This window comes from Lolium rigidum, chromosome 7 (assembly GCF_022539505.1).
Source record: "Lolium rigidum isolate FL_2022 chromosome 7, APGP_CSIRO_Lrig_0.1, whole genome shotgun sequence".
In the NCBI taxonomy this organism is placed as follows: domain Eukaryota; kingdom Viridiplantae; phylum Streptophyta; class Magnoliopsida; order Poales; family Poaceae; genus Lolium; species Lolium rigidum.
Window position 1 is genome coordinate 227,306,966 of NC_061514.1, and position 66,926 is coordinate 227,373,891.

The window sequence follows — 66,926 nt, forward strand, 5'->3', positions numbered from 1 at the left end:
CATTAGTTCTACATACTTGCATGTTGCACTTGTTATATTACTCTACGTTGACAATATCCATGAGATATACATGTTATAAGTTAGAAAGCAATCATTTGAAACTTCATCTTCCTTTGTGTTGCTTCAATGCCTCTGCTTTGAATTATTGCTTTATGAGTTAACTCTTATGCAAGACTTATTGATGCTTGTCTTGAAGTACTATTCATGAAAAGTCTTTGCTATATGATTCATTGTTTACTCATGTCATTTACATTGTTTTGATCGCTTGCATTCATTACATATGCTTACAATAGTATGATCAAGGTTATGATGGCATGTCACTCCGGAAATGTATCTTTGTTATCGTTTACTGCTCAGGACGATGACGAAACTAAGCTTAGGGATGCGATACGTCTCACGACGTATCGATAATTTCTTATGTTCCATGCCACATTATTGATGATATCTACATGTTTTATACACACTTTATGTCATATTTATGCATTTTCTGGAACTAACCTATTAACAAGATGTCGAAGAGCCGATTGCTTGTTTTCTCTTGTTTTTGGTTTCAGAAATCCTAGTAAGGAAATATTCTCGGAATTGGACGAAATCAACACCCGAGGGTCCTATTTTGCACACGAAGCTTCAGGAAGACGAAGAGCAGCGAAGTGGGGCCACGGGTGGCCGCGCACGACAGGGCGGCGCGGCCCGAGCCTTGGCGCGCGGCACTGTGTGTGGGCCTCGCGTCGCCCCTTGACCTGCCCTTCCGCCTACAAATAGCCTTCGTCGCGAAACCCCGGTCACGCAGAGAGCCACGATACGGAAAACCTTCCCGGAGACGCCGCCGCCGCCAATCCCATCTCGGGGGATTCGGGAGATCGCCTCCGGCACCTGCCGGAGAGGGATTCATCTCCCGGAGGACTCTTCACCGCCATGGTCGCCTCACAGGAGTGATGAGTGAGTAGTTCACCCCTGGACTATGGGTCCATAGCAGTAGCTAGATGGTTGTCTTCTCCTCATTGTGCTTCATTGTCGGATCTTGTGAGCTGCCTAACATGATCAAGATCATCTATACGTAATGCTATATGTTGTGTTTGTTGGGATCCGATGGATAGAGAATACCATGTTATGTTGATTATCAATTTATTACCTATGTGTTGTTTATGATCTTGCATGCTCTCAGTTATTAGTAGAGGCTCCGGCCAAGTTTATGCTAGTAACTCCAAGAGGGAGTATTTATGCTCGATAGTGGGTTCATGTCTCAGTGAATGCAGGGAGTGACAGAAAGCCTCTAAGGTTATGGATGTCTTTGTTGCCACTAGGGATAAAACATTGATGCTATGTCAGAGGATGTAGTTATTGATTACATTACGCACCATACTTAATGCAATTATGCATTTGTTAGCAACTTAATCTTTGGAAGGGTTCGGATGATAACACGAAGGTGGACTTTTTAGGCATAGATGCATGTTGGATAGCGGTCTATGTACTTTGTCGTAATGCCCAATTAAATCTCACTATACTCATCATAATATGTATGTGCATGGTCATGCCCTCTCTATTTGTCAATTGCCCAGACTGTAATTTGTTCACCCAACATGCTATTTATCTTATGGGAGGAACACCTCTAGTGATCTGTGGACCCGGTCCAATTCTTTACATCTGAAATCACAATCTCTTGCAATACTTGTTCTATTGTTCTACTGCAAACAATCATCATCCACACTATACATCTAATCCTTTATTCTGACAGAAGCCGGTGAGATTGACAACCTCACTGTTTCGTTGGGGGCAAAGTACTTTGGTTCTGTGTTGTGCGGGTTCCACGTTAGCGCCGGAATCCCTGGTGTTGCGCCGCGCTACATCTCGCCGCCATCAACCTTCAACGTGCTTCTTGGCTCCCTGCGGGTTCGATTAAACCTTGGTTTCATGCGGGGAAAACTTGCCGGCTTGTACGCATCACACCTTCCTCTTGGGGTTCCCAACGGTCGTGTGCTGTACGCGTATCGAAAATAACATTTTTTGGAAGATCCCATGACATTTATGAGCTAATTGGAACAAAATATGATCTCCTATTGAAGCCAAATTGATACGAATGCCCCGAGTTTTAAAGCGGGCACCGGTACGAGCGGGGCCGGCGATGCATGTAAAATGCATACATGAACTTTCTCCTTTATCATATTGAATTCCCACATATTTTCAACATGATGATAATACCATGTTTTTCATTGATTTATGGGGATTTACCAATGATCCCCATTATTTGATTTATAACTACGCAAAACGGGAATTCTGTTTGTGTATTTTCACTTACGAGACCTAGCTATACGGAGTCAAATTGAGATGAGATTTTTGGAGCATCGTTATTTCATCAGGAGAAGCACCCTGGGACCTGGAAGCACACCTGAAAGGGCCTGAGGCCCAAAAGAGTCAGGTGGCGCGCCCAAACATGTAGGACGTGCCACCTTCCCTCTTTGGGCCGTCGATCTTCCAAACCGCGTGATATTTTCGCCTACCGACGTATTTTGACCTAAAAATCACTATATATATGACCCCGAAGAGGAGGAGAGCGCCGCAGAAGACAGAAACTCAAAAATAGAGGCTGCATCAGCAAAGAATGGAGGGATATCCACCTTATCCAACGTCGTCATCATCATCACCATGATCAAAGGGGAGTAGTCCACCTCTGGACTACGGATTTGTGGCAGTAGCTTGATCTATTTCTCTCATGTTCTTCATAGTTCTTAGTGCCATATGAGTTGCCTAACATGATTATGGCCATATTTGTAATACCTATATGGTGGATCCTTATTCTATGATATTGTGCTATGAGATATGATCATATTATGTACAAGATGTATTGATAGATGCATATTATGTACCCCATTCTTAAGTATTGGTTCTGATCCATCTTTTATGCAAGAGCGTGTGTGGGGTGATGTGTGTATTAGATGGAGTAGCATGGTTTTAATGATTGAATAGTGACAAAAAAATTCATGATCTATTATGATTTTTTTCCTTTTCTTTTGCTACCTCATTAGGGATAAAGTGAATGCATGTGCTATGTTCGTCACGTGACAAAAGTGATGATCTTGTTACCTTAAGGTAGCACATTTGATATTCAAACATCATGTCAAAGTACTTATGGCTATGCTCTGTTAATTCTTAATACAAGATTACATGTAGTTTTTCCTTCCTTGTGGAGTATAAGATAGTTGTGTTACATCATCTCTATGTTAGGACGTGTTGCCCATATACATGCGTATCTTTTACATGTTATTATTTTGCTACTTCATATCTAATTGATGAATTATTATTATCCACTACAACTTAAAAGAGAGAATAGTCAAGTGAACTCATGAACCACGGTCCACTTTTTATCATAAGAAACACCTTTATATTGTTTTTATCTTACTTTCTATTTGTTGCACTGTTTTAATCCGAAAATACAAAAATATTTACTTTTCCTATTTGCATCCAAAACCCTAAAAACAATCAACCCTTCTACTGTTTTTACTTAGTTACTTTATTTTATCTTATTTTACTTGTTTTATTACTACTTCTGCTTTATTTACTTACGCGAAACCTTGTGCTTGACAACCACATGGTGGAGTTGGGGAAACAAGGTTTTATTTTACTTTGCAGGATTGCTACAAGATGAGAAGGAGACATACCTCTTTGCGCAGTTCCTCGAGAGTTCGATATAACCCTCGAGTCACCCTTGTGGGAAAAATTGCTTCCTGGACTACACACTCTGCACTTGGAGTTCCAACATTTTAAGGGATCGACATTGGAAGTCAAAGTGTTCACCATAACAAAAGCTACAAGACCTTTCATAATGTGCAAAAAAATCAATAGCAGCTTTATTTTGAAGTCTTTAGAAACTTCTTAGTCGTGTCCCTTCACAAGATTCTCTATATTTCATAGCTATCAAATCCTTTTTATATTCCTATTCCAACGTTTCATTTTTTATCTAGACTACTAACCATACCATGAGTATTTTTGATATTTTCCATTTTCTGATTTTTTGAGGTTTTAGTTTTTAATAAAAGGTACTAAAAGTAAACTAGCAATGCAATCAAGAATAAAAGCCTAGCGCTACGCTTCTTGGCAACGGCACCAGGAAAGTATCTTGGTAACCCCCAAGTGCAGGGGAACACCGCAGTACAATTCGATAAGTATCTAAGTGTCGAACCCACGAGGAGCTGAAGGTAAACTACCTATTATATAAATCCCTATAACCCATGTATATGACCTTCGATGCAAAACTAGGATCTATAGTGTGTTTGTGAGTGCGAAGAGGTTTCTACTAGGAACTAGAAAACTGTAAATGCTAAAAATAAAATGCAAGAGGTAAAATTAATGCAATATAAATAAAGTTATGTGAAGTGGATTAAGATGAAGTGGAGTAAATCAAGGGCGTAAGTGTTATGGCAAATTGTTATTTCATTAGTGCGGTTGTTATAATTAGTGAAGCTCAGTATAATCTGTTTAGTTTTCTTCTAAAGAGGAGCCATATATAGGTGCAGCCATAAACATGAGCAATTACACCACTACTGATTGATCCCAAGGACAATTAAGAACAAACAATGGAATTATTAAGACATAAAGTCCAACCACCACTGTAAGTTTAAAGGTCACCATAGTTATACCCACCGTTAATTTACCATGAATTAATACAACATGAATCTAAGAATTGGAACATGGTTTCTGTCAAGCTCCAGCTGCCTCTCCTCCTATCATCATGCAATGGTGACAACCTCATGCATTACCCAACATATGTGTGCACTCATATATCAATACAAAAAATCATCATAGAATATAACAAATAGTTATACGCAACCATCACAAATTATCTCACAATTTTCATGAACAAGTCACTACTCAAACAAAGACATGGAGACACAAAATACCATGGGAAAGTGATAGATTGCAATAGACATCATGTTTGCCAAGAGATTACAAAGGGGTAGATGAAGATGGTGCTGATGATGTTGATGGAGATGCGATTCCGGCAGCGTTTTCTCCCCCTGTTCTCCACCGGCGACGGCCCGCTGACTATCTGTTTATGTGTTTTTAATTTTCATCATCGTAGACACGACGAAAACCTAGGGGGTCATATATATATATGGCTTTTTAGGTCAAACCAAGTTGGTTAACAAAAGAGCACAGGTGGCGCGCCCACCCTGCCTTGGCGCCCCACCAGTCCTATTTCTCATCCTGTTGGCCTCCTAGTGTCCCACTTTAGCTCATTTTGTTCGTCTCAAAATTTCTGAAGTGTGTCCCCTGACCTTGTCTTTTTTCGAATCTCGTAGCTCCTGGAAAGTCAAAAATACTAAAAAGGGACGTTTTCTGCCAGTCAGAGTTAGAATCGGAGGAGAGAAGATTGTTTAGAGAACCCTCCAAAACAATATAAAACATGCAAATACCATTATATAAGATGCAAATAATTGGTAATATGTAGCAATAAAGTGCAAAGTTCATACGTGCATCAGCAATCAACCATCTTGCTCGCCATCAACACGCATTGTCACCTCATTTTCTCCAAACAACTCTCAAGCAGTAGGTTCTGTTTTCCAATAAAACAGACAAAGTATCGAATACTTTGTAAATCTCAAAAAGTGTTGTAAGGAAAACATTTATAATGTTTATATATATCATATATATACCTTCTCCGTCGATGACTTCTCTGCTACTGGTTCTACTTTCAGAGTTCTTAACTCACCCAAAAATTCATGAAAGGTTCCTCTCTCATGAAATATTCGAGGACAAGATCTTTGTAGTGTGTGTGTGGGGGGGGGAAGCAAACAGAGCACCCCATCTATCCTGTCATCTAGTAATCCAAAACATGCACTAGGCGTCCATGAATTCCATGCATGTTCGCCAAATAACTCTCTAAAATGGTATTGATCTCTTCCAACTTAGTTGAAAGAAACTCGTCTAGCCACTCATACTTCATTCTTCTGACTAGCGATATAAATAACGCGTTAAGTTCTTCAACGACATCAAATGCTTTGGTGTTCCAAAAGCCCTCGCAACTCAGAATCCAAGGAGTAAATCATGGCCCATAGACAAGTCACAACAAGCACGATAATCACCATTATCATCTCACTCGCGGAGTTGTTGAGTTCATATCCTAGTGATTCTCGTATCTCATAGAGCATGTCATTACTAGTGAGGATATACCTCAGACGTTGGTACCAATTTATGAAGTTAGACCCATCAATTTTAAGTTTCTCATTACGCACAAAAGAGCCATAATTAATATAAACATTTGGGTATGACATGTTCTACATGAATATTTGCAAAGACATTAAAACTAAGTTCATAATAATGAGTTGAAGTTATAATCAAATTACAAAGATCTCCACTAAAACTATCATCCCTAAGAATGTCTTAGTGATTACACGACCCCCATTCACTATACCACCCCCGATCGTCAGGGCCGATGGCATAGTTGCAAAGGTGGACATTGAAATGTAGATGATGTAGCCCTACCCAAGGTCGACACTACATCAAGACCGACAAGCCCTCCTCGTGGCCCAATGACACGAGCTCGAGCCCAAGCCATACACCAAGAGGTGAATTCGCTCCTTTCCACGTATGCATTTGATACCTCTTTGGATGGCATGCTACTTCATGCAAATACCTTGTGTTCAATCAGGTACATCGGTCAAGACACAAGCCATGGAGACCAAGCCAATGGAGAGAGAGCTGGAAATGAAGAATATGGAGCTACAGCGCCCCAGCCGGAACTTCCGGCCCCCAGGACCGGAACTTCCGGCCCCCAGGACCGGAACTTCCGGTCAGATGCCGCCCAGATGCCTTCCAGCGCCCAGGAAAAAGGATCCAGCCGGAACTTCCGCCCCGAGAGACCGGAACTTCCACCCACCGGAACTTCCGCCCAAGTTCCGCCCTAGTTCCGAAAATGCGCCGAAACGCCCCGGGATGTTACTGCAAGGAAATTGTCCGTTTCCGGAACTAGGCCGGAAGTTGGCCGGAACTTCCGCCCCGACCGGAACTTCCGGCCTACAGGACCGGAACTTCCGCCCAGATGCTTTCAAGATGCTGTCCAAAGGGAATCCAGCCGGAACTTCCGCCCAGGACGACCGGAACTTCCGCCCCTGAGGCCGGAACTTCCGCCTGCACGCGTTTCAGCACCAAAACTGGAAGATTCAGCTTGTAACTTACCCCTTCGCCCCACCAACTATAAATAGCCTTGTTGGCTCAGATCTGAGATTAGACTTGATGTGAAATTAAACCTAAGCTTTGCTCTTGACCCTTGTGGGAACCCTACCTAGATCTTAGATCTTGTATCCACCCGGGCTCCGATCGAATCCTATTGTATCTCTTTGGTGACTTCTACCAATCTTGGTCTTTTGCTTGCACTTCTACCTTTGGGTCTTTTGCTTGCACTTCTATCGATTTTGGTCTTTTCACCCTTATAGATTCATAGGATTTCGATTCGTCGATCTTTTTGCGGGACTTCTACCGAAAGGTCTTTTCCTGCAACTTCTATCGAGTTGGTGGTTCGGGCCAACGAGGACAAACCAATTTGTGTGCGTGTGTGTGTGTGTTTGTATCCCACGATTCCCCTCCGCGTTCTTCGTGTTCATCGCGTTCTTCCACCTCCCCCACGAATTCCACCCAAATCCGTGAAGATCGGGCACACCCTTGGGCTTAGCCCTTATCAGTAGATCACATCATCCATGTGACGTATGCTTGATTTTTCGATCATTCATGTTTTCAGGCCATGTATGTACATGCCAGGCTCGCCAAATTAACCTTAGTGTGTTCGTTGTGCAACGTGACTTACACCTGCCATATGATAACGCCGATATGTATGACACCCGATCCTCACACCCTGTCTCATAACGGAGAACTTTCTTGGCGGTGCACACTAAAGGGAGAGAAAAATACTTCTCGCCATTGGGTATAATTAGGGCATCTTAAGCAGAGAACAAAATAGACCATGGCGGTCTATTTTGGTCAGCGGACAAGAGGACAAAAAATAACGCGATCTAGTGAGCTAGGAATACGTTTGCACGGACGTGTCGCGGACCGCTCGCGTATGTGTTAGGCCTGGTGGCAATGACACATGTACCGATTGTCTTCGACGCACTAGTACTGGTGCGTGCCATTCGTCTTCTGCGCTGCCATTAGTGTCGCAGCTGCTTGGACTCCTTTGCCGGTATGAATGCCACGAGCGGTTCGACTCCTGCATCGACATTGATGGCGCACACCTGCACGTCGTCTTTCAGTCGAGGTGCCGTTGATGCCAATCCCCCACAATCTCCCATGTAGACATCCATCGCCACTTCGAGCCTAGCTTATCCCTGACCATCGGCAACAACCTAGAGTGAGTCGTTGGCATGAACATGATTCTTCCCACCTACTGGATGAGTATTCATAGGGGCACTACCGGATCCCCTTCGAATGGAAAAATCCAATTCAATGAGAATTTCTTTCACCCTACCCCGAAGGGCTACATTCTAACCCCCTTGAGGGCTTACCGGCATAAAAATATTGTAGTCAGGTTGATAATAACCGAGACATTACTTCGTCGACCCAAACCGAGGAATCCATTATAAATGTTTTGAATGGTTCTTGAGCGACGAAGAGCAGGATTAGGGCGACGACGAGCAGGACCGGGATGATGGTGGTGTGAACGAGGATCCACAGGTGGGCGATGACGACGTCCCTGGGAAGGAGGCCCATGACCACACCCTAGACTACCCCGGCCTCCTAGCATACGAGCGGGAGCAGTCAGCGGTCATCTAACAAGAGGAGGAGGTCCCAATCTAGCCGCTCGATCTAGATGAGGAAGCCCTCGGGATGGCCATACAATAGTTCGAGCTGGAGGACCTGGGCAAGTATGATGGCCTTGTCATCTCTCTGTAGGATGCCGCGCTCGTGCATGTCAGGCATGCCACGCCGCAAGCGACTTCACCACGCCAACCTTCACCATGGGCGACACAACCTGCTCTTGTGCCTAGGCCTAGGTGGTAGGCCCTTACGCCAGCGCTAGTACCTCTTGAGCCGTCGTTGCAGAAGGGTGCGTACTGGCCTTCGGACTTCGGCGACCACGGCCATGGTCTCCACAGGAGGCCACCACCATCGACGAAGAGCAAGCGCATGAGACACCGACGCAAACCCTATCCTAGGATTAGTTTATTTTTCCATGTTTTTTTTCGTAAATTTCCACCCATATGTATAATTATTTTCTATATAAAATGTTAATATGAAAATGGTTCGTGGATTTATCGCTGATCCAAACAGTCCAGGAGAGGACAAGAGCCATTTTCTATCTGCGAGCCGACTCAATCAAATAAAAAATGAACACATTAAAATGGATCGGCCCGACCCGCTTGAGGCTTAGAGCATCTCCAGCCGTTTGAGGCCCCGGGCGAAAATCCGGACATAACAAACACTGGATTGGGTATAAAAAGGGCGTGGGGGCAACGTTTTCCCAGTTGCACCACGACATTCGCCCATCAGCGGTGATAGTTTCAAAAAAATCGTCTTCCCGCTACACAAAAGCATCGCCAAAGTTCGGATATCGGATCAGCCACATTCCGGCGATCAAAACAGAAACTAGAGGATAACAGACTCATCGGCGGTCCCTTCCTGAGCCTCGTCTGGCGCGGCATCGGCCGGCGAAGCATCGGCGGCTGCCGGTGTCACATCGGCGGGAGTACACGTCGAAGTGGAGGACGAAGCAGCCGACGGGGGCCGGAGGATGTCTTGGCGATGGGCGTCGTACCGAGCCCTCGTCTCCTCGTCCATCTTGCCGTCGTTGCCGCCGATTAGGAACGCCAGGTCGGTGTTCCTCTTCTTCGCCACGGAGGTTTCCATCAGCAAGGCTATCTGGCCTCCCTGGTTGGCGAGCATCTCCTTCCACCGCACGGTGTGCTTGTCGTCCCTGCCGGCGGCGTGCGCCCTCGCGTCGGCCCAGCACTTGTCGAAGGACGCCTGCAACCTTTCGGCTGGATGGCCCGCCTTCTTCAGCTCTTTCAGCTTCTTCTGGCCGAGCTCGGGGCGATCGGCCGACGCGGCAGGGGCTGGATCGTCGGGGTTGTACTGCTCGCCCTTGTTATTCGCGAGATTCTTGCGCACCTCCTTCCATTTCTCGCACTTCTCGATGCGGGCGAAGATGTTGAGGTACTTGAACGTCTGGCCGTCGGTGTCGTTCGCGTACATGTCGAACGCCCGCTACATCTGCAAAACCAGGCCGACGAATCAAGATTAAACCTCGGCGATCCAGGGTCAACGGAGGAGCCACGACGAGTGAGCATACCTTGTCTTCAAAGTTGGCGCCGCTCACCGGGGGTTCGTCGATCTCCTCATGTATGTTGTGCCACTTGCTACACACCGCCTGAATGATCCCCCAATGGGTGCCCATTGCCTTGTCACCGCGTATCCTCACCGTCTTGTTGAAGTATGGATCGACGATTTTGCGCTCGTTGAACGCCAACTTGACCTGCTGCCAATACGTCTCGAAGTTTTGATTGGCGCTGGTGATGCCATTCATGGAAACGGTCTTCCAAGCTTCAGCGAGGCACTCCTCTTCTTTGCCCGTCCATTTGATCCTCGGCTCGGCCGGCGTCGAGTTCTTCTTCCTTTTCTTCCTTCCCTTGGTCGATGATGCCGTGGGTTCAGGTGTGTCCACTTCGTCGGCGTCCTGGTCGAGGTCGGCCTGTTCATCTTCTTCGTCGACGTCTTGGGTACCGTCGTTCTGATCGTCGACGGCACCCCGCGACGCGATGACTTCCATCGCCCTTGCCTCCTCTTGTGTGAAGAAACCCGGGCTCGACGCGATCTTCTCGTGCATCACTCCGTCATTCGGCGGCGGCATCCCGGGGTTGGAGAAGGAGAGCGGCCCACGACGTAGGGCAGGCGAGATGCCATCGTACATCAGACCATCGTACTCCGGCGGCGACGGCGTAAACCCCGCCATGCCGGCGGCGTAGGTGTCCTAGAACATGGCCGTGGCCGGTGACACCGGCGAGAAGGTGGAAGGAGAGCCGATCGTACCTTGGGTCAGCCATGGCCCGGGGAATTGTCCGACGCGTGGCTGGGAGAAGTTCGTGGAGACCAGCCTCGCATGTTCATCCGCCACCGCCGCCACCTTCTTCGCGTTAAGCTTCTTCTCCCTCTCTGCCTTGCCGCGAGTTTCGTTCCACCACCGCTCCACATCCGCCGCCCACCTTGCGTTTGTCCAGCCCATCGGCCTGTCATTTGGCGCCCGCGGCTTCCTCGCCTTCGGCACGCCATCAACGGCGAGCTTCTTCGGCGGCATGGTGGTGGAAGGGAAGAGGAGGAGCTGCAATTGTGGGGGAGAATGGCGGTAGCTCCTCCGAAATCCGGCGGGTAAAATGGTTCTATGCGGCGCATTTTGGAAAGAAAACGAAATAAATGGAGGGAACTACCCTTTCCATCGCCGACAACGCGGGCTCGCTCGACGTTTCGCAGGTTTTTGTTTCGTCTGGAGTCCCCGAACGGACCTCGGAAAGCCGGGGATGGCCTGGGCTATCCGGATAGATTAAAGGCCAAATCCGGAGGAAAACGAGGAGCCGGAGGCATGGTTGGACCGAATAATGCCGTCCGTATGGAAAAAAGGCCTACCGGCAAGGGTGAAGCTCCCAATAGGGCAAGGTAGGACAGCCGCCCTACCTTGATTTTTGGAGAATACATTTAGATGCGCGTGTTTTTTCTGAAAATTTTGAGTGGTCATACCTCAAAAACAGACTCCGTATGAGAAAGTTATGCTTGTTTCAGTGAACACTGCGCAAAATCGACTGCAAATCAAAAACATAGACTATTATCTCCAAACATTGACTCATATTCTATGTTCAATATGAATAACATTGCTTGATAACATAGATTTATTATTGATTGGACCTTAGTATATACAAGATAAGTTCTAGTTATTTATTATTTATACTCGTGAAATTGGAGACTTTCGAGATTTCTAGATATTTAAAAGGCATGGCATATTTTTTTCGACCGCATTATCACTCCATTAAGATGACATTGGTTTTACACATGGCGGCATTAACAATTGAAAGGAATTTTTTGCAACAAAGATAATCAAGACCGAGTTATGCATTAAATGAGAGATAATCAAACGTCTTAAGTGTTTGAATTACATTAATTTTTTAAAAAAGAGGTAAAGCTTAGCCATTGAGTAGGTATTGTTGGTATGTTTTTTAGGTTCTATTTATAATAAAATATGTTTTTATTTTTATTGTATTTAGTGATTGTGTTTGAACCATATACATTATTATTATTTTAGGACTATTTTAACATTTACATTCTTAAAAGTTCGCTCTACCTTAGATTTTTTCTTTATCCTTCGCCACTGCCTACCGGAGGCCTCGTCGGGGGAGACAGGTGAAGATGCTCTTACACTCACTACCGAGTACAAGGGCGCATTCCGTGGCCGTAGTCTCGTCTCGGACGCAGTAGCGGTCCACAGTCCACGCGCGCGTGCGCTTCGGATATGCTGCTAACAGTAGCAGCGTCAGCTTCCTGCTCGTCGCATCATCTTCCTTCTCCCCTGATAACCAACGGCGGAGCCGGAGCTGCACCTCGTGCTGGCGCTGCGAAATTCAGAGCTCTCACCACGCCCCTACAGCGCTCGTCCTCCTTTAATTTCGGCTGCGCTTGCTCTTCCGCCCCGACTCCTGGTGACAAGGACCGCGACCGTGACCTGTTCGATGTAATGTCCCTTCACCTCGCCACTATCTTCCTGCCCAGTTGCTGCAAATTGGAGTGTATTCACTTCGCTACTTACGCATTTCTTTTTGCCTCTGGTTTTGCTCTTAAAACATGATGCTAATTTCACAGTTATTGTTATGTGGTGTGAAAGCAGGATTGTACGTATCCATTCCATAACACAATATCCATGTATTATTTTCATTTGGTAATGCAAATTAAATTCTTAGACACAAATTGATTTAGGTAACTTTTTTTGGTTTGTCGAGCTACACCAGTATGCTTGATGAACATTGAGCTTATGTTCATATAATCACATTTCTTCTCAAACTGTTGTCAGATCAAATAAACGTTGACCAACGGGGGAATGATCCCTCCCTTGGCTATACGTTGTTAGGTAGGATGAGACTTTCCCGGGTTTATTCGCTCCTGCAGCGAAATTACCGCGCATGGGGCAATCGAACCCGGGTGGGCTGGCAGCGCACTCGCTTGCCTTGCCACTGAGCTAGAGCTCAGTTCACTGTTGTCAGATCAAATAGGTGCCATTCTTTTCAAGTTCGTCTTGTTTTTTTTAATTCGTGAATTGATAGCTTCCGTTACTGGATATGATCAACGGGTCGACCATCATTTGCTGGGAGGACAGAGTATAATGGTTGGTGGTCCATTGCGCACCACCAGATCAGTGCAAGGACCTTGTTTGGGTGATCCAGTTTGACCATTTGGTGGATCTGGAAGCACCATAATTGGTCTTCCTCTGACGGTGATGGACCGGACATTGCCGGGCCTTCTGGAAACAGCGAGTCCAGATGCACAGTCCTGCGCGATGGTGAGCCGGATGGGCCTCCAACTGCTTCCTGCCAATTGACAGCTACTGTACTATTTTGATGTTCGCCCAGCCTTATGCTTGTACACAATCTGGCTGTTTTCTTTCTTTTAATGCATCAGGACATCAAAGTTTGTTGTTTCTTGACTAATCTGGTGGTTTTTTTGTTCTGTAAAATTTTACTATGGATTATTGTTTTGGAACAAAACAGAATTTGCTGTGAAGAAATCTGGAAAGCATCTTTAGAGTTTTGGTGCTCTTCTTTTGCAAGAAAACTGTAAGGGAAGCCATGATAGTATGAATAGTGGTCTTTAAATAAATGGATTTATTTTGTGTTCTTCGATGTGCAAAATGCTCCATAGTAGGTATGTACTTATGTGGAATTGACATACTAGTATGTCTTTCTGTGATGAGATTGCAGGAATACTCAGTTCTTTCTGCAGATATTCCATGGGAGAGTGAGGATATATGGAGAACATTTGCGGGATACCTCCTTATCTTGCATATTCCCTTGAGCTTTGGAGGACTTGATGCAGTAGCCAAAGTGCTACATTGTTCCTCACTAGATCCTCTGACAACAGTAAGTGGCAACTTTTCTTTCATTCATCATTTTGTTACTCATCTAAATGCTTTGTTTATATGTTTCTCACAATGTTGAGTTGCAAAATTTTGTAACGGACATATTTAATGCACACATAACCTGTAAATGCAGGTTGTTTCCACAGCCATGCTTCAACTAGGGGAGCTTACTTTGGGTTTGGCACTGTTGCAGTACACCGCGAAGCCTCACCATCAAGTCTGGCCCTTCTTCTTTAGGAAGTTTTCTTCCAGGCCTAGTTGGATCAAAGAAACTGTATTATGGTTTGGACTTTTAATGTCCATGGTTTTTGTCACATCTCTGATATCCGACAGACTGATAGGTCCTGAGGTCAGTACAATCAGAACACTAACATTGCAGTTTAACTGTTGCACACATTTCCCTGCTATATATTGCATCAGTCTCGCTGATTTTGTTACCTAATCCATCTTCCTTCAATTTGAATTATTCCAGGATGCATACGATCCTATATTGAAGGAAATCCTTTCTGACAGTCCAACATCTAGGCTAGTCTGTTTCTTTCTGTACTGTGTGATTGCTCCATTGTCGGAAGAAACCATTTACCGTGGGTTTCTTCTAACATCCCTGTCTTCCTCGATGAAATGGAAGAACGCCCTCATCGTAAGTTCACTTATGTTCAGTGTAGCACACCTGTCAAGTCAAAGTTTCTTTCAATTGTTCATCATAGGATGTATCACAGGGTTAGCTTATTGCCGAACTGGAACTTTGGCTGCTTCATTCACCATCCACAGTTTGTATAATGCAGTGATATTGTTTACTACAATAATGTCTTGAATATGCTTTAGAGGATAGTCAGGAAGGTGAATACAGTTCATTTACATTTTTACCACACCTTGTATTCCCTACAGACTGCAATAAGATATAGATTAGGTTTGCAAGCTCTCTTTGGTATTGTTATTATTATTATGGCATATGAAGGCATGTCTCTTGTTCTGTGGTGAAAAAACGAACAAGTAATGGTTGAGGTTTCAAATTGCAAACAGAGGCTAGCTGCAGTAAATGTTCATGACTAACTCTGAGATCCAGTAGTAAAACCGAATTCAAGAAGTAATGGGACTAGTTAATTTGAGGTAAAATCCTATATATATCTCTGGAAGGTCATCTCCACTAAGGATATTTCTCTTAACATGCAAGGTGTCCACCTCATCAAGCATCTCCAAGCAAATCCTAGCCTACCACCTAAGCAAATTGCCACATAATCCAAATGAAAAAAGCTGCACGTTCTGCCCTTTTGGTTCCAAGCATAATTACATTATGTTTCCATTGCCTGTAAACTGCAGCCCACCATTGCGTGGATAACGATTGAACGTCTGAACTTATGAACTGTCCTAGATTATATGGAGACCTTCCACTCAATCTCTTTGGCCTCCACTGGATTTCTCTGGCATCTCGTACTTCCATGTCATCTTTTTTTAGCTCGCACCATTGCCCGCACGTTCAAAAGTCCACGACGCTATGTTGGTCTCCTTTAATTTCCTGCAGCAGAAACACCCTGATCTCCTTTAATTCTCCGCGGTAGAAACGAATAGAAGGCCAGAGGGCGGACGCTTCTTTATCTCCTCTGCACATTGCTTCCGTGCACAGACATTGAAGCTTCTATGGCGTCGCCTGCCTCTTCCACCCCCCACTCCGGCATCGCCTCTCCTTGGTATTGTACGCCTCCGATAAAAGTTGTCGCTTCCATGCGATTCCTAATCGTATCTCAAGGGATCCAGCCGAAGAAGTAGACGAATGGATATACGACCGTCAGAGTTGATGGACATTTCACGCCAGTCGACACTAGAGACAGTCGGATCAATCATCTGCTGCAAGGTGTTTGCTTTCTAACGGAGAGGGCAAGCGCGAAGTGCCGCCACAATGACATCCTCCGCCTCCGCGTGTGCTAGCTATTGGGCCGTGGCGAGATGGTCCCATCCAGGCGCAGCCAATTGGCAGTAGCAGACTCGCATCTACTTCAAAAGTGATCAATTAACCATTGGTAGACTGAAAAATTAACTAGCAAATAGTGCCCTCTCAACCAAACAGCACCTCCTGGACCTGGTGCCCGGTATGTGCTCTGTCTCTCTCCACCATGGTGTCTGGCTATGTTTTTTGTCGATTCTATCTCATTCCGTGTGTATATGGAGTTATGGACCAGATGGTGTAGTTGAGTTTTACTGTAGTGTGTGCAACAATTGGTAGATTGGACTCCTATTATGCACTAATGAGATCGTTGAGAAAAAAATCAGCCTTTTTGTCTGATATTCATGATATACACGGCAATCTGATGTTCTCGTGTTTTGTTAAATATACACAATGAGAGGGCAGAGCACATATGTTATCCATTATATAGTTGATCTTTTAGAAGCTCACACTTTCATCGTTGGGCCTTCACGTATGACATATGGTGCTGGAAAGGTAGGTGTTCATGTGGTAAGCACAAATTTTCGAGAAAATGGATATCTTTTGCATAAGTTGCATACTTATCTGCATGATCTAGGGGCGGAATATCCGGCCCGAGGGAAGAGAATACCTGGGGTTAAGTGTTTATAATGGTCATATTTTGTTGGGGGCTATAAAGGGCCCCCCTTCTCATCCTTTGGGTTGATTGCTTCTTCCAGACCTCTCTCCTTCATTGTTGGCCTTGAGAGTTTTCCCTAGCTCGCATTTCTCATATGTTTTTTTTAAATATATTTGAGAGTAAAGTGAGAGGAGATGTAGATCTATATTTTCACCAATCAATATCTCCTGTAAGGGAGGTGAACATGGTAGATTTAAATCTTGTTGTTCTTGTGGATTTACTTTGTTCTTCCTCTCTTATTCCTTCAATAGCTTTTATAGCTTTGGTGGAATTTGAGAGTAAAGAATTTGAGCACATCGTGTGTTCTTACCATGGCATTCGATGCATAGGTTTGAGTTCTCCACAGTGATAAATGGAAGTGAAAGTAAGAAGCTTATTACTCTTGGGTTCTTGGAACCCTAGACGACTTTGTGGTGTTCTTGGGTCCTCCAATTAAGTCGTGGGAATTTCCTCAAGTTTGTAGCTTTGTGCGTAGTGGTGTTCTTGGGGCCTCCAATTAAGTTGTTGATTTTCCTCAAGTATGATGCCTTCGTGGAGATTTTTTGGGAGTCTCTAATTAAATTGTGGAGTTTGCTCCAACTTTGTAAGGGTTCGGTGACCACCCTCAAGGTTCCATAGTGGATCAACGACTTCCCTTTTGTTGCGAATGCTCGAGGAGAATACGGTGAGTACTTCGTGGCATTTGGGGATCCTTGTGCATCAACACCGCTCAAACGGAGAGTAGCACTCGCAAGAGTGTGAACTTCGAGATACAGCATTGTCTTCGCGTGTCTCGGTTATTTCTATATATAGGCTATTTACTTGTGGACTTTACTATGTGATAGCATTCGTGCTTGAACCGTAGTATATATAGGTTTTGTCTTGCTTAGCATAAGTTTTTGGTGCACATAGGTGAACCGTAGTATATATAGGTTTTGTGTTTGATAAATTAAACGCTAGTTTTATTCTATATTTATTCAAGCTAATCTATATCTCTTATAAAGCAAAACCCCACTATAGGGTCATTTAAGTTGTCTATCTCAACATGCAAGCTATCCACATCATCTATTTTATTAGCCATCCAATTATCCATATCATCCCCCACTAACATTCATTAATACTCTACATGCAAGCTACATCATCTATTTTTAAGCCATCCAATTATCCACACCATCAAATTTTAGCCCCCGACTACATAACCATTTCAAGTCAATTTTTTTAAGTTAGCCTCTTGACTATTTACGCCAATTGAATCATGCATGTTCCTACAAATAACATCCTATTCCAATCAACTTATATCCTTTTGTTTTTTACAAAATAGAGTTATCGGAGAAATTCCCGCTGCAACACGCGGGGTATCCTTCTAGTATCATAAAAGTTTTAACCGCATATTCATCCCCTCGGGGCATCACTATCCTTTAACACCAAGGATAGCGCGTGGAAGTATGACGCGCCTCGGGGTGAGACGGGAGCGGCGATGGTGGACCTCCCGGATTCACCAACATGAGCAGTAGCTAGGCCAAATCCGGGCGGAACTGAGACACCATCGGGCAGGCCAAGAGTTGTCGTACGATGCACGCGGTCACCGCTTACGACACGCGGATACACATACTCCTTCCGTTGGGACAGGAGCAACATAGAAGGATCATAGACGGCAAGAAGTTTGTAACAAAATCTTCACTACACCGCTAAGACGGCAAGATTACAAATTGTTAGGAAGCAACAAGAACATCAAGTAAATAGATCTCATCTATTATCTGTAAAAAAAACATGTACGATGTCCGCACATCTCTATGTGACTTAGATTGAATTGCATCTACGCATAATACTCTTTAATACTATTTTTAAATTGCGTGTACACGACCCCCAAGATTTATTTAGAAAGATGCAAGAACAAGATTGAATCTATATTAAAATCATGATGATAATGCGGAAGGCTCGGTGAAGATTCTAAACATGGTGATCCGCCCCTCACCCGGCTTGGTGTATCCGTCGCGGGTGCTAGGATTAAGTATTTCTCTCTCCGAGGATCAAAGGGTTGATCCCATGGTAGTATCCAAATTACTATCCACAATTATGGCCATTCAATCCATCAGTGTTCCGTCGTGTAGAGCGTCACACTAACGGCGAGAGTGGTGTTGCCTTATGATGTCTGTATGGAGAACCTCCGCAAGGGGGAGAGAGAGAGAGAGTGTGTGTGTGGGGGGGGGGGGGGGGGAGGGGGTGAGGAGGTTCCCACAATGAGGTGAATGAGATTATCTCAATGGGAGGGGCTTCCCTCTTTATATAGGAGCATGGGATCAACTTGGAGAGGGGACTGCTCTAGGGCACCACTCAAGGCCTTTTTGGCACCCTCCAAAACTTTTTGATAAAGTCTGAAACTCCAAATTCCTTCCTATCAAATTACTGTGACAATTCCTATGATTCCCCGGAACCATTTCGATAGCTCCAGAACAATTCGGATAGTCTCCCTCAAGACTATAAGAGATCTGAAACATTTCTGACACTTCTAGAACTATTTTGATGTCGCTGGAACTACTTCGAACATTTCTCTCAACTACATATCATAAATAAACTCTCACAACAGATTGAGTCGCTTTCATCATGTAATACGTAGACATGACTTCGAAACCCTTTCAAATCAATAACCAACATTGGGACCATGAGCGTACTTGATGGCTCCCATGCACACATGTGTAATTTCAAAAGAACATCATGTTTATCCATATGTTAGTCCTTAGTTTCTCACGATACAAATGATAACCCGAGGCGATACGTTGGTATCCTCTTGATGCAAACTCTTTAATCACAATACCCGGTTTCCTCCTTCTAGTATAATTCTACTTACTCGCTTATGGTATTCCAGTATCATCATGATTTTCATCACGAAGTGTCTGCGCAGATGATTAGGCGATACCACAATACCGAGAGGGCCTAAAGTGTATCTCTCCATTTTTAGGAGGACCAATATCCCAATATCGAATTATCCAAGTCTCCAGGCATACTTTCAGATATATCCGGCCATCACTCTCATGATCACCCTGTTATAGGCAATGCATGATAACAACCAAAGTACACCTTCCGATATGAGTATAGTTTATATTCTCATGGTATAAGGATTTGTACATCAGTTAACAACAAGAAGATGCTAACAACGTGTGATGATACTATCTTGTAATACATCAAAGTTGGATCGGTTAAGTATCCTTGTTTTTCTAACAATATATTCTCATTGTTATATGTATCTTTGTTATTTTAACAATACCCATGATCAGGAAAACATGACCATCACACAACACATGAGCTAGTCCTAGAGGCAGGACAAGGAACGACTTGGTGTTTAAATCTCTAAACGTTCTTGTGAGTTTTCCTTAGAATCTCGTATTGAAGAAATACAACAATTATAGCATGAAGAAATAAACATTTAATTATGAACACAGAAATATACAAAATTTAATATTACCTCTAGGATATATTTCTACCAAAAATCCATGTGACCCTCTTGGCCTCTTAGGTACATGTCACACCACAGAACACCTAGACCCCTTTATCACCAGCAGGAAGTCAACAAAATCAGCACTATGGCTCTCATTTCACACCAAGTCAACAGTGTGAGTACTCCACATCATGCCCACGCAACACACCATACGCGTGGTGACATGGGGTCCACACGCAAGCTGAAAATGACAATACGTCATGATACACTAGGGCGAGGTAGGTACATCGCGGATTCAAGAGGAAGGAAATAAAATAGCATTAAATTGCAATTAAACACCTCTCATTATTAGAAAGTTTACAATATCATCAATTAATGGCTATGAGATATCATTAATACGTTATAGGAAAGATAACATAAAAGACGATCCGAGAGAGGTTCACAAATACCACTGTAAGAGAAACGTGAGGGCTAGACACTTGGGAGAAATCACATTCAGAAAATTTGTGTTCCAACGTTTTAAGGCGAATGTCGGGCAAAGGCAAGCTTGGTTACGGAGTTCGCGGAGGTAGAAAGGACTCTCATCGAGATCAGCACCCCTCGGTTTGTGCCTGTTCATCGATCCATTTGTTGTTCAATCTAGATCTTATTTTATGAGTTATGTAGTAATCTGATATCCCTCCCCCCCCCCCCCCCCCTCCCCCCTCTCCGGTTGTGCTTATTCGCCGTCCATTTGTTGTTCAATCTCAATCTTATCTTATGAGTTATGTTGTAATTTGATTTTTTTTCCTGCATCTTTTTGTGTCCTGTCTTTGCATAGTAGATTTTTTATTTACCTTTTCATGTCATACCAGGAACATATCTGCGGTTCAAAGTCGAAATAATCGCGGTTATCATGGTATTTTCTTTCATGTGTAGGGGTGGGGGAGGGGGTTGTATTTAACGGGCTTAAAGGAGACAACAAGCACTGAGAAAGGGGGGTCGCAAGGGCTGGCAGAAATAGGCATGGTAATGGGGATGAGATGACCCCCACCTACCCACGAGGAGATCTTCAACTATGGATTATTTATTTTAAAATGTATTGTGGCATGGGTACACATGCATGATTTATTTCAACATTCCTAAAATTCATAAATACAATCTTTTGGACAGACGAAAATTGGGTTCATGAGTATCCATGTCCATTCACGGATTTTATGTCCAGCTTGGTGGGTTTAAGACTTTTAGTTAAGATAAGAGACCTTGTAGCTCGGCATGACGAGGGTAAAATATCCTAGACAAATAGCTTTACAGTGTAGTTGTAAAGAAGATTCTCGTCAATTTCTCTATTTTTTCTAATAAAATGAGCTTTTATTGGCTCAATTGTGAGGCCAAGTATAGTATAATTACTTCAGTATAGTGGGAAAATTTTGCTGCATGTTACAAGCATGTATTGCAAATGGACGGGTTGCATTTTTTATCAACCTTTCAATCTCCAAGAGCAACATAACTACAAAGAGATCAGGCCCTACGTTTAAAATATTCAATATACATTTAGGAGCCTCCAGGAGTTGTTGTGACAAACAAAAATGAGCCGAACCGAAGGATATTTCTAGGGATTCAGGGTTCCCAACCCAACTCAACACAATGATTTGATATTTTGGGAGGACTTTCCCCTACAAGATGTACACAAAAATTACATTATTCGACAATGACAACAATGTCCATATTCGACAATTTCAAGGTGCCATATTTCACGAAGTTCACTATAGAGAAGATTGAAAGACCAGCATGGAACAATTAGTCATTATGTGGTGAAATATGAAGAGCCCAGCACAAATGGTGTGTTGTACCAAAGAGTATCTATGCACCCGTGCAAGGCACTAAGTTCTCATGATTCAGCTAGGAAATACTCAGTTTACAGTTATGCCAATATAGAGCAAAGGTTCCACACATATTTCTTGATTTTTTATAGTGGGACAGTGGAGTTAAAGATGCGTTATTTGACGTTAGACTGTCAAGTGAGTTTATGACATTTGCCCCCAGGCAATTTAGGGAAGTCGGGGATCACAGATTCAGATTAACCATCTCTAATAATGGGGTTGGATAGTTCCACACGCGACAGTTTAATACTCCTTCTGAAGGTCACAGTTCAAGAATGATGATTGTATGATATGCATGGTTGCCTTACTGCTTTAATTTTCTGTGATCTGGCATGTGGTGCATCATTTACCTCCACAAGATACCAAACAAGAGTGCAGGCCCGTCGTACCGATGACGGGATACATATGCATATGTTAGTTACTAAATAGAATTTCAATCTCCTTTGGATATGGTTTACTACCCCAAGTTTTCCAAGATTGACGTGTAGGCTGAGAATATAAATCCTGGCAATCTACTATTACTAGTTATGCTACAATACCAACTATCCATTCACTTGGTTGCTAAGGTCCTACATCATGCAGTAAAGTTTTTTCGCGACTACACCCTAAGATCAAAACCACCAGTCATAATGTCCAAAGATTGTCAGATCTCTCTTTGTGTAGGGTTTTCTTTTCTTGTATTCGGAAATATCTGTTTCTTCAGAGTCTAACACATCATCGTCATCAGCGTGCATTTTTTGTGAGTGTTGGAAGTTTGTAGCTTTTTGTAGATACATGTTGAACTACAATTCAAGATTTTTTCCTGCTCCTACAAGATCTATAAACCTTTTGCAAAAAGCTATTGTGAGGGCTACTACTGATAGGACCTAAGCATGCCAACTGGGCAACACAAGTGTGTCGTTACAACGAGATGAACGGGCATAAGTGGGGCCATATATGGCCTAGAAAGTAGGTCAACAATTTGTGGGATTTTTTGAGATAAAGTTCGTCAAATTATTTATTCTACTTTTTATTTTCTTCAATACTACAGGCTCAGGCTTCTGAAAGAAAAGTGGAATCACCAGCAAAAGATGCATGGGGAAGATTTTTCTCTAAAGAAAAGGGCATGCCAAAATCAAAAAATGAAGGTAACTTTCTGCCCAAACTCAGACTTGCTGCAAGAAGGTTGATCTTCCCATATGTTAATTAATTCATCTTCCTATATGAATTTTGTCAGTGGAAATAGCAGTATCACAATAATATGATAAGGAATATACCACATAATTTGAGCCATTAGTTTTGTGCGTTCCAACCAAAAATACAGGGTTAATATATAGTGTGTACTTCGTACAAAGTAATAAGTAATTGATACTACCTTTTGTACATGTTCGGCTAGAGAACCACTATATATTACAAAACCTTCCCTCAGAAGATTGTACGTTCCAGAACTGATGCATGTAAAAATGAGAAATCATAGAAAAAAATAAAATACATCCCAGAACCCAGATAACAAAACTCAGGAATGATAGCTTCCCCTAAATAATAATGCTAAGATTATTGGTAATTACCCTTTTTCTTAAGTAGCAATAGTAGAAAGCAGCAAAGGAGTATTTCCCTTTTCGGGCTCCTTTGATTCATAGGATAGAAAAGGCATATGAATAGGAAACACATAGGATTGGGATGTCATGTATACTTGATTCCTATGAGAAGATGAAGTGTCTTTGATTGCAGCAAAGGAATTTTTCATGCGGTATGATTTAATGTTTTTCCTATAGGATTTACACTACAAGACTCCTGTAGGATTAATTCCTATCGGACATGTTCCTATGAATCAAACAGCTTGTGTAGGAAATTTTCCATAGGATCCAAATCCTACACAATTCCTATATAAATCTTATGAATCAAAGTATCCTTTCATGTTTATGAAGGATGGCTGCATCTTGAATATGCCATGAAAATCCAGATTAGGATCAGCCTGTAAGTTTACAGTCAAAGGCATTAAAAGGTTGGAAAACTCGAGGCATAAAACCTATTGTCAACATAAATTATTACCATGACACAGAAAAACATACTAACACATAAGATATGTGAAATGTTGTGACAACATGAACTTCTTTAGAACCCAAAACGTCTGCAACCGAGTTGGGTTCTAATGTAATGCCCTGTCTTCCAGACTAGAGCATATCTCCAAATTAGACTCGAAAACAAAGACAGGAGTGTCTACTGTACAATGAAAAGTGTTCTGGCCATGATTTCCATCGCAATAAGAATTATTTAGTCACAGCTAATACTGGTGCCTTTTCTCTTTTGACTATTTTCAGTTAAACATGCTCAAATATAATTCTTGTTTTTTTACTGAGGAGAAAAATATTTTTAATCAATCCATATGGCCAGAGAAAATAAATAATACTCTCGTGTATGTTTGAGAAAATAAATCCTTGATATATTCGAAAGAAATACTTTAATTAGTTTAAGACATCCACCTCTCTATATGGCAAGTAACTTGCTATATGTAGAATACTTATACAACTCTACAAGGCAACCACAAACTTACCCTTATAATATGCTATAGTTAAATATTCATAACCACCTTATCTCATAGTAGTAAGTGGCATGCTGAAAATGCTCTACAGATTAACTACTCATCTTGAACTATTGTTTAAACTTTCATTGATGTTTGTGTTTACACACATAGCAATTTGTCTAACCTTGCATGCCAATTATTAGAAGCTGTTTTACTCTTTTCCAGGATCATCAAGAGATTCTGAACGTGATACAGATATCAGACTGGACTTTGAAGGATTTAGCAGCTGCAGGCCTGTAAAATTTGCTTCACTAGATGAGAGGCCCTTGCAACATGAGAACAATGGATTGAAATACTATAGCCTTTCTAGAAGGTTACGCAACCGAAAGCAACAAAAACGGGATATTGCAACTGACTATGTTCATTTAACTTGCTCAGGAGACACGACAGCAAATTTTAACAGCAGCAAACTTATGAATCCTAAGAAGCACGGAAAACGTTCAGCCCGCACTAGGGGAAAGAATTCAACACTGTGGGCTGGTGTTCGTGTGACTGATACTGCTGCTGCCTATTCTCTACTGCAGAGCAATCTTACTCCCCAGAAAGGCAAAGCAAAAAATGTACAGTTTCAGCCCACGGTATTCTCAGGTCTGAATCTACACACTAGGGCTCAAGATTTTGATCTTTCAAGTGCAAAATCTGCTTTGGCAGCTCTATATGGAGAGTCTAAACGAGATTTGAGCGTTGAGTTTGCTGTGAAACTCCTAATGGATGAAATTAGGCTGCCAAAGGAAGCTGCAGAAGTTGAAAATTTCTTCAAGCGGAAGATGAACAGTAAGAAAAGGCACAACAGCAGGACCTTCCGAGACTCGGCAAAGCTCCAAACATCTTAATTATAAGAAACAGAAAATAAGTAACATCTGCTCAATGGGCTAAACCGATAAGATGTAATTAACATCTAGGATGAGTCAGTTAGTGGGTGAATTGCTGTATCTTGTTTACAGCAAAATTAGTCTTTCTACTTGTATCTTGTTGATGCCAAGCAGAGAACAGCTAAAACATGCGGGGTTAGACATGCATTGGCATCCCCCAGCTTTTCAATTGGATTTTTGCCTAATAGAAGCTGCAGTTTTACTGCATTGGAATGAATAATGTGCTATGCCATATATCTTCGTCGGTTGAAGAGTTTTAAATAAGAAAAAAATCATGTCTGGTTACATTTAATGTGTTTTTGCAGCATTTGTAAGGGCTCCTTAGAGAGCTACTTACTGAACACTACTTGTCTTATGATCGCACTTTCCCTCTTATAATCTTCAAGGTTCCTCTATGGTAACACAATTCGATGAGTAATAATCTTCAGTAGTCCTCTATGATAACACAATTTGATACACAAATACCCACGAAAAACTTTGCAGGAACAAGGGCAAAAGCTAAGAACAAGGAGGCACAAGCATCAGTTCTGTTCAGGTCGCCAATGTATTCTGAAGATGCCGGATCGCCCCCATCGCCGCGCCCAGAAGATCCCTATCCTCCGATCTCACCAGCATCGTCCATTGCTGCATATACACAAGCATTTTGAAAAGCGCGTCAGCTGGCTTACCAATAAGAGTACCCTCAATGGTTAGTTTGATCCTATTATCCCAGACAGCCCAGCAAGGAGGGACTAATGATGATGCAAGGGTGGGTTTCTATCATGTTCCACTGCCAGTCAATCTACAGCCGCTGGGTTCTGCCAACTCCTTCCTGCAATTCAGACACATTGCCAGTATAATGCTGAAATATATGTGCAATCTGCAGCTCTAAGCATAGACATAAAGGCATTGTTGTTAACTATCTAATGGATACTTTGTTGCAATTCTACCTGTTATCGGAATTTTAGTTTTGCTCGTGGTCCAGCAGCGTATCCGAAATTGCAAACTGATATTACAAGTCATACTCGACAGCAACAATACATGGTATTTCATCGGAAAAGGAAAGAATGCAAATTAGTAAACACACAATTTGTGACCAGGAAAGGATAGTTTCACTTTCAGTGTTTGAGTCGGTCACTAGTATGTACACCTACCGAACATCCAACCTAAAATTTTCCACCCCTGATTGGGATCAAATGTGTGCATGTCCCTCCGTTCCCCTGGATCACCTCCAGAAATTAGTGGTGCCATTTGAAGTTTAAGGCTACCTTCATTTCTAAATTTTTCACGGTGAAGGGTACGATATTTTCTCTTCATCTTCCACATGGATCCACTTTATTCTGCTTTCAGATATCAGTCATGCAGCGCCCAATGACTTGACTTAGTTGATTACTGACCATGACTCAGACATCCGCATATTTTGGAATTATTTGCGATCTTCTTAAGCTAAAATATGTATGAAATATCCGCAAAAAATTGTATGAAATGTTCACTGTACTAGGAAACTGCGACCTTGTGCCATCCTTCCATCCTACAGAGAGTGCGGACATCATACCAAACCGCTACCTTTGAAGCCCCTATCAGGTAGTTGCCAGAATCACCCGATCCCTGTTGTACCACAGCTTGCCAAGTCCAGCACTGGTTCCCTTATCCACACACGTACACGAGATTACTTGTTATCTGCAACAATCTTCTTATGAAAATTACCAGCAGCAATTGAAATGGTAGTGGGCCTTAATGGGATCCTAATGCAGCAGCCATGCTTGGTCAAGCCGTATTTAAGACATCAGATTAAACTAAACCAGAAGTGTCAAGCCTCGAATAATAAATTACTAAGAGGCCTTCAAATGAACTGATACCTTTCCAGAATGGTTGGAAGTTCACTAAACTACATATAGTACAAAAAGGCACCTGCATACTTCCGAAATTACAATAGATTGATAATATAAGAACCCGACATTTGATAAACCCGCAGCAAAACATGGTTGATAATTTTAGCTAAGTTACACTTTCTGAGTTCTCGGATGTCCAATGTTGTACATGTAACCCATTTTAAAGATGTTCATAAATCGCAACAAGTTACACATATTGAATTTGAAGAAAACATAGAAGCACGCAGAATAAAAGAGCTTATAGACAATCAAGAAGTTTGTCTGCCAAAGAAGAGTGTTCCACTTGTGTTTCTAGCTATTGTGTACCTTTACCAAACTAAAACACAAGTATTAGGGGAAAACTATGTGGCAGGTTAATCTGTCAGACCAGAGACTCTGGTAATGCTACCAAAACCTCATGTTTCACCGTCATGGCACCAATTCAAAGGAAACCTCATGCTTCTATGTTTCACCGTTATGTGCCAGTTATAATTTATAATATTAACTGTTTGGGCACACTTGTCCCACCAGACTCTAATTGTTGAGTTATATGCTAACATATGGCTTCAGATATTTATTTTTTCCTCATTTTTGTTGAAAAGAGTATGTATTTCTTTTGACTGTTTCTTAGTAATATTTAATTTCAACTGAATTGCCAAAATTATGCTTTCACGTTACATACACAAGATGCATGCAGTTGGCAGTCAATAGAGAAATTCAAAGGGTGCACTGGAAAACGGAGCTATGAAGTAAGTAGTCAGCCGAAGTTCAAAACAGGACTGGGTAGAAAACGAAATGAACTTAGAAGTCACAAGCAAAATGTTAGCTCTTATTTCCCACTAGAAGTGGGCGACGCAATTGCGAAATAGTATATGGAAGCATGAAAGCACTGAACTCTGAAACAACAGAGTAGAGGTAGAACAAGGGGATCCACACACACACACAAAAAAAACGAACTACTGAGTAATATCGCCGAACACCTTGCGTGCCCTCACCACACCGTGCTGTGGGCTGCTACGTCGACCTTCCCCTCACTCGGCGGCATGCTCAACGCAGACTTCCTTGAGCCTTGCCGCCTCCGCCGCGTCGATGGAGTACTGCAAGCCGCGCGTTAGTTACACAGCCAGGAACAGTGGGATACCCGCTAGGTCGATCGATTCCCATGAGCCGCGAATGAACAGTACGATGAACAGATAGGGCACCGCGTGCGTGTTGACGTGACGGTACCTTGGAGAGGACCCAAGCGGAGTGGTCGTGCGCGCGCCGGAGGAGGGCGGCGAGGTCGTCGTCGGCGGAGAGGTGGCGGTAGTTGACGAAGTTCTCGCGGGCGTACTTGGCGTAGTAGGTCTGCACGTCGGCGGGCAGCCGCCGAACAAGCCGCAGCACCTCCCGGTACGCACGCAGCCCGGCGTTCGCCATGGACTCCGAGTCTCCGATCGATCCGGTTCCGGTCGAGCAAGGCAACCAATTCTCGCGCTCTGGAGCACGCGCAGTTGGAGTGAAACGTTGCAGATTTGTTTCGAAGCGGTAGAGTAGGAAATTTGTTTTCCTTTTTTGTAAATTTGATATATTGCCACTATAGAGGTTTTACTTTACAAATGCTAGTAAATATAAACAAACTACGAAATTTTATTTATATTTCATTCAAATTCAATTACTAGAGGCTTCTGTTGACCCTCGCTTTCTTCGCTGCGAAGGAAAAACATCCAGAAACCTACACTCGCCCTCGCCTTCTTTACTGTGAAGAAAGAATATACATAAACCTATAATAGGGCCTTCTGTTGGCCCTCCTTAGCTACGCTGCAAAGGAAGAACATCTAGAAACCTATACTAGAGGCTTCTGATGGCCCGCTGCAAAAGAAGAACATCCGAAAACCTAAACTTCGCCATCGTCGTGGTAGCGCATGCGGCACCATGTGCCGTCAAACACCTTCACCATGAGCTCGTCGTCACCTTCGTACTTGAAGTTCATCAAACAACCGACCACCAAGTTGTGGGCGCAGGAAAACCTCTCCTAGCCGGTGTGGAGAAACATCTGACCTCGCCCATCGAACATGACTTGGATAGGCCACCGGCAAAAGCCGCAGCTGGCTTCCCGCAGGTGAACCCCGGCCGACGAGAAATTGCATGAACTTCTCTGGGAGGATTTTTGCGCAGAAAGGGTCCTCGGTGATGAGGACGATGAACTTGAAGAACTTGTCGTTGAAGCAATACATCTCCTCCTTAGGCGATGGTGAGCGTTCAGGCGCTGGGGAATATGCACTGCATCACGGCCTCTTTGGAGGCCATTTTCGCGACCGCAGCCCTTAGAACCTTCCATGAATCACATGGAGGAGAAGGTGGAGGGCGGCGCTTGGGTTTGTGTGAGGAGCCGGTGCCCGAGCACCCCGTTTTATACCTAGAGGGGGGTGGTGGAGCGCATATGCCAGTATGCATTGCTAGCGCATTTATTTTGCATGGCCGGAGGTAGGCGAAGGTAGGTGGGCGGTGGCGCCATTAATCTTCAGCGCCCTCGGAAGTGGAGTCGTCGTAGTCTGTACGCGTGTTTGAACGCTCATTTAGCGGCCAAAGCGGTCCCAAGGACTTCCATCCGACGTGGCATGAGGCGCCGCCGCGCCCGTTCGACGCCTCACACGAAGGGGCTGACACGGGTTCGCGGGCGATTCTATTAGGCTCTAAATGGTGCCGACGCATTATTCCGCGCGCCGGTGTGGCCTAAAAATGTGTTTGCCCCCAAACGGCTATTGGAGCTGCTAAGAGCATCTCTACTCGGCTCCCCCATACGGCGCCTAACAAAGGCGTTTTGCCGGCCGAATAGGGCGATTTATATGGGGGTGGCAGTTTTTCCAGCCAGGGCCCCCAAACGGCCTCCCAAAACAACCATTCGACCCACGTGTTTAAATAAACTAGATGATACGTTGCTGCGGCATTTTGCTCAAAATCTTTTGAGTAGGAAATCACGAAAAATAAGTGCAAAATTCCCAAGTGCATAAATCCCCCACGATTGCTCACAATATCACTCTTTGTGTTACCCAACATTGTAATAGATGTTGGTAGATAGAAAATGGATCATCATTTAAAAGTTTTGAATCAGATGTGAAGACCGACTCACTCTTATGAATATAGACATAAATTTGATAGAATTACCACCCTATTATTGTCATATTTTTCTAACCGAATGTGTAAAAAAAAATCACATGGATTGGTAAACTAACTGGTGAAAATGTAGGCACAAACATACAACGGGGTGTTGAGAACCCAGAACCAACTGAAAACTTGGTGACAAATTTTTGAAAAAGATATTATAGTTTAATATATTCTGTCATGTGTATATATTGAGTGTTTGTACAAAGCACTTTATTGCTGAGTGAGTAATACAATCTTCGATAGTAAACGAATGCATCGCAAGCACATTCATCTTGTCATATGGAAATAAGCAGCGTTTGGACAAAGCTCCGCACATTCATCTCAAGCGACATATTTTTTTGGAGTTTTAATCGCATAATGATACCTTCTGGTGTTCTGTTTGTTGCCTGTAAAACAGAAAATTATAAAAGAGGTAGGATTAGTAGAAGCATCAGCTAATACAGAAATAACATTTGCTATGTAGAGAGAAGAGACACAGCAAGTGTATATTGGACAAAACGGAACTGAAACCCATCTTCAATGGAGATAATGAGGTGAACAATTGTTAGCGGTAGTGCTTGTGAAAGCATATAGCGGCCTGTTTTATCCATGTCTTGTGAAACAACATCTTGCTCTGCTCAATCCATAAATTCCTATGGACGTCAAAAAAGCAATCCATAACTTCCTTAGCACTATATTCCAAGTCGAACAAAGCATAGACGTACTCTCATCGCCTGTCCTTCATATAATCTTGAAAAGCAGCTGCATCACAGATTGATCATACAGTACAAATAATTTAAGGGGGAGTGGAAAACAGAGACCCGAGAGGAACTTTACTTGGAAAACATCTACTCCCTCCATCCTCAAATAAGTGAATATCTAGCCTCAAACTTTGTTCATGAAAAAGTGTACTTCTATGTTCCCAATGCACTTTAAATTAGCAAAAGTTGTTTCTCTCTCATCGCACGGAAATCAAACCCAATAATATTCAACACATGTTATTTTAATTTTATGCATGCACTTAGCCTATTGGAGATGAAATAATTAAAGTGGAGAGAGATGTTGGTTGCATCTTCCCAATGCAATTTTTCTCTCTTTTTACTCCCTCCAATACAGTATATTGGGCGCAGCTTCAAAACCAGGTTTTTTCACAAACCAAAGAAATAGGGCGCAGCTCCTTCAGTGTAGAATTAATTGGGCGCATTTCCGTTTTTTCACAAACCAACACAAACTGTGCCGCGGCAGAGAAAACCAACAAGAACTGTGCCGCGGCAGAGAAAACCAACAAAAACTGTGCCAAGGCAGAGATTTTCACTATATGATCTATGTGCCACGACAGAGATTAACAGTATATGATCTTTGTGGATTCTCTGAATTGTCTACATGATCAACTAACATCAATACTGATCTACGTAAATCATCTACATTATCAACTAAATTATCTCTATCTAAATTATCTCTACACTATCTCTATGATCAGATCAGAAAGAGTAACAAAAACTTGACAAGATCTACATGATCTACAAGTAGGAGTACAACAACTTGATCTACATGATCTACAAGTAGGAGTACAACAACATGATCTACAAGTAGGAGTACAACAACATGATCTACAAGTAGGAGTAGCAATAACAGAAACATCAGTACATGATCAACCGAAACAGGACCAAAAACATGATGATCTACGTCACAATCTTGATTCAAAGTGACAGAAAAAATTGCATGATATAGGAGACTAGAGGGTTTAGGGTTTACCTTGGCTGCCGGCGCCGGTACTGAACGTGAAGCCCATGGACTCGTTGCTGCCGCCGCTGCCAAACGAGATCCCGCCGCCACCGCCAACGCCAAACGAGATCCCGCCGCTGCCATTGCTGAGGTTAAACCCCACGAACGTAGAATTGATCCCTCTGCTACCTGTACCGGCCTCGCCGACGGAGGCACTCCAGTTCGAGGAACCGGCCTCGTTAGGTGCCGGAGCGCGAGATGGGCGTGAGAGGCCGACGCGCCGTCGTGGCAAGGTAGTCGGAGGATGAAGACGCTCGAAACCTGCCGTGCCGATGGAGAAGGAAGGAGCACCCGCGCGTCCGGTGAGACCAAGAGGAGGAAGACCTCCGGGCGGCGGTGCTCTCGCCTGGAAAGCTACCCTAGAAAGCCCACGGAGGCCAAGAGGAGGAGGCCGGCGATCTTCTGCATCTTGCTGCGGCGGCGCCATTGGAGAGAGGAGAGAGGAGAGAAGATGCCGCCGTCTGTTGGTGTCCCTCCATCGCCGCAGATACTTATATAGAGGGATCACCGGCGGGAACATCGGCGGGAGCTTTCAACTCCGAAATTTTCGTTTGGAAATTTTCATGGAAACCGAGCGGGGGAGAAAGGAAAGTGTAGCGCAGATCGGCGGGAGATTTTCATGGAAACCGAGCGAGGGAGAAAGGAAAGTGCGGGAGGAAGAAGAAACTCGCTAAAATTTCGCCTCCTAACTGTCTCCACCAATGCATGCAATCGGTTCCTTCTTTTACTGGACGTGGAGTTTTGTTGCGGTCAGAAACCCACCGGCGGGCAGCGACTGGCAACACCGTAGAGCCGGGAACAACTAGGGCTGCGGCTGGCCCCAGTCCCTCAGAGCGACGGCCCGCAAAGCCTTCTGGTCACACGTTCGATGCTATCGCAAGGGCGTGCCACCTGACCTATACCCGGTCGGGAAGGTGTTGGATGATGCCTCGCTTAGTTTCCCGCATGGCATACACGTAAACGTTAAATACGAGCCTCGATCGGCTCTCGAGGTTGTCCTGTGAATCGGCTCAAAGAGCCGATCCACCCATGATTCGTACGAGGTGCACGAATATATGGTGGTCCTGCTTGATCAAGATAAAGTTAATGCGATCTACGACGATTTAGGGTTTTCACCGCATAATCGGATCATCCTACTCACGATTGGGCCTCGCGCTCGCGCACGGTGATCGTAAGTCGATCCTAGACGGGGCCTAAAAACCAACACGAGGTTGATCCCCGGAACATCCTGTCTAGGGCTAGCAAATTACACCCTACACGCCGCTGGATCCTCCAACTCTTTGTAAGGCCTAACTATTGCGGATATTAAACTAATCCTTGAAGAACAAGGAGCAACCGTAACGGATCGGATCTACTAAACTATGATCAAGCGGGATGCCGCCCCTACACCTGAGATAGGTGTAAAGGCGGCTAGATGTATAAGGGTTGCACTACGACAGCATATGATACGAAGAACAATGCTAACCCTAACACATCTAAGATAACTACGTTGCTCGCCATCAAAAAGGCTTCAGCACGAGCAACGCATGAACAACGTGGGTAGGCTTGTGCTGCCTAGATCGCAAGATGCGATCTAGGCAGCATGGTGCTTACCGGAGAAACCCTCGAGACGAAGGAGTTGGCGATGCGCCGAGATTTGTTTGTGTTGAACGTTGGTTGTTGTTTATTTCATAAACCCTAGATACACATTTATAGTCCAAGGGACTTTCTAATTCAGGCGTGCACCTAACCGTGCACGGGTAAAACTCTATCTCCTAACCGACTCGTAATCTAATATGTTACATGATACAAGGGCAAACTAGCCCAAACGTTGCATACAAGGCCGATTCACGTATTTCTTCCATGTATATTCTTCAAACCCATCTTGATCGCGGCCCACCTCTGACTCGGTCAAATTCTGGTGATAACACATGCCCCCCTGGTTTTGGAAATGACATTTCCAAAATCATTACGCTTTTCTTTCGTCGGGTCATGTCGTGGCGTAGCAGAACCGCCGCAGAATCTTCCATCATTACGCCTCGCCTCCCGGGCTTCTCTCGTACGAATTGACAATTTCGGCATCACGTCCTCGAGAACCGTCATGGCATTAAATCTCCACTACACTCCTTTTATTTATCTCGTGCCAAACGGTTCACCACTCCATCCCCTTGCTCGCTCTGTCCACCAGCGCCAAAAAACCCTCTTCCCCTGCAGCCATGTCTTCCTCTTCCTCCTCCGCCTCAGGCCTCCCCCTCCAATCGTCACCGAAGAACAAGAAAGAGGACGACCTCCACTCCGGGGCGAACCCCATCTCCTCTGACAAGGAGAAGAAAGAAGGAGAAGTAGAGAAGACCAAGGCCTCCCCCTCCGCCATGCTCCCGTCGAAGAAGCGCTCCCGCATGTGGGCGGACAGCGAGGACGACGATGATGACGAGGAAGGAGAAGAGGAGGAGGAGGAAGATGATTCCTCCTCCTCCGCTGGGTATCCGCCGACGAAGCGCTTCCGCACTTGGGCGGATAGTGAGGATGATGATGATGACGAGGAGGAGGAGGAAGCTCCAGCCGACGGCTGGGGCAGCAGCGGCGAAGACTTCTCCGGCAGTAGCGCCGATGGCGACGCCGACGACGATGCTAGCGAGGAGTAGTTATGTAGGATCAGTAGTCCCGTGAGCAATCGGCTCTTCTTTTGTCCTTCTTTTCTTCTTTGAGAAGTCGGCTCTTTATTGTAAGAAATCCCAATATCAATGAAGAATTTCCCTTAACTTGATCTCGCCGATTTCCTATCGTACTGATTTGGCCGATTGTTAACTTGATCACCGCTCAATAAGCCGATGGCAACGCACCGGTAACCTGCGAACCTTGCTCAAATTCAGATCCCCAAACTTCCAACCGAACAGGCCCAATCCGTAATCACCGAGCGTAATGTTGGACTAAACGGCAAAACCCCTGAAATAACGCCTGGCCTTGTCATTAACCTCAGGTTTTCAGACATTTTCCTGCCAGACCCTTCTCTTCCAAATCCCCTTTGCTTTCGAGGGCTCTCGAGATCATTGCTAACTCAACCCGGAGGCTGGAGAAGATACTTCGCGGGACGAGCTCTCGCTCCGTTTTTCCCACGACAACTATTCCTCAAAAGCCGAGACATAGAGTCAGCCCGATTTCAACAAAATCGGCTCCTTATAGCAAAGGATCCTTCAGGACAATCCGCCCCCGAGCCTCAGTTAAGGCGGGAAAGATAGTGAGTCAGCCCAATGTGCCGCCATTGGCCTCAAATCATAACGCAGAGCCAGCCGATTTCAACAAAAATCGGCTTCCCAGAGCAGAGAGCCTTCAGGGTAAGCTGCCCCCCGAGCTTCCTCAGTCCACCTCTTCGTCTTTGCAGGTCAGATTGGTTCCTTTCCTTTGGTGGATCTGATGCAACCCACCCTTAACCTGATCTGCACACCCATGCTGCTCTTGGCATTGTTCTTGAAGAGAGGATCTGAGCCATTAAACCACTCCCTTGAGGAGTTCTTCCATTAGAGTCTCTCTTCGTGGCCCACTTCCTGCTCCATTGACCCTCTGATTATAACAGTTATACCTCTTGAGTCGATGGCCATGCATCGGCTTTATATCCTTAAGGCGATGTCTGCTGCATCGGCTGTGCTTAAAATTTTTTGAATTTTTTACGGCCGATTTATGTATCGGCCCCCATACTTGATACTCCTACTTCATATCCTCGTGTTTTATCCACCTAGGTGCCCCCCCCGAGCCGATTCTGTCAAGAGAATTGATGGTATCGGCTCTTTAGGTATTCCCTGCTGGATCAAACGTTGAACCCAGGCAAATTGATGGTGAGGATAATTTTGGCCGATTGCTGGAATCGGCCTCCACGTTGCTTGTTCGATGAAGGTTTTGTAATGTTCCTCCATAAATCCCTGGGGCCGATCTCCTGGATCGGCATCGCCACATTCGTCCATCGATGTTTGCTTTTGTTACACGGTCAGGCCGGTGGATAAAACCAACCTAACCCCGTTCTTTGTCACGTCGATGCGCTCGCAGTCGTCCAAATTGATGCCTGAGAGCGGCTCTTGGCCTGATGTCTCCCAAACGTCCATGCCGGCTGTTAAAATCTCGGCTGAATCATCTGCGTGGACGACTTCTACTTCATCTCCATCCCACTGTATTAGGCATTAGTGCATCGTAGATGGAATGCAACAGTTGGCGTGGATCCAATCTCTCCCTAGTAGGACAGCATAGGTGCTCTTGCTGTCGACAATAAAGAACGTCGTAGGGACAATTTTCCTTCCCACGGTCAGATCCACATTCAGAACACCTTGTGCGTCAGATGCTTGGCCGTTGAAATCGCTCAGTGTTACATTGGTCTTGATCGGATCCGAGCTGGAGCGTCCCAACCGACGTAGCATGGAGTATGGCATAATGTTAACTCGCCGCTCCGGTGTCTACCAACATCTTGTTGACAGGCTGCCCATTGATGTAACCTCGCAAGTACGGGGCCTTCGGATGCTCGTAACTTCTTTCTCGTGGCTTCTCAAAGATGACCGGCCGTGGGCCGCAGTCCAATTGTGCCACAGGTGCTTCGTATAATCCTTGAGCGCTAAACTCCGCTGGAAGGATGAAGACCATGTTTGTGCCAGCCGATGTCTCATCATCGGCTTTCCTTTGCTTGGGGCGCCACTCTTTTCTTTGTGGCCGACCTTCTTCGTCCAGGTTCGCTGAATTTTGGCGGCCGAGATCAGGCCGTGTCTTCCTCAGCCGTGTGCGGTGTATAACCTTTCGGCTTCTTCCAACCCACGTAGACGCTGAACCCTTCGCTTCGGGAACGGCTGAGCCCATCGGGGCACCACCTTGGCCGATGATACTTATCTTCTTCATCATCGTCCTCTAGTTCCTCGAGATCTTCCACCCGAGCGGACTCAGCATGCTTGTCCCGAGGCGGGAGAGGCCCTAGACGCTTGAACACGGACATGTTAGCTGCATCCTTCTTCCTTTGTTTACATTCTGGGCAACTGCCGATTGTTGGCAATCGGCTCATTCCTGAATCCCAGCAGTGTCTGAAGAAGGGGCAGTCCCAGTGCCTATCCTTGTCGTCTTGCTCCCTCGACTTTTCCTTGGCGTGGCGCTCGTATCGCTCCTCGTCGTGATCATGCCGACGACGTCTCCTGTCGTCCCTAGCCAGACGATCTTCTTCATCATTGTCGTTGTATCGCCGGCGTTGGTCATACTCGACTCACATACTTGTTGAGGAGGTGATCGAGAGAGAGGTCGCTGATATCTTATGTTCTTCACTTCTCCCTCTGTGACGTAGCGCTTGCCGTCGTGGCGGAGCCGATCGCGTGGAGCGGCTTCCTCTGTATCTTTGCTATGAGAGCAGCTGCCCTCATCTCTGTCTTTACCAGAGTGGTGCCCAAGCCCTACCATGTTGATATTGCACGAGAGATCTGGCTGGAACCCTCCATGGTAAGTATACTCCACCATGTTAACGGCGGGGAAGGGGTGGGTGTCGACCTTCATGGCGTACTGGTTGAAAATTAGCCGTCCATTTTCTATCGCCATTTGGATCTGCCGACGCCACACCCTGCGGTCGTTAGTGGTGTGGGTGAATGTGTTATGCCACTTGCAGCATGGCTTTCCATTCAGCTCCCGCACCGTAGGAATCTTGTGGCCTTCGGGTACCTTTATATGCTTCTCCGTGAGTAAGAGATCGAAAATCTGCTCAGTTTTGGTCACGTCGAAGTCGAACCCTTTTGGAGGGCCTTGTGGCTTCACCCATTTGCAGGACACGGGGCCTGCCGCTCGAGTCCATTCAGCCACTCCTACCTCTCGATCTCCCGCAGCACCTTCATCTTCGTCCGCCTCAACCAGGGCCACCGCACGCTTGAATTTGTCCCGGTAAACATCCGGGTGGCGCTGTTCATATGCCGACAGCCTTCGCACCATGTGCGCCAATGAAGGGTAGTCCGTTTGGGAGGCCACGTCCTTGATCGATGATGAGAGACCCACCACCGCCAACTCGATCGCTTCTTTTCACTTACGTGAACCGAATAGCATCGGTTCCTCACGGTCCTGAAGCGCTGGATGTATTCCGACACCGTTTCCCCGCGCTTCGTCGTACTTGTGCTAGATCGGCAATGCCAGCCTCGGAAGCCTCCGAGTGATACTCGCTCATGGAACTCGCTCTTCCAACTCGCTTCCAAGTCCGGATGGAGTTCGGTGGCGTTGATGTGTACCACCCGAAAGCCGATCCTGTGAGGGACCGTGCGAAGAACCTCACACGCAGCTCGTCCGATGCCGAGATCGTGCCCAGCTGTGCCAAATATCGGCTCACATGCTCGATGGAGCCGGAACCATCCGATCCACTAAACTTTGTGAAGTCCGGGAGCCGATATTTGGGTGGTAGTGGGATCAATTCGTACTCGTTGGGGTACGGCTTGGTATAGCCGAACGTCTTCCTTTTCGGCATCATGCCGAACTGATCTTTCAGAATTGTACAAATCTGATCCGCGGTGATGGCTGAAGGTGTCGAACCCTGAAGATTCGCTGGGGTGGCATACTTAACCAGCCATGCTTGCTTTTCCAGTTCTGAGCCAACTGCAGGAGCTGGGCTCTGGAGGTTTGTCGGAGTGGCATACTTTGCTAGCCACGTTTGCTTCTCAAGATCTGTTCCCGACGTTCCCCCTGCTGTTCCAGAGGCCCCTGCTGTTGCAGCCTGGTTCGAGAGTGCCCAGGTGCTGCCGTCTGGTACGTATGCGCACGCGTATCCGTGCGGGATCTCCTTGGGCGCCTCAGGTAGGAATTGGTAGTCACTAGGATCACCACCAATCTTGTAGACGACGTATGCCGATGAGTTTGGCACTTCCGGTGCCGCCCATGCGAACGGCAGCGGTGGATGGGACTGGAGTGGCATCTCTCCTTTGTAAGTCCCCAGAGCTGGTCCCGACGGAGAATACCGATGGCTCATGATTTCTGGATCACGCGCGAGCGACGCGCTCCAAAGTGTTCACCAGGCTCTCGTAGTGGCGGTGCAGCGAATGATCCACCATGTAGTTGATCTCCCGACGCAGCGACCCGGTGCGTTCTTCCGACGGGGCGGACAGGTCCACTCCATCGAGTGCGCTTCAGGTGAGAACCCCTTCCACCCGACGCCGTGGGAGCGGGTTCCGTGGAAAGAGCCGATGAGTTCGGCCTCGAGGACTGCCTTGATCTCGTCATGCTTCTTCTTGAGCTCGTCGGCCGATCCTCGTACTTGACCGGAGTGCTTTCCGCCATCTCGGACGTAGATGGCGATGGGGTGGATGTCGAAGATCGTCCCACCGGGCGTGCCGAATGTGTTGCGGTCGAAACCCACCGGCGGGCAGCGACCGGCAACACCGTAGAGCCGGGAACAACTAGGGCTGCGGCTGGCCCCGGTCCCTCGCAGCGACGGCCCGCAAAGCCTTCCGGTCACACGTCCGATGCTATCGCAAGGGCGTGCCACCTGACCTATACCTGGTCAGGGAGGTGTTGGATGATGCCTCGCTTAGTTTCCTGCATGGCATACACGTAAACGTTAAATACGAGCCTCGATCGGCTCTCAGGTTGTCTTGTGAATCGGCTCAAAGAGCCGATCCACCCATGATTCGTACGAGGTGCACGAATATATGGTGGTCCTGCTTGATCAAGATAAAGCTAATGCGATCTACGACGATTTAGGGTTTTCACCGCATAATCGGATCATCCTACTCACGATTGGGCCTCGCGCTCGCGCACGGTGATCGTAAGCCGATCCTAGACAGGGCCTAAAAACCAACACGAGGTTGATCCCCGGAACATCCTGTCTAGGGCTAGCAAATTACACCCTACACGCCGCTGGATCCTCCAACCCTTTGTAAGGCCTAACTATTGCGGATATTAAACTAATCCTTGAAGAACAAGGAGCAACCGTAATGGATCGGATCTACTAAACTATGATCAAGCGGGATGCCGCCCCTACACCTGAGATAGGTGTAAAGGCGGCTAGATGTATAAGGGTTGCACTACGACAGCATATGATACGAAGAACAATGCTAACCCTAACACATCTAAGATAACTACGTTGCTCGCCATCAAAAAGGCTTCAAGCACGAGCAACGCATGAACAACGTGGGTAGGCTTAGTGCTGCCTAGATCGCAAGATGCGATCTAGGCAGCATGGTGCTTACCGGAGAAACCCTCGAGACGAAGGAGTTGGCGATGCGCCGAGATTTGTTTGTGTTGAACGTTGGTTGTTGTTTATTTCATAAACCCTAGATACACATTTATAGTCCAAGGGACTTTCTAATTCAGGCGTGCACCTAACCGTGCACGGGTAAAACTCTATCTCCTAACCGACTCGTAATCTAATATGTTACATGATACAAGGGCAAACTAGCCCAAACGTTGCATATAAGGCCGATTCACGTATTTCTTCCATTTATATTCTTCAAACCCATCTTAATCGTGGCCCACCTCTGACTCGGTCAAATTCTGGTGATAACAAGTTTACAAAGCGTCAGTTTAGCGATTCATTAGGCGCAAATCTTCAACTCCGAAACTCCAGCGCCTGCTTATTTCCTGCCAATCACACCGTACCTTGGGCCCAGAGCGAGGTGAGATGCGCCCAAAAAACTATATTGGAGGGAGTACTAATTTATATTGAAAATCCCGCACGTCCACTTATTTATGGACGGAGGGAGTAGATAATAACTAATAAGGAGGTCGTTGTTGCTACCTGTGGTTGAGCTATTGATGGCGGAGACTCTAGGCGAGCTTGGCCGGATTGATCATTGCAAAAGCTAGATGCGAATGGAATTCAAGCAAAAGTGTGGCCTTCTTTTTTGCCCCAACGTCAGCCAAAAACGTGCAGAGGGCCAGCGGCCAAAACTGCTCGACGCCGACGATTGGTGGCGGAGTTGGACGAAGGAGTGGCCTGTGTGTGGTGATCCTGAATGTGAAGTTGAGTGGAAGAGACTTCTATTGCTAACGACGGTGGTGATACTTAAAGGTCGCTATTTGTACGTCTCGGTGGATCCATCGATATTCTGCGTGAGATAACGGAGGAGTTGAATAGATGTGGGACCGGGCATTTCTTGGAGCCAATCAATTGTGCCTCCATCGGTTTCTCGTATGGAAATTTCTGGAAGGTCGCAGAGCTAGTGGTCATCGTTCATCAAGGCCTAGGTAGCGGCGGCAGCCATCATTAGTAATTACCGAGAAGATAGGGAGGCAGATAAATAGTGATTAATTACAATGACAGCAGGAGAGAGGGGAGGGGAGCGGATAGGACATGGTTATGGTGGTGGGGAGCTGATATGGCAGTTATGCTGATGTGGACATGATGTTGCGCATTAGGATTGTTCAAGGTTGATTGATGAGGTGGATAGGTTGCATGTGAAGAGAAATGTGATCATCTATTCAGAATAGAAAGATATGTTCCCGCCAACCAATGGCTCACATAATTAAAATGAAAATCATAATTTACATAATAAAACAAGCTCATAAATAGTTTACTAAGATGAATCACTTAAAACTAGGGCTCTCCTTTGAGCATCCACAGATGATCCACTAGATCGTCTTGAAGTTAGTGATGAGTAGCCGCATCTCAGATTTCCTGACGCGTGTCGAAGAAGGCAACTAACGCAGACAGCACGTGATCACCAACTTCCGCAAGAGGATCCTGCCGGAGCTATGGTTCAGGGTCAAGTACTGGATGCACCTAGTCAATATCAATGATCATGTTGTGCAAGATCACGTATGTAGTCATCACATCCATCATCTGATCTTTCGACCAAGAGCTGGGACCGGAGAATCGCAAATCGAGCTTGGAGCACACAAAATGTCTGCTCGGCATCCTTCATGAAAGCATCCTGGCACTAAGCAAATCAAGCTCTTTTTTCCAGTGTAGGGTCTGAGACTCTCTTCACAAATATTCCCTATTTTGGATAGATTCCTTCTGCCAGGTAGTATCCCTTGGTGTACTCGTAGCCATTAATCACATAGTTCACCGGAGGAGAACAACCTTCAACAAGCTTGGAAAACACATTGGAGCACTACATCACGTTGATGTCATCGTGAGATCCCACCATACGGAAAAATGAATGCCAAATCCATTGATATTGATTTCACACTGCCTTAAGTATCACGATGCAACCTCATTTGTGACCTTTGTACATTCCTTGCCAAGAAAATAGATAGTTCTTTCGGTGCCAACGCATGCAATCAATGCTTCCGGGCATCCCAGGAAATTCTCTTAATGCATTTGTTGCCATGATTCGAGCAGTGTCTTCTATAGTGGGTGATGGCAAGTATAGTTCTCCAAACACTACCACCACTGCCCTACAGAATCGATACATACAAACATGTGCAGTGGACTCGGCCATACACATGCAGCCGTCTTGTGTATCATTAGGAGCTCCATAGCCAACCATCCTCAAAGTATCCATGCACTTCTAGATCGATGAAAAAAGAATGGTGCCAACAGAATCTTGCTTCCAAATGAAGTAGTTGTCGTACTCTTTAACGGCCAACACAATCTTCATAAATAGCTTCCGATTCATAATGAAACAACAGTGTGTTGGATCATCGGCGAAGCAGTCGACCTACAACATGTAGTACCCCTCTAGCCTCTGCCTCGGCTTGCTCTTGCACTGCCCCGGTCGTGATCCTCAACGCCGCGACTTTGAATCCCGGGCATACATGGCTAGGATAGCCGAGAGGATCTCCATATATATTATCATCGTCGTCGATGAAAGCGACAACAGCATCGGCCTCTTCCACCAGCGGCCATCTCCTCATCGTCAGAATCCATCTCGGGAAATTCGATGAACATCCCACGGGTAGGGCGGCCAGGAGGGGACCCAGAACTGTCGGCAGACGACTACAATGATGGCCGGATCTAGGGCCGATGGGCGACGAGGTGAGTGTCGGGTGGGTTTTCTATGTGGGCCCTCCTTTTCCTACGGTGGGGAACGGTGGAGGCGGTGAGAGGTGGTGTCAAAAGCGGTCTGGCGGGGGTGGGCAAGAAAGGGGCGAAATTGGGTTTTTTCCCCACTCTCACGAACAACGCTGGCACATGCCGTTTCAGCTTCATCGGGCGCCCCCCACCCCCCTCCCCCCACCGCGGGTTGGGTGCGGCCTGGGAGCGCCGAATGGCAAAACGATATTTGCTGGCCGAAAGCTGACTTTGAGGAGACCGACTAGGATGTTTTTTTTTAGCTCCGGCGTCTCCCAAAGCCGTTTGGGGGCCTTTTAGAGCGAGTGGACATGCTCCAAGGGGCATGTTCTACGTGACGATTCACCTGGTGTGTGTAGGCCACATGTATCATCATGCTAGCTTACATGTTGTCGGATCTAACTGCCGTGACACATGTTGTGCGGTGGATCGTTATACACCGAATTGCAAAAGGCGCCATGTTGGTGCTTTTCTCATCACAGTTATTGCAAGCCCTTAAACGCTGCATATCGAATTTGTAATTACTAGGTCCAGGAGAGAAAATATTGAAGGCCAAACTGCTAATATGAGGACAGTCTCTCAAGTCCTAACCACCTTTTACAAACTTAGGTTTACTGAACACTGAAGTAATATGTTACTACACAATTGCATGAATGTTAAGGCAATTACCACCGATGTTCATGAGCAGAGGTGTAGAGAAATGTCCTTGTTAAAATCGACAAGTAGGTTTATCAAAAAAAAAACGACAAGTAGGGTGACATGATTCGAGCACAAATGAAAATTGCAGCTTTCAGATGCTTCCACAGCTCCACCGCTCTGATTCGTTTCACTTACAGAAGTCAGACCCCTAATTCTTCTTTACGAGCCGAGTACATGTTTTTCATAAGGATCACTCTAATGCGGCAAAAAGTATTCGTAGACCTCTTTCCGATGAAAAATTATTTTTTTGCGTAATTCCAATGAGATGCATCGCCCGATCTTCTTCCTCACCTCTAACGAGCGCCGCCCCTCTCCATGCCTTCCTCGCAACCACCGCCGGCCGGACCGCCCTACCCCAAGCTCCCCATCCACGGTCCGGCGCTTCCCTGTCCATCCCTCTAACTCCGGCGAGTGGCCGCATCCTCTCCGGCGTTGGCATGCCCTACCACCCCCCACCCTATGTTTCTTTGCTCCCTCCACCGTCTTCGTTGCGGCCAGCCGCGCCATCAGTGGCTCCGGATAACACGTTCATCGCCGGGAAGAAGAGACGGGAGATAAGGATAAGGAGGCCACCACACGAATCACGACATGTTGATCTAACGGTGGAAGATATGACTGATCCCTAAGCTAATTCTCAACCGTTTTCATAATGCAGCGTGATCAGATAGACACGATGGATTTTTAGGCTCTCGGCACAACTGAATCTTAAAATCACAAAGGTAGCAGTATGAAATCTGAATCGAAGTCATGTATATGGAGCAGGACCGCCGCTTCAACAGATATCTGGCAAATTAGCTTTTACTCCTACCAAAAGGGCATCTTGTCTTCCAGTAGGGTTGGAAACATTCAGGCAGGGGTAGCCACCTAAAGACAAGATGTGAATATAAGAAGGCATGCGATTTTAGGTTAGGAAACGATCATATCAACACATTAAATTAGTGCTTAGGGTACAGCACACTTCAAGTGGTAAAGCAAACTAACTAATCATATTGTGGCCTCAAGATTGTTCACCAGTAATAAAAATACAGATACCAAGCTCTGGACCTGGGCCTATGCGTAAAAATGATACCAAGCTTTCTGGCCATAAGACTGTGTGTGGCAGTGTCGTTTAACACACCATGCTCATGGACATGGCTTAAACGGTTTGTTGACAAAATTTTGGTGTTGCAGCATTTTTTAAAATAGTAATAAGAATGGTGAGGACGATTTAATCAAGTTTTCAAACACTAATGAATTACAAGATATTTCCCTTACCAAAACAGACTTCTTACGCTCATAAAACGGAACGACTTTCGAGCCTGGATCAACATTGCAGGGATATGGCCCAAAGAAGCTACATCAATGGTATAGCCATATACAAGAACTAAAACCATGAGGGATAAAATGCACCTAAAGCTTCAACCATACATTGTAGTCCAAGCTCAATATGTATGTATGTAACGGTCATAGATAAAGAGACACCATTCTTAAACCGTAGCTTGTAATCTTTAGGACATACTGGCATAGTAATCACCAGTCCAAATAAACAGCTGGAGACCTTTGAAGTCCTAACTGAACTGAAGTTGCGAACGAACACTAGATACAATGGGTTCCTAACTAGTTGGTATGATCAAATGTGTTTATAATATACTTACCTACTAGTGCCAGAATGCTAGGACCACCGCTGCACTGAAAAGCATCATGAGAGCAGCATTTCCACCAGGCAAAATATCTTCACATGAATCAGGTGAGCTGGAGGATGAAGCAGCATAACAAAAATTAGGATCAGTACAGTGAAATGATGATGATATGTTCAACACAGTGGAAAGTCTACAGTTCAGAAAATCAAAGTATTGATGCTAACCTAATCTATTTATATGATAAATTGTATTATACTTCACAAAATAAGATATTTTTGAAAATACATGTCACCTATCACATAAATTAGCATATTACATGATTCTGATAACACACGTGATGACAAAAGAGGCTGTCATGTTCTCTAAAAGCAAGACATAAGGGTTCTGCCGTTTGAGTACAGAACGAGGAAAGACAGATGATTGCTTAACGCGAACTGATAAAGCGATGTATTGGTTACACAAACTAGACCTGTAAATAGTGTCAGTTTAGAAGAGTGAAATGCTCATATCTAAAAAAGAGGTTGAGGATAGGGCTGGACAAGCATGTGCTGCATTGCCCATGGATTGAGATGCTCTGTTGTCAGACTGGAGAAGCAAGTGATTGCATTGTGCTAATTTGAGTTGTAGTTTTTTCTGTAGAAAAATTCAAAAGAAACAGACAGCGTTTCTCGATTAAAAAGTGCAACAATATGGAATCCATGCATAGTTCATTGGTAATGCTGGAGGGCTTGGGCATGAAAATTTCCTGATGTTACAGCCTTTATGTCCATAAATTTACCTTCGTGAATCACTGTACTGATTATGAACACAGACAATATAGCCAGAATCTAGATCCCACTAAATTGATGGTTGTCGGCTTGACCTTTTCATTTCTATGTTAAGTTGAACATATAATGCTAGATCATTAAAAGAAGTAAATGTACCGTTGTGGGAACTCAACAGGTCCCGAGAATTCATGCTTTCTTCGCAAGATATAGAAACTAGACATTCTCCAACTTTATACACAAATTTTACTTGAGACTTGTAGGATTTCTCTAACTAGTGCATAATCAACAGAGCAGTAATCAGGATTTCTGTGGAAACAAGGTGGAACAAAGCAGGAAATCTTGTAACTTGAGCTTCAAAGGAGACTAGTACCAATTAACATTTCATGTTTACTGAAAAGCCACTGGAGCATTTGAGCCAGTTAATAAAACACTTAACTGTTGAATATCAGACAATTGTTGACCGAACTTAGTGTTACTTATACAGCAAAGCAACACTTAATTTAGTTACTTAGTCGTCATCTACCAATGCTGATGGATATTAGCCAAGACACTGATCATAAGTTAGCACTCCTGAATCTTGATTATGTATTTAACAACTCTACACTTTGTTTTCCATTATTTCAGCAAGTACATATGACCACTAGACTTCATATTTTTAGCTGTGGTGCTATATGCAATATTCTTTGCAAAAGATATGGCCTAATGAACATTACCTCTTTCTCTTCTGTGTCCGATAAATCCAAGCCATCACAGGGGGCAGGATCCCAAACAGGAAGCAGTTTGCATAAACCCCAGCAAAATCTAGCGCATTGGCAAACGCTGTCGAGAAGAATGATACAATAAATATTGGAATGATCAGCACAGTCCATGTCAGAATCACCCCATTTCTACCACGACCACCACCAGCACCAGCGGAATCCACAATTCCTTGCTCCGGAGAAAATCTCTTAACAATCAACTCCAAAGTGTCTGACAACTGTTTTGGGAAGCTGACTGCATATCCTATCAAGCTCGTTGCCAATGCAGCAAAGGCGAAGCCTCGAACAGCTGCCAATGCCGCTGGATTCACCGAGAGAAGAAGCTTAATAGGGTCATCAAACTTTGCATTGCCGGACGCACCTGCCAATCCAAGAATGACCGCATTCCATGACAGAACCATGATCAATGGTACAGCACCTCCGATAAGTATTGCCCTGCGTGCATCATATACCGAGTCCCCTACAATCTTGCAGATGAATGGAGTAATCACGTGGAAACCGAGTGTGAGCACAGTGACCGGAATGGCTGGCAAGATGGCACTAGGGCTCCAGCAGGCGTAGCCAAGAGAATTCAGCATGCTGCTCCGGCCGACAGAGACGCCTGTGACCACAAGCGCCGTGATGGAGACGAGCATGAGGCCACAGAGGAGACGGTTGACGCCATCTACAGCCTTGAACGGGAAGAACGCAATGAGCACGCCAGCGAAGCACGGGAAGAGCGCATTCGCTGTGACCAGATTCACAGCCGGGAAGAGCTGGGAGACCAGAGAGCCGATACCAGCGACGCACGCAACGATGAGGGAGAAGCTGAGAGCGGCGTAGACGACGGCGACTACACCGCCAAATGTCGCCCCCAAGGTGCTCGACGCAAGTCCCGTAAAGCTGACCTCGTCGACGCCTCCGCCCTCCATGGCGGCGAAGCTGAGCTCGGCGACAAGGACGATTGAGGAGACGACGTAGGCCCAAGAGATCAGTATGGAGACGGTGGAGGGGAGCGTGCCGGAGCGGATGGTGGCCGACGGCAGCGCCAGCATGCCCGGCCCGACCGCCGTGCCGATGATGAGACTCACCGCCGCCCAGAAGCTCTTCTTCTCGCTGCCACCGCCGGATACGCTGGCCTCGACGAGGGGTGGTGCTTGGACGGCGTCGCCGCTGCTGCGCCGCCACCGCCATTGCCGCCTTGGCTCCGGCCATGGGCGCGGTGGCGGTTTCTTGGATGCCTGGATCGAGGCTCTGGGCGTTCTGGTCTTGAGAAGCCGTAGTCCACTGGGGCTGGGAGGCTGGGAGTGGGAGGTGATGGGCGGTGAGAAGGTGTGGTGGCGGCGGCCGCTGAGTAACATGGCTGCTGTAATCTGGGAGGTCAATGGTAAGTTTCGCAACCGCGAGGTGAAAGATGGTGATTTGGGGCTCGAGTAAGCCATTGCCCAGTGGCGAGGAAGGCGGCTTCAATCATCTTTTTTTATCGGGTTTTCAAACCGAATTGAACTTTTTATTAACCCAATTCATTGTCCATTCGAAGGGATCTGATGAGATTGAAACGACTATAAACAAGCGCCAGTTTGGAGTTCTGTATTTTGAGTCTAAATGACATATGTTCACTAATGTAAGCTTGCCAAAACATTTTATATTGCTAACGTATGGAGTAGATGGAATCGTTCCCCTCGTGTCACCCCCTCCGACCGAGGGAGCGAAACCCTAGCGCGTCGCATCTCCCCTCCATCTCCCCCTCCTCCCCCCCCCCCCTCGAGACGCTCCCGGTCTAAGATCGCAGCGCCGGTGAAGGGGGCGGCGAGGATCTGTTGGAGATATGCCCAAGAGGCAATAATAAAAGTGGTTATTATATATCTTATGTTTATGATAAATGTTTATATACCATGCTATAATTGTATTAACCGAAACATTGATACATGTGTGATATGTAAACAACAAAGAGTCCCTAGTATGCCTCTTAACTAGCTTGTTGATTAATGGATGATTAGTTTCATAATCATGAACATTGGATGTTATTAATAACAAGGTTATATCATTGTATGAATGATGTAATGGATACACCCATATTAAGCGTAGCATAAGATCTCATCATTAAGTTATTTGCTATAAGCTTTCGATACATAGTTACCTAGTCCTTATGACCATGAGATCATGTAAATCACTTATACCGGAAAGGTACTTTGATTACACCAAATGCCACCGCGTAAATGGGTGGTTATAAAGGTGGGATTAAGTATCCGGAAAGTATGAGTTGAGGCATATGGATCAACAAGTGGGATTTGTCCATCCCGATGACTGGATAGATATACTCCGGGCCCTCTCGGTGGAATGTCGTCTAATGTCTTGCAAGCATATGAATAAGTTCATAAGAGACCACATACCACGGTACGAGTAAAGAGTACTTGTCGGAGACGAGGTTGAACAAGGTATAGAGTGATACCGAAGATCAAACCTCGGACAAGTAAAATATCGCGAGACAAAGGGAATTGGTATTGTATGTGAGTGGTTCATTCGATCACTAAAGTCATCGTTGAATATGTGGGAGCTATTATGGATCTCCAGATCCCGCTATTGGTTATTGGTCGGAGTGAGTACTCAACCATGTCCGCATAGTTCACGAACCGTAGGGTGACAGACTTAAAGTTGGATGTTGAAATGGTAGTATTTGAATATGGAATGGAGTTCGAATATTTGTTCGGAGTCCCGGATGAGATCCCGGACATCACGAGGAGTTCCGGAATGGTCCGAGAATAAGATTCATATATAGGATGTCATTTTATGTGAATAAAATGTCGCGGAAGGTTCTATGGAAGGTTCTAGAAGGTTCTAGAAAAGTCCGGAAGAAACCACCAAGGAAGGTGGAGTCCACATGGGACTCCACCTCCATGGCCGGCCAACCCTAGTGGGGGAGGAGTCCCAAGTGGACTCCCCCTTAGGGGGCCGGCCACCCTCCCATATGGGAGGTGGAACTCCCACCTTGGTGGGAGTCCTAGCTAGGCTAGGTTTCCCCCTCTATGGAAGGTTTTGGTTCGGGTCTTATTCGAAGACTTGGAGACCAACTCTTGGGGATCCACCTATATAATGAGGGGCATAGGGGAGGGGCCGGCCACACCAAAGCCACAAGTTGGCCGCACCCCCTTGAGGCCGGCCACCCCCTCCCAAACCCTAGCCGCCCCCTCTCCTCCATAGCTCCCGCGTGCTTTAGCGAAGCTCCGCCGGAGTTCTCCACCGCCACCGACACCACGCCGTCGTGCCGTCGGATTCAAGAGGAGCTACTACTTCCGCTGCCCGCTGGAACGGGAGGTGGACGTCGTCTTCATCAACAACCGAACGTGTGACCGAGTACGGAGGTGATGCCCGTTCGTGGCGCCGGAACCGATCGTGATCAAGATCTTCTACGCGCTTTTGCAAGCGGCAAGTGAACGTCTACCGCAGCAACAAGAGCCTCATCTTGTAGGCTTTGGAATCTCTTCAAGGGTGAGACTCGATACCCCCTCGTTGCTACCGTCTTCTAGATTGCATCTTGGCTTGGATTGCGTGTTCGCGGTAGGAAATTTTTTGTTTTCTATGCTACGTTATCCTACAAGTGGTATCGAGCCGTGTCTATGCATAGATGGTTGCACGAGTAGAACACAATGGTTTGTGGGCGTTGATGCTCTTGTTATCTTTAGTTGAGTACTTTGCATCTTTATGGCATAGTGGGATGAAGCGGCTCGGACTAACTTTACATGACCGCGTTCATGAGACTTGTTCCTCGTTCGACATGCAACTTGTATTGCATAAGAGGCTTTGCGGGTGTCTCGTCTCTCCTACTATAGTAAAGATTCAATTTACTCTTCTATTGACAACATTAGTATCAACGTTGTGGTTCATGTTCGTAGGTAGATTAGATCTATATCGAAAACCCTAAACCACGTAAAATATGCAAACCAAATTAGAGAGCGTCTAACTTGTTTTTGCAGGGTTTGGTGATGTGATATGGCCATAATGTGATGATGAATATGTATGAGATGATCATTATTGTATTGTGGCAACCGGCAGGAGCCTTATGGTTGTCTTTAAATTTCATGTTGAGTAGTATTTCAAAGTAGTTGTAATAGTTGCTACATGGAGGACAATCATGAAGACGGCGCCATTGACCTTGGTGCTTCGCCGACGATGATGGAGATCATGCCCGAAGATGATGGAGATCATGTCCGTGCTTTGGAGATGAAGATCAAAGGCGCAAAGACAAAAGGGCCATATCATATCACATATGAACCGCATGTGATGTTAATCCTTTTATGCATCTTATTTTGCTTAGATCGCGACGGTAGCATTATAAGATGATCCCTCACTAAAATCTCAAGATAATAAAGTGTTCATCCTTAGTAGCACCGTTGCCAAGACTTGTCGTTTCGAAGCATCTCGTGATGATCGGGTGTGATAGAATCAACAAGTGCATACAACGGGTGCAAGCCAGCTTTGCACATGCGGATACTAAGGTGGCCTTGACGAGCCTAGCATGTACAGACATGGTCTCGGAACACGTGATACCGAAAGGTAGAGCATGAATCATATGATTGATATGATGAACACTTTGAGTGTTCGCCATTAAAATTACACCTTGTCTCGTGATGATCGGACTATGGTGTAATGGATTTGGTTCATGTGATCACTAAGACAATGCGAGGGATATTGTTTTGAGTGGGAGTTCACCTAGATTTTTAATTATGTTGAATTAAAATTTGAACTCAATTTGTCATAAACTTAGTCTAAACTATTGCAAATATATGTTGTAGAGATGGCGTCCCCAATCAATTTTAACCAGTTCATAGAGAAAGAAAAGCTTAAGAGCAACGGTAGCAACTTCACCGATCAGGTTCCGTCATGTGAGGATCTTCCTCTCGCGCGGAAATCTGCAATATGTGCTTGATGCACCGCTAGGTGACCCTCCTGCAGAACCGAAACCGATGAAGTAAAAGCTGTTTACGAGACTCGGAAAACTCGGTACTCTCAAGTTCAGTGTGCCATCCTGTGCAGTCTGGAATCCGATCTTCAAAAACGTTTTGAGCACCACGATCCTCATGAGTTGATGAATGAGCTGAAAGCTATTTTTGAGACTCATGCGGCCGTGGAATGCTATGAAGCATCGAAACATTTCTTCAGCTGTATGATGGAAGAAGGCAGCTCCATTAGTGAGCACATGCTCGCCATGACCGGGCATGCGAAGAAACTCGGTGACTTGGGAATAGTGATTCCTAACGGACCGGGATTAATCGTGTCCTTCAATCACCGCCACCAAGTTACAAGAACTTTGTGATGAACTACAATATGCAAAACATGAACAAGGAGTTACTCGAACTCTTTGGCATGCTAAAAGTCTGCTGAGATTGAGATCAAGAAAGAGCACCAAGTGTTGATGGTCAACAAGACCACCGGCTTCAAGAAACAGGGGCAAGTCTAAGGGAAAATTCAAGAAGGGTGGCAAGAAAGCTGCCACGCCTCCTATGAGACCTAAGAACGGCCCCTAAGCCCGATGCTCGAGTGCTATTATCGCAAGGAGAAGGGACACCGGAAGCGTAATTGCTCCAAGTATTTGGCGGATCCGAAGAGCGGCCTTGTCAAGAAGAAGAAAGAAGGTATATCTCGATATACATGTTATAGATGTTTATCTCATCGGTTCTCGTTCTAGTACTCGGGTATTTGATACTGGTTCGGTTGCTCATATTTGTAACTCGAAACAGGAACTAAAGAATAAACGAAGACTACCGAAAGATGAAGTGACGATGCGCGTTGGAAATGGATCCAAAGTCGATGTGATCGTTGTCGGCACACTTCCTCTACATCTACCTTCGGGATTAGTTTTAAGCCTAAATAATTGTTATTTTGTACCCGCGTTGAGCATGAACATTATATCTGGATCTTGTTTAATGCAAGACGGTTATTCATTCAAGTCTCGAGAATAATGGTTGTTCTATTTTTATGAATAATATCTTTTATGGTCGAGCACCCGAAAAGAATGGCTTATTTCCGTTAGATCTCGATAGTAATGATACGCATATACATAACATTGATGCTAAGCGAATTAAATTGAATGATAATTCTACTTATATGTGGCATCGTCGTCTTGGTCATATTGGAGTGAAGCGCATGAAGAAACTCCATACCGATGGATTACTTGAATCACTTGACTTTGAGTCACTTGATAGATGCGAAGCATGTCTAATGGGAAAAATGACTAAAACTCCATTTTCTGGTATGATGGAGCGAGCTACTGACTTATTGGAAATCATACATACCGATGTGTGCGGACCAATGAGTGTAGCATCGCGCGGTGGTTATCGTTATGTTCTAACCTTCACAGATGATCCGAGTAGATATGGGTATATCTATTTCATGAAACATAAATCCGAAACTTTTGAGAAGTTTAAGGAATTCCAAAGTGAAGTAGAAAATCAACGTAACAAGAAGATTAAATTTCTACGATCTGATCGCGGAGGTGAATATCTGAGTTATGAGTTTGGCATGCATTTAAAGAAATGCGGAATACTTTCACAATTAACACCGCGGGAACACCACAACGAAACGGTGTGTCCGAACGTCGTAATCGAACTCTCTTAGATATGGTTCGTTCTATGATGTCTCTTACTCGATTTGCCGTTATCATTTTGGAGTTATGCATTAGAGACAGACTCGCATTCACTTTAAATAGAGCACCATCAAAATCTGTAGAAACGACACCGTATGAATTATGGTTTAATAAGAAACCTAAGCTGTCGTTCCTTAAAGTTTGGGGTTGCGAAGCCTATGTAAAAAAGTTACAACCGGACAAGCTAGAACCCAAAGCGGAGAAATGCGTCTTCATAGGATACCCTAAGGAAACTATAGGGTACACTTTCTATCACGGATCCGAAGGCAAAATCTTTGTTGCTAAGAACGGAACCTTTCTTGAGAAAGAATTTCTCACTAAAGAAGTGACTGGAAGAAAAGTAGAACTCGATGAGATTAATGAATCTATACTCGTTGATCGAGTAGCGCAGATGCGGAAGTTGTACCTGTACCGCCTACACCGGCAACGAGAGGAAGCTAATGATAATGATCATGAAACTTCGAACGAGGAAACTATCGAACCTCGCAGATCGACAAGGGAACGTGCCACTCCCGATTGGTATGATCCTTGTCTAAATGTCATGATTGTGGATAACAATGATGAGGACCCCTGCGACGTATGAAGAAGCGATGATGAGCCCGGATTCCAACAAATGGCAAGAAGCCATGAAATCCGAAATGGGATCCATGTATGATAACAAAGTATGGACTTTGGTAGACTTACCCGATAGCCGAAAGGCTATCGAGAATAAATGGATCTTCAAAAGAAAAACAGATGCCGATGGTAATATTACCGTCTATAAAGCTCGACTTGTCGCAAAGGGTTTCCGACAAATTCAAGGAGTTGACTACGATGAGACTTTCTCACCCGTAGCGAAGCTAAAATCTGTGAGGATTTTGTTAGCAATAGCTGCATTTTTCGATTATGAGATTTGGCGGATGGATGTCAAAACGGCGTTCCTTAATGGAGACATTGAGGAAGAGTTGTATATGGTACAACCCAAAGGTTTTGTCGATCCTAAAAATGCTCGACAAAGTATGCAAACTTCAGCGTTCAATCTATGGATCGAAGCAAGCATCAAGAAGTTGGAACCGACGCTTTGATAAGGTGATCAAAGACTTCGGGTTTATACAGTGTCATGGAGAGGCCTGTATTTACAAGAAAGTGAGTGGGAGCTCTGTAGCATTCCTGATATTATATGTAGATGACATATTATTGATTGGGAATGATATAGAACTATTAAGTAGTGTAAAAGGTTATTTGAATAACAGTTTTTCAATGAAAGACCTTGGTGAAGCATCATATATATTAGGCATCAAGATTTATAGAGATAGATCAAGACGCCTAATAGGGCTATCACGAGTACATACTGGACAAGATTCTAAAGAAGTTTAGAATGGACGAAAGTAAGAAAGGGTTTTTACCTATGTTACTAGGCAAGGTCTTGAGTAAGACTCAAGGACCGGCTACGGCAGAAGAAAGAGAAAGGATGAATCGGATCCCCTATGCTTCGGCGAGTAGGCTCTATTATGTATGCCATGCTATGTACAAGACCGGATATAGCGCATGCCGTTAGTTTGACTAGCGGATATCAAAGTGATCCAGGAATGGAACACTTGGACAGCGGTCAAGAATATCCTGAAGTACTTGAAAAGAACTAAGGATATGTTTCTTTGTTATGGAGGTGACCAAGAGCTCGTTGTAACAAGTTACACCGATGCAAGTTGGAACACCGATCCCGATGACTCTAAGTCACGAGTCCGGGTACGTGTTTATATTGAATGGTGCTGCAAGTAGCTGGGCAAGCTCGAAGCGAGTGCACGGTGGCGAAGTCTTCAACGGAATCGGAGTACATAGCGGCTTCGGAGGCTTCATCGAAGCGGTATGGATGAAGAGGTTCATTGTAGAGCTCGGTGTGGTTCCTAGTGCATTGGACCCACTAGTCATATATCGTGACAACATGGGTGCCATCGCCAATGCACAAGAACCAAGGTCACACAAGAGGCCGAAGCATATCAAGCTGCGTTACCACTCGATTCGCGAGTACATCGAAGATGGAGAAGTAAATATTTGCAAAGTACACACCGATCCGAATGTAGCGGATCCATTGACTAAAGCTCTCCCTAGGGCAAAGCATGACCAACACCAGAATGCCATGGGTGTTAGGTTCCTTACAATGTAATCTAGATTATTGACTCTAGTGCAAGTGGGAGATCTGTTGGAGATATGCCCAAGAGGCAATAATAAAAGTGGTTATTATATATCTTATGTTTATGATAAATGTTTATATACCATGCTATAATTGTATTAACCGAAACATTGATACATGTGTGATATGTAAACAACAAAGAGTCCCTAGTATGCCTCTTAACTAGCTTGTTGATTAATGGATGATTAGTTTCATAATCATGAACATTGGATGTTATTAATAACAAGGTTATATCATTGTATGAATGATGTAATGGATACACCCATATTAAGCGTAGCATAAGATCTCGTCATTAAGTTATTTGCTATAAGCTTTCGATACATAGTTACCTAGTCCTTATGACCATGAGATCATGTAAATCACTTATACCGGAAAGGTACTTTAATTACACCAAATGCCACTGCGTAAATGGGTGGTTATAAAGGTGGGATTAAGTATCCGGAAAGTATGAGTTGAGGCATATGGATCAACAATGGGATTTGTCCATCCCGATGACGGATAGATATACTCTGGGCCCTCTCGGTGGAATGTCGTCTAATGTCTTGCAAGCATATGAATAAGTTCATAAGAGACCACATACCACGGTATGCAGTAAAGAGTACTTGTCGAGAGACGAGGTTGAACAAGGTATAGAGTGATACCGAAGATCAAACCTCGGACAAGTAAAATATCGCGAGACAAAGGGAATTGGTATTGTATGTGAATGGTTCATTCGATCACTAAAGTCATCGTTGAATATGTGGGAGCCATTATGGATCTCCGGATCCCGCTATTGGTTATTGGTCGGAGTGAGTACTCAACCATGTCCGCATAGTTCACGAACCGTAGGGTGACACACTTAAAGTTGGATGTTGAAATGGTAGTATTTGAATATGGAATGGAGTTCGAATATTTGTTCGGAGTCCCGGATGAGATCCCGGACATCACGAGGAGTTCCGGAATGGTCCAGAGAATAAGATTCATATATAGGATGTCATTTTATGTGAATAAAATGTCGCGGAAGGTTCTATGGAAGGTTCTAGAAGGTTCTAGAAAAGTCCGGAAGAAACCACCAAGGAAGGTGGAGTCCACATGGGACTCCACCTCCATGGCCGGCCAACCCTAGTGGGGGAGGAGTCCCAAGTGGACTCCCCTTAGGGGGCCGGCCACCCCCCATATGGGAGGTGGAACTCCCACCTTGGTGGGAGTCCTAGCTAGGCTAGGTTTCCCCCTCTCTATGGAAGGTTTTTGGTTCGGGTCTTATTCGAAGACTTGGAGACCAACTCTTGGGGATCCACCTATATAATGAGGGGCATAGGGGAGGGGCCGGCCACACCAAAGCCACAAGTTGGCCGCACCCCTTGAGGCCGGCCACCCCTCCCAAACCCTAGCCGCCCCCCTCTCCTCCATAGCTCCCGCGTGCTTTAGCGAAGCTCCGCCGGAGTTCTCCACCGCCACCGACACCACGCCGTCGTGCTGTCGGATTCAAGAGGAGCTACTACTTCCGCTGCCCGCTGGAACGGGAGGTGGACGTCGTCTTCATCAACAACCGAACGTGTGACCGAGTACGGAGGTGCTGCCCGTTCGTGGCGCCGGAACCGATCGTGATCAAGATCTTCTACGCGCTTTTGCAAGCGGCAAGTGAACGTCTACCGCAGCAACAAGAGCCTCATCTTGTAGGCTTTGGAATCTCTTCAAGGGTGAGACTCGATACCCCCTCGTTACTACCGTCTTCTAGATTGCATCTTGGCTTGGATTGCGTGTTCGCGGTAGGAAATTTTTTGTTTTCTATGCTACGTTATCCTACAGGATCTCGGGCTCTCGGCTCCCCGCGCGGTGAATAGGCGGAGGACCTCCACGCCGGGCTCGGCATTGTTGTGGCGGCTATTGGCGATCTCCTCTGGCTCCGACGGCTGATCCTTGGAACGGCCTAGGTAAGGGAGGCGGCTCCTGGCGTCCTGCTCGGTGGGGACTTCGGAAATCAGGGCGGCGGCCTTGGACTGGTGGGCGACGTCGACTCTCCGGCGGGGTGGTGCTCACGTGGATGCTGGTCGCCGTCCTTGGCTGCGTGGGCAGCGAATCGGTGGCGGGTGCTGGTCCGGTGTGTCGACCTCTTCGGCGCCGTGCGTCAAATCTGAAGGCGTTCTTCCTCTGTCAGATTCGTGGCCTGCCTGCCCGCCTGGCCACAGGAGCTTGTCTAGGTGGGTTGCGGTGGGTCAGGGGGAAGGGGCCTCTGGGAGAAATCCCTGGCTAGTGGCCACGACGACAGTGATGGCTACGGGCATCACTCCCTCGCTGGAGGCGCCATCGAGGATCCCCTCCCTCCAATCTTTCTATGTAGGCCCGGGTGAAAGCCCTATTCCCCATGGAATGGGCGGCGATTATGCCTCCGGCGTGGTGTCCTTCTTGAAGGCGTTGTTTTGTGTAAAGGGGGCTGCATGTGGTTGGTCCAATTCGGTTAAAAGTGGTGGCTGGTTTCTTTTGCGGCGCCTCCCTTCGGTTCTCCGGTGAGGGTGCCATTTCTCTGTGTGTTGTTGCTCCTTCTCGTGGCACTAGAAGCTTGTGTCAGACCAGGTGAGCCCATTCACATGAGTGGTTTTGCCTTGGTGGATGAGAACTCCGATGATCATGTGTGTTGGTGTCTTGTAAGCTGATCAAGATACACAATTACCAAAATTTTGTACAACAGCAAACATAAGGAGTAACAATCGACCACATCTCTTGGATGGATATTGCATATCATGGAAATAAGCATACTTGAAAAATTATCTCATCAAAAGTTCTTCTAGTGTCAATGCATGCAATCGATGCATCTGAGCATTCTATAAAATCCTCTTGCTGCATTATGTGTCTGTGATCCGAGCAATGTCTTATGCAGTGGGTGATTGTAAGTATAGTTCTTCAAACACTGCCACCACTGCCTGCATAATCAATACATGCAAATGTATGCACTGGACTCAGCCATACCCATGTAGTCGTCTTGTGTATGAGCTCAATAGGCAAGCATCCTCAAAGCATATGTGCACTTCTGGATCGATGAAAAACCAATGATGTCAAAACAATCTTTTTTTGCAAATAAAGTAGTTGTCGTGTTTCATGACGATCAACATAATTTTCATAAACAACTTCAAAACGGCACCAAAGTGACACCTCGTTGCGCGTTAAATCATCAACGAAGTAGTCGGCGTACAACAACAACAACAACAACAACAACAACAACAACAACAACAATAACATGCATCCTCGGCTTGATCTTGCGCCGCCCCGCCCGTGATCCTCCACGTCGCGGTTTTAAATCCTAGGCGTACATGGCTAGGAAAGCCGAGAGGATCTCCATATGCTCGTCGTCATTGACGGCAGCGACATTGGCCTCTTCCTCCAGCAGAGCGGCGAACATCTCCTCACCGTCATAATCCATCTCATGCAATTCATCGAAGGCGGCTGGGAGGGGACCCGGAACTATCGACGGGCGACTACGATGACGGATCTAGGGCTGATGGGCGGCGAGGTGGGTCCCAATGGGTTTGCTCGGCGGACCTGCCTTTTCGGTGGTGGGAAATAGTGGAGGCGTTGAGGGGTGGATAGGAAAGGACAAAATAGGGTTTTCCCCCCTCTCTCACCGACAACGCTCCCCCTCCCCCGCTGGTTGGGAGGGTCGGATGGCAAAACGACCTTTGCCAGCCAAAAAACTGACTTCGAGGCCAATTGAACCATGTTGTTGGATCTAATTGCCGCGACACAGGTTGTGCGGTGGATCGATGTCCAGCGAATTACAAAAAGCGCCGTGCTGGTGCTTTTCGCATCATAGTTATTGCAAGCCCTTAAGCGTCACATATCGAATTTGTAATTACCAAGATTCTGACAGAAAATATTGAAGGTCGAACTACTAATACCAGGGCAGTCTCTAAAGTCCTAACCACCTATTGCAAAGTTGTAATTACATCTTAGGGTTACTGAACACTGAAGTAATATGTTAGATGCCATAATAACATTGTTGTGCCATATTAGCTTGCTACCCTCCGTCATGTGAGGGATTTGAGAGCACAGCCATAACTTGTAGGCATGTCATGTAATTTTTCACATTTTTTCCGTATAAATAGAGGACCTCCTCCTCACTTCAAGTGGCGGAAGCGAAGTGTTGGGTCCTTCTCTCAATTCCTCGCACTCTAAGGAGGAACATGAGGAAATAGGAAATGTTCATGGCTGCAGTGGTATCGGGTGGATCAGCGGCTGCTGATGGGGTCGACCATCGTTTCACACCATGCCACCTCATGCCGTTGCTTTTGTAAATACATGTTGCCTTCAGATAGACATTGCACGGTGACCTTCAGATAGTCATAGCCTTCAGAGTACGCGTTGCCTTCAGATACATGGTTCCCTTTGGAAGACTTTGCATTTTGGAAAACTCTCACTCCAGCTACACAAGGAATCGATGCATCTACCTCACAGCGAAAGAAAAGGAGAGACCCGAATTATTACTTTATGATTGCAAGGGTAGTGAATGTCTCGACGGAAGGCATGTGTAAATGATGTATTTGTTTTTACGATGAGATAGTGTCTGCGAAGGGCGAATGAACCCAAGTGCATAAGTCAAATAGGGTCACCAGAAAAGAAAACTCTGTTTGATGATTTGCATCCTTTCCAGCTATTTAAGATTTCTGCTGAAGTCAGAGAGATCAATGACTTTGACTCTTGATATGTCGCTTGCTTCCTCCCTCTCTTTAGGTGTGTTGTATCCCCAATTCACTGCAAAAATGCATCCGAAACATTCAGCTAGATAAAGTAATCTAACAACTAATCATCACATCGGTTGAATAAATACTAAAACTTACCCAGGTAGAGGTTCCATCGTTCCAGTGCCGGCTCCTTGATCACATTCTTCAAAGTTGCGAGGCGATCCTCAATAAAACTGGTAAGATAGGATGGATAGAGAAAAAAAAACTGTAATGTTTTTGTTCTATTACTTCACTTCAACAGTTCAACGTTATTCTAAAAAGAAAAACATGGCCACTTCAGGAAACTATCATTCTTTAAGTGAGTTTTTATGGAGATGATATTACCCTCTGCATGGTGAAACTTGTAACTCGAAACAATCAATTCGCTCTATTTATCCATGCTTAACATTGCAAAAGATCTTTACAGAAGAAAAAAAAATAGTATAAGTCATCTGGTAAATGTAAATAACTCTTTCATTTAACTGACATGCTTAATCTTTTGATACCTCATCCATTCACGTGTAAACGAACAGAAAATATTTCTTTTTAAACAGGAAACAGAAAAGATTTTATATCGTCAACTCCAGATAGTAAACTACGTCCAAGCTAATTGAGGAGGAAGGCAGCGAACTACTTCAAGGGAGATTGGTATATTATTTAAGCGTGTAATAGTAGGGACTTACTGAAGTGTCAGGCCTTGATGCTGCGGCATTTGCTGCAGTTGCTGGAGAACTTTTACCTTTGGGCTGAAGCAAGAGGTACAGATTCAGAAATAAACTTCTTAACTGGTGCAGAGGAGAAAACAAGTATTACCTCTGTTCCTTAATGTAAGACGTTTTGGCAACGTCCTATATTATGGAACGGAGGTAGTAGTGGACCAACCCAGTGCCAAGGCCATATATCCTTTCAGACGGAATCTCTATTCCAGCCAATTCTTTCAGTAGTGCTTCAGCAAATCTGCCCTGAAAAGGCAATCAAAAGTTGATTACGTGGTATCAGCTTCCTCTGCTGCATACGCACAACAGGCAACCATGGAATACATATGAAATGAGTAGACATGGGAGCCATCATTCCATTATTTCCCTCCTAAATTATTTAATGAAATATTTATGCCTGAATACAGTAGTTTGTCAGCCGGTATTTCAACATTGCAGAAAAGCAGACCAATTAATATACTTCTTAAATAGTCATGAAACCTATCGCTTCGTTACATAGGTCAATATCCCAGTACATTGGCATACTAGGAAGCTTAATATTCCAGTCTAAGGGATCAACGTAATAACCCATATCAATAAGATGTTTGCCATTGCACCTTCCTACAATTGGAGCTGTGAATTGACGTCATCAGTAAGAAAGTGAGCCTACTTCACTTGGTTGAGGTTCTCAGTGAATTGTGTTCCTATGTGTTAGTCCACCTAAAAATGATGTACATACTCATGATATATCACCGAATATCCGATATCAAATAAACCAAATCCAATCTAATAAGAACCACAATTAGAATATTGATTGTTCATGAAAATATACTCAGAAAAGAAAATTATAAGCTTGACAGACACAGAAGATAAAAATAAGTAAACAGTTAGTGGTTAGATGTAAAAGTAAGGTACCTGTTTAGTAGTGACTATGTAAATTTCCGAGCTTGAAAATTTCAATGCATCAGCTGTTCCCGGATAAAATCTGCAGTTTTGCATAATTCTTGTTCAAAACTTGCAGTGTGATGTGGGCAGCACCTTGCTCTCTTACAAAAGGTAACACCCTGACTTGTGGGCCTCCTTATCCTCTCTTGTTCTCACAGGGTTTGTTTTTTCATTTATTTTCCCAACAAACTGAACAGCGTTCTGCACAACTCTCAATAAAGTTTTACTTATGTTTAGCACATGTTCATATGCTAGTTTTTCACTATTTGATGTTATGTTCCTTATCTTTACCAAACAGAAAAATTATGTGCAACTCTTAACAAACTAACGAACATGTCCTTTTATTGGATCAAAACACAGTAAGATCTCCTATAACTGGTTCTCTAGTCAAGTGCATGTACCAAGTTCCAATACTTCAGTCAGAGAGTGTTAGGTTAAATATATCTTAATTTCTCTGCAACTGTATTGGATAAAAACATATACCAACTATTTCTTACACTAGTTACCTGTTAGCGCCAATCCAGCCAGGCAAATCATTTTCAATCCAGTCATCCCTTATGCGGCCAAATAGATCAACTAGAGAGTCCCTATCTTCATTCCATTCAGACATGATGGTCGGCTTCAGTTTTAACCAGTTCTCTAATATTTCTTGGACGCTGAGCCCTTCTGAAACCTTGCACATATAACCTAGATGTAAACATTATCAAGCTAGAAAAATTGCATTGATTCAATCACTACCGACCTGTTATAAATTCTATACAGATGGACTTGAGTATTAAAAACTTACCGATGAATGTCGAGCAGACGGTACCAGGATCTCAACAAGCAACCTAACAAGCAAGAGATTCTCATATCCTGTTTCCACGACCGGACGAAGCTGCAACAGCGGAAAACATTCTAAAGCAGTATCGGTGTGTGGTCAAGAACTTATGAAGATGATGAATGTAATGGTCCTTATGAAACTGTGTTGCATGTTGATGAACATATATATTCCATTGCAGCAATTTTTTTGAAAAAAAACACCACATCTAGAGATTTTACAATTTTGATTCCTCATACGTAATTAGCATGTTTTGTGCATAGGTAATTGATATGAGTTTGTAAGCACTGATATAATTAGGTAGAGCTTGAACAGAGCAGGCTGGAAGGAGCATTAATGCTAGAAGGAAGGTGAGCAGCTAAGGGAAAGTTGAAAATCCATCCATGAATCATGAATCAGAGAGACACATTGCAAGCTCTTCATCTGACATTCCATGCACCTCTAGCATTGGGCAATGAGATGACAATAACGAAAAATAAGAAGTTGCGGAGGAGGAAATGAAAGTAGGTGTTTGACTGAACAATCCAGTTGACATATAATGTAACAAAAAGAAGGAGAAAGATTGCTGCAAAGTCATGAAAGACTGCAACAAAAAGATACCACCCTATCAAACAAAAATAAGCAAAAAAGTGCAAGGACCATTGGGGCAAGACGAAGAAAAGGTTAGACATTTTCATGGTATTTATTGCAGGCTAAAGATATGTACATGATTGGACAGTTCGACTTGCTACTTACAATTTTACAAGAAAACTACACAAGTGTGTAGTTTACAGAGAATACAAAACTCCATACTACACAGAGTAGCACCTACCAAGAGGTCAAAACTAAAGATAATGCAATGGTCAAATAAAAAATGAAAAGACCATCCAGTAAGTACTAAAACTGCAGAACTGAAAACAAAAAGAGGGAGCCATCACTGACTCTTCTTTCGGCAGCATATCACACGATGATGCGCTATTGTACCATGAAACGTAAAAGTCAAAAGTCGATGTTGCATGTTTGTGATCCTGTACTGGTGATGCTCGCAAGGGCTACAGATCATAATACAATTGCACATTATCATGTGATATGCTACCAAACTAAGAAGAATCTCCAGCTTACATTGATTCATTTGTGTATTTTTTTTGTACTTATTGGACAAGTCTCTTCTTCAATTTGTATTTGTATTTGTATTGGAGCATTATCTCTTGTACTAATTTCTCCAGTAGGAAAGAATTTTACCTTCTCCCTAGTGCATAAGTTTAAACCTTTGGCATGTCTCTTACTTGTACATCTCAAGGGCTTTCCTATTTAGTCGAAGTCGGACTGCACATCTATAAGCTTGCAACAGATTCAATGGAAACATTTAGCCTTTCATCTTTTTTACTCATTGCTCGTTGCAGTTTTTGCTTAATCTTGTAGGATTGGGAATAGTTTTTTCTTGCGGCCTTCGATGATAATCTTTCAAACACCCATCTCTGTTTTTGTATCTCATATATGATAGTAACTAAATTCTTTGACCAATCAATTATTTTCATGCAACAGCAACTTTTTGTGCACAAATATGATATATAAGTATATATTGAATACACGTGCTCGTTTCACAGGACAGCAACAAAGTAATAGTCCCCAGGGAATTAGCAACTCAACCAGTCAACATCAATCCATCACACATGCATTGACGTGTAACCATATAACCTGAACTTAAAATGGATCCCTTCAACAAAATGAACGACATATGGAGCTAAATGGAAGTTAAACCATTCAATGAAATCACCCAGCCATCTAGCTAGTGACAAGTACAAAGACAGGTAGAGCTCATATGCCCATCAATCGGCCGAGGTGCCGGATTCCTTATTAAGAGGCGATGCCAACCCAAAGGCAGGAACGACAGCCAACCTAGCAGAAATGTCGGGATTGTTTTGCTTAGCGCCCATGGATAGCACCGCCTTAAAACATGGTGTTAGATGCTCCAGCCATATCAAAAAAATCCAACGCCCACCCGATATACTTATTTAGATGCAAACTTCAAAGATGAAATGTGGGTGTATCCTTACAGTGTACATTTGCTCCACAATCCACCCCTCCATGGTGGCGTCGACAAGCTCAAACACCCAAGGCCATCGGAGCTTTGCAGCCTGACAAATGGAAACAAAACATCAAACACAAAGTTAGATACTGGTGCAGACAAACACTAAAATACATGCATTGACACACATGGGAAAAGGATAAGTCGACCCAGTAGCCATTGTGCATGGTACCAATGACACAAAGGTCGGCCCTAGCAAACTTAGTGCCGAAAGGGAAGAAACTTAGTAAGAGAGAACCTCTTGTGGTACAAGATTTTGTGGAGATGCCAGCTACCATGGATTCAGGTTCTGTCGTGCTCTAAATGCATGGCAGAAAATTTCAACAGAGAGTTCGTGGATTGGCACAAGCAACATGTACAATGGTACAAAGTTTCAAGCGCAAATTGCATCCACACATTTAGAACAAAAAAAAAAGGACGAATCTTCAGAGCAGAATCTGAAATTAGTACTACCCACAACTTGATTTGTTTTCTTTCGTGAACTGAATTTGGAGTTGAAAACGTTGCATGTTGATAGATACATCTTCTACCAATTCATTCGAATGGGTTTGTTATGCTGCCATGGCTTGGGAGCAGGCACAGTTTCTAGGCGCTGGGCTACGGTGCGCGCAGACTGACTGGTCATGTTCTCTTAATCTCTTTTTGTAAATTGTAATTGTAAAACTAACTAAATCGTGCTTCCGGAAGCGATCCGTGATGTTGTGTCTCTCTTTCTCCTTACCAAAAACTAGAAGAGATCTCTGATCCGCTGGTGCTCGTGAAACTTGGTTTGCGCGGAGAATCCAGTTCGTTTGGAGATAGCCAGAAGAACCACATGCGGAAGAAAAACAAGAAGGGGAGAGGAGGAGACCTTAACGGCGGAGAGTGAGCTTTCGCCGCAGCTGTCGCAGAGGACGCCGTCAAAGTCGAGCGCGTAGAGGTGGCCGCCCATCGCACGGCGCGCCGGCCGGTCTTCGCCCTGTGGCTCCTCTCCGCTCCTCGGCACGAGCAAATGGGATGGAGGAGTTCGCGGATGTTTGTTTTGGATCAGGGAAACTGACGGCCGACCGAGTTTGGGGTTTAAAAACGTTGAAAAACGGAGGTGTGTGTTTGACATTGTGGTTTCATTTTATCTGGAAATGGAACCGGGGAGATGTCTCCCTGTGAATCTAAAAAAAAACTGACGGCCGAGCTCTCCGCTCCGCACAATCTGCTCTCCTTTGTCCTTGGCTCCTTGCCAAGCTAGCCGTCGACCGGGCGACTTGGGGAGGAATCGCACAACTACCCCACCGTCGGATCAACATAGAACGCGAGATCCCAACTGCCCGTCCATCTTCTTCACCCGCAGTTTTTTTTTTTTTGCTAATAATGTATTTTTTTAGAACTTGTAATAATGTTGTTTATCCTGTCGACTGCGAGGCGCCTGTGGTGACTTCATCAATTTCAAAACCCGCCGGAGGACTTAGTCTCTTGGAGATGCTCATAGGGGTAGAGTGTGCGTGTGTGCGTTCATAGGGGTGAGTGTACGTACGTATGTGTGACCGTCTGCGTCTGTGTTACGCAAAAAAGTTTTAGCTCCGAGGTTCATACTCACTGAGTAGAAAAATGGAAAATGGCAAAAAAATAATTTTTGAAATGGATTTTTTTACAATGAACATAAACATGTGTTCTTACCTTTTCCTTTTTGAGAGAAACATACTTTATTAATCAAATAATAGATACATCATCGATAAACAAAGAAAAAATAAAGCTTGGCGGTTCATCTACCCAAATACACGGGAGTGATTCCGGAGCTAGGGATTTCGACCGATCGATTTGGGAATTAGGGGTTCCCCTCTAGTCACTTGGCGGAATGTTTTGTGCGAAGCGGAATTAACTCAAGGGGGTTTCTGCAAAACTCGTAGCAGCTGGTCCCGCGTGATTTTCCAGCGTGGAATTGCCAAATGTCATTTTCTGGCAATTTGTACTAAACTGCACCTGAAATGCAAG

General features: G+C 44.9%; 5 protein-coding genes across 7 annotated transcripts; 2 read left to right on the forward strand and 3 right to left on the reverse strand.

Annotated features, from left to right (window-relative positions):
* The first annotated feature begins 12,437 nt into the window (after positions 1–12,437).
* Positions 12,438–15,052, forward strand: LOC124676274. Of its 2 annotated transcripts, none has more exons than XM_047212354.1 (4): positions 12,438–12,703; positions 13,944–14,102; positions 14,235–14,450; positions 14,574–15,052. In XM_047212354.1, the coding sequence occupies exons 1-4, from the start codon at positions 12,485–12,487 to the stop codon at positions 14,913–14,915; spliced, it is 936 nt and encodes a 311-aa protein (XP_047068310.1). In that variant the 5' UTR covers positions 12,438–12,484; the 3' UTR covers positions 14,916–15,052. The 2 variants fall into 2 exon arrangements, with proteins under 2 accessions (XP_047068310.1, XP_047068311.1); XM_047212355.1 differs by having other exon boundaries at positions 14,295–14,450.
* Positions 15,053–21,808: 6,756 nt separating this feature from the next.
* On the forward strand, positions 21,809–25,690 carry LOC124679495. 2 transcript variants are annotated; one of them, XM_047215238.1, is made up of 3 exons: positions 21,809–22,926; positions 23,015–23,105; positions 24,707–25,690. In XM_047215238.1, the coding sequence occupies exons 2-3, from the start codon at positions 23,084–23,086 to the stop codon at positions 25,372–25,374; spliced, it is 690 nt and encodes a 229-aa protein (XP_047071194.1). In that variant the 5' UTR covers positions 21,809–22,926; positions 23,015–23,083; the 3' UTR covers positions 25,375–25,690. The 2 variants fall into 2 exon arrangements, with proteins under 2 accessions (XP_047071194.1, XP_047071193.1); XM_047215237.1 differs by having other exon boundaries at positions 21,809–23,105.
* A 2,374-nt stretch (positions 25,691–28,064) lies between these two features.
* LOC124679457 (LYR motif-containing protein At3g19508) lies at positions 28,065–28,682 on the reverse strand. Its single transcript, XM_047215209.1, has 2 exons — positions 28,491–28,682; positions 28,065–28,360 (listed from the first exon to the last, which is right to left on the reverse strand). Exons 1-2 carry the CDS (start codon positions 28,680–28,682, stop codon positions 28,295–28,297), a joined length of 258 nt encoding a protein of 85 aa, XP_047071165.1. The 3' UTR covers positions 28,065–28,294.
* A 16,508-nt stretch (positions 28,683–45,190) lies between these two features.
* LOC124678732 (tyrosine-specific transport system 2) lies at positions 45,191–48,356 on the reverse strand. The gene is made up of 3 exons (XM_047214595.1): positions 46,900–48,356; positions 45,397–45,531; positions 45,191–45,356 (listed from the first exon to the last, which is right to left on the reverse strand). Exons 1-2 carry the CDS (start codon positions 48,282–48,284, stop codon positions 45,438–45,440), a joined length of 1,479 nt encoding a protein of 492 aa, XP_047070551.1. The 5' UTR covers positions 48,285–48,356; the 3' UTR covers positions 45,191–45,356; positions 45,397–45,437.
* Positions 48,357–60,178: 11,822 nt separating this feature from the next.
* Positions 60,179–65,981, reverse strand: LOC124669751. Its single transcript, XM_047206303.1, has 9 exons — positions 65,809–65,981; positions 64,927–65,007; positions 62,858–62,947; positions 62,577–62,743; positions 62,041–62,110; positions 61,313–61,392; positions 61,114–61,176; positions 60,548–60,624; positions 60,179–60,461 (listed from the first exon to the last, which is right to left on the reverse strand). Exons 1-9 carry the CDS (start codon positions 65,887–65,889, stop codon positions 60,361–60,363), a joined length of 810 nt encoding a protein of 269 aa, XP_047062259.1. The 5' UTR covers positions 65,890–65,981; the 3' UTR covers positions 60,179–60,360.
* Positions 65,982–66,926: the final 945 nt, after the last annotated feature.

Excerpts from the sequence above, each read along its gene's own strand:
- LOC124676274 (XM_047212354.1), top strand. The coding sequence starts at position 12,485 with ATGCTGCTAACAGTAGCAGCGTCAGCTTCCTGCTCGTCGCATCATCTT. Across the intron at positions 14,103-14,234 it reads CACTAGATCCTCTGACAACA|GTTGTTTCCACAGCCATGCT; the intron begins GTAAGTGGCAAC and ends CTGTAAATGCAG. Across the intron at positions 14,451-14,573 it reads ACAGACTGATAGGTCCTGAG|GATGCATACGATCCTATATT; the intron begins GTCAGTACAATC and ends GAATTATTCCAG.
- LOC124679495 (XM_047215237.1), top strand. The coding sequence starts at position 23,084 with ATGCCAAAATCAAAAAATGAAG. Across the intron at positions 23,106-24,706 it reads GCCAAAATCAAAAAATGAAG|GATCATCAAGAGATTCTGAA; the intron begins GTAACTTTCTGC and ends ACTCTTTTCCAG.
- LOC124678732 (XM_047214595.1), bottom strand. The coding sequence starts at position 48,284 with ATGTTACTCAGCGGCCGCCGCCACCACACCTTCTCACCGCCCATCACC. Across the intron at positions 45,532-46,899 it reads CGGACACAGAAGAGAAAGAG|CTCACCTGATTCATGTGAAG; the intron begins GTAATGTTCATT and ends TTCATCCTCCAG.
- LOC124679457 (XM_047215209.1), bottom strand. The coding sequence starts at position 28,682 with ATGGCGAACGCCGGGCTGCGTGCGTACCGGGAGGTGCTGCGGCTTGTT. Across the intron at positions 28,361-28,490 it reads CCGCTTGGGTCCTCTCCAAG|TACTCCATCGACGCGGCGGA; the intron begins GTACCGTCACGT and ends CGCGGCTTGCAG.
- LOC124669751 (XM_047206303.1), bottom strand. The coding sequence starts at position 65,889 with ATGGGCGGCCACCTCTACGCGCTCGACTTTGACGGCGTCCTCTGCGAC. Across the intron at positions 61,393-62,040 it reads ACATAGTCACTACTAAACAG|GGCAGATTTGCTGAAGCACT; the intron begins GTACCTTACTTT and ends TTGCCTTTTCAG. Across the intron at positions 60,462-60,547 it reads ACGATGGAACCTCTACCTGG|TGAATTGGGGATACAACACA; the intron begins GTAAGTTTTAGT and ends GCATTTTTGCAG.